The sequence below is a fragment of the Benincasa hispida genome, chromosome 3, assembly GCF_027475165.1.
Source record: "Benincasa hispida cultivar pf3 chromosome 3, pf3_genome.v1.1, whole genome shotgun sequence".
Lineage (NCBI taxonomy): Eukaryota > Viridiplantae > Streptophyta > Magnoliopsida > Cucurbitales > Cucurbitaceae > Benincasa > Benincasa hispida.
In genome coordinates this window covers 77,963,851-78,035,939 of record NC_143480.1, presented here as the reverse complement: position 1 = coordinate 78,035,939, position 72,089 = coordinate 77,963,851, and the positions used below count along the sequence as shown (strand labels likewise).

The window sequence follows — 72,089 nt, the reverse complement described above, 5'->3', positions numbered from 1 at the left end:
TCGAGTAGAACTTCTCTACATGATTGCGTAGCCAAATCTAAATGATCGTTTAGCTTGGGCTACACGATGCGACCAACGATTCATCTTCTTCCTCCAAGCGAACAGCATCTCCATGCGTCTAAAGCTTCATCATGAATGACTCAAACAAAACAAAAGCTTGAATATAGACTCGTTAACAAGTTAATTATGCCCAAAAATGCAGGGGCCCTTACAAATTAACTCTTGTAAATGTAAAGAAAGCTTTAAACAGAGATAATTATCCTGTAAACATCCATCAACACATCCACAAACACATCTAACACTTAAATGCATTAAAGAATTCTTAAAACCCACCAAGACTGTAAATGAAATTCATTACAGCAATGGAATTTGGAAAATCAGAACAACCTGGCTCTGATACCAATTGAAGGAACTCCAAAACTAGAGGACCAGTGAGCAGAAGCGGATCTTCCAAACTCCATTGTGAAAGAACAGAAACATTTACAATCAAACACAAACAATTATGCATTAAAGATAAATTATAGCATACTTCATTAGTAAATACAAAGGATGAGAGAAACAATACCTTTGAAGAACACTTTCTTCAAGTGTTTACCTCGATCAATAAGAAACGCAACGAACAACATGAACGCAACGACCAACTAGAAAATCCTTGATCACCAGCGAGTTAAACTCGATCCTCGATCCTCGAACAAAACTCGACACTACCACAAGATTACCTTTGGTATTCTCAGTGTGAGAATCCAGGAATTATGGGCTCTATATGATTTTTGATATAGGGAATGAGGAAGTAGACAATCGAGTATGCGATAACCAATCGTATAAAAGAAGAAGTCTATCATATAGACTTGTCTATTCAATCATTTAGGCTCTAAGGCTATCGTGTAGTAAAACACGTTTTTACTCAACGAATGATTTGGAAAACTATTTTTCCTTTTATCTCATAATTACCATAAACCGTGTTTAACCAACCACTAAGTCGGTTATTCGAGAAAAAGAATTATCAATTATTTCATAATTAATAAATTATAAATAAATACAATAACTAACTTATCATATTATATTTATAAACTATAGTTTTAATATTGCAACATATGCAACATGTAAACCATAGTTCTTTTTCTATTTTTATGGCATTTAATACAAATCATATTTATATTAATTCCTCCAATCAAATAATAATGTATCCAATACATTATATCAATTATAACATATATAATTGAATTAATTTAATTATATCATATATAATCAAATTTCCTCTTGTTAATTTGAACATTTCAAACTAACCCAAAAACTTATTCTCAACTTGAATCCATTGAGCTACCAAGGGGACCTTATGAACCTATAGCTTGAAGCTCTAACAATACGTGAATGACTAAACTCTTTAATCACGATATCTACCATTTGTTAAATGTCGGGCACTTCACAAAATACCGACAGCTGCACTCTTTGCACTACAGATATATTTCTATGTCCATTGGATATAACCAATCAACAATATGATGACCCTTCACAAATCGCTCGTAAGTACAATTGGGCCAATTTTACGTTTTGCCCCTATAGTTACATCTAACTCCTTAAGTACCACTCATTCCTCTAATGAATAATAGATCATAGTCCCACTATGACTAAACCCTTCTCGGTGTTGAGGATGATGCTCTAAACTCTCGTTGGGTCCTGTAGTTGGTAAACACAATATTGAAAAAATGCTTGTGATGTAATAATATATGATATTTTCTTCACTTTTATCTATGGAACATTGGATGTTTTAATTACTTTACCAAAAACTAATAAACTAAGATCCTTGGTTGTCGTTTGTAACTTAAGTATGTATGTGGAGACATACAGATGGATCATGTCTTAAGTGATAACCAAAATGGTCTGTAGTATATGGATATAGGAGGGATACCTTATCCTGGTAATGCTACGGATGCGGCCCGCTTTGTAGAATAGTTACAAGTGTTGTGACTTGGTATAAATGGTCTGATCCTGATCATTCATATAGAGACATGTGAGCGGGGGCGTCCTATACAAAGAAGTTTATATAAGACCGAACCACGAAGTGTTATGGTCTCGTTATATAATGTCATTCATAACAGAGACTTCACTTCACTAGGATGACCATAGGTAACATGATCTCAATCCTGAGTGAGTTAGGAACTCCTGTCTTTGAGGGTGGTTCTTTAATTTGCATGGGTACGAGTGACCAGATCACCGACTCAAACCTACTACTTTGGGGATTCATCTGATTTGGGAGCTGGGAACTCAGCTACACAAGATGGAATTCACTCCTTCCCCTAAGCAAGGGTAAGTAGATAGATTGCTCCCTTAAGGGCTGATTCTGGGGTTTGAACGATATGACATCATACACCTTCTCATGGCCCGAGAGGTGTCCACACATAGTAGGACTATGTTGTATTGTTCATTAGAGGGATCAGTGGTACTTAAGAAGCTAGATGTAACTATAGGGGCAAAACGGTAAATTGGCCCAACTGTACTTATGAGCATCTGTGAAGGGTTATCGTTCTGTTGATTGGTTATATCCAATGGACACAGAAATATATCTGTGGTGAGAAAAGTGCAGCTGTCGGTCTTTAGTGGAATTCCTGGTAGTTAATGGATGGTGGATCTCGTGGCTAAAGAATTTAGTCAGCTATTCACGTACCGTTGGAGTTTCGAGCCATAAGTCCATAAGGTCCCCTTGGTAGCTCAATGGATTCAAGTTAAGAATCAGTTTTTGGGTCAGTTTGAAGTGTTCAAATTGACAAGAGGGGGTTTGACTATATATGATATGATTGAACTGGTCGATTATATATTATATATTTGACATGATGTATGAGATACATTAATTGGAGGAAAATGATATAAATATGATTTATATCTAGTGGAGGAGAAAAGACTATGGTTAATGTATTGCATATGATATGATATTAAACCATAGGTTATAAATATAATAGGATTATTTTTTTTATTTATTTTAACAATTATGGGATAATTGTGTGGTTTTTTTCTTCGTAACCGAATGAGATAGTGGGAGGTTTCATTCAGTTTTTGTAACTGAAGGATAAAATGAAAATTGTTTTCATTTTGCAAAGGCATCAAACATTCACTCACCGAATTGTATATACTGCCTATCACATAGCAAACTGAAAGCATACACAATAGCTAAACATTTCTAAAAAATTGTATACACGCATGCAGGTTACTAAAAGATCACATAGGTTTTACTAAACGATCGTCTAGCTTTTTCCTACACGATCACACACCCAAGCATTTACTAAATGATCGGCTATACGATCTCACCCTTTTTACACACGATCGTGTATCTCTACCTAAACGATCAAGCATCATTTATACGATAGACACCCGATTTCTCCCACTTGCTTGGTAGTGGTAAACGATCGTCTCTTCCTCCTTCCCTCTACCAAATCCAACAGAGCCTACACCTCCTGCATTCTCACTCCGAGAATACCGAGCGTTCCAAGTGGTGGTGTCTTCCCTACTGCCGTGTTCATGAGGAGGCTGTTCGTGGGTAGGCGACCGTGATTTGGTGGCCGATTGCTTGGATGATCTCAGCGAGAGCGAGAGCTGCAGTCCGTGACAAGAGCGAGATTTCTATGAAGAAGGGTTCTTCAATTAGTATGTATCTTCTCTCTTTATTGTTAATGTTTCAAAGCATGCCTGTAATTTGTTGTTGAATGCATATCTATTCTGTTTGATTGTGAATGCGGTAATTCTATCACAATGACTTTGGAACGATCTTGCTTCTGCTCAAAGGTACTCTTTGATAAGAGTTCCTTCACTCGGGCCAAGAGAAGGTGTGGCACCACATTCTTCAAGCCCCGGAATCAACCCTTAAGGAAGCAATTTATCTATTTACCCTGCTTCGAGGAAGGGGCGAATTCCATCTTGTGTAGCTGAGTTCCCAGCTCCCTAATCAGACGAATTCCCAAAGTGGTAGGTTTGAGTCGACGATGTGGCCACTCTCACCCATGAAAATCAAAGGACCACCCTCAAAAGTAAGAGTTCCCAGCTCACTTAGGATTGAGATTGTCACACCCCGCCCCAGCCTACTCTTCGAGCCTGAGAAAGAGCGTCTGACAGCAGTTATCAATCCTTTTGTTGACACTTACTACCTAATAACTCTTGCGGGAATAACTCCGATACCAATTAAAGAATTCAATAATCAACTAATTAAGTAGGCCCATTTAATTACAACAATGTAACGTTTATACAACTCCAAGACTTAATAACAAAGTTTACAAGAACAACTGTAAAACCCTCTGGAAGTATAACTGTGGCTTGTGGCAAACCTTGACCTTAGTAGCACCCTGGAACTCCTCACCTTTCGCTACCTGAGGAGGGGGGGTGAAACATAAAACATGGAAAACATGAGCTATAAAGCCCAGTTAGTGGTGCCTTTAGATAAACAAATAACTTTGTCAACAAAAATATACTTTTGGGAAAGCAATGCATAGTCAACAAGAACATTACCACAAGTTCAATATTCTTTTCCAGCCAAACCGTTGGACAATCCCCAGCTCGACCGCTGGTTAAAACAATCAACCCCAGCTTGACCACTAGTTATCACATAATAAAAACACCCCCAGCTTTACCATTGGTTATCCCTGACATGATCCTACATTTTCCCCAGTACTTTCACACGTATACTAAGACAACAACAATTCCTGTGGAAACTTTCCCTGTACCCTATTATCCCGCCAATGTGCACATCGACTATTTTCCCGCTAACTATACTTAGGTAACTTGACTATATTTCTCGTCGGTCGTCACCGACTATCATATCCCGCCGACTGAAGCCGACTATATTTTTTCTCCAAGTACCCTTTTCAAGCATGCTAACTATATATCCCGGGTACAATTTAAGTCTCCAAAACAAACATACAAGCAATATTTTAACAAGCATAGTAATCAAATAAACATATATCCCTGATCATGCAATTTAACATTATCCCCTATATATATTTACCTATATATTGAAATTACATCAACAATACAACACACAATAACCACTCACCTTGGTTGGTTAGGAACTTTCCTTTCCGAAGTTCCCTAAGTTTCCTTGGTTTCCCTTTTGAACCCTAAATTCAAGATTCAAATATCAGCTTAGATTACTCATAGTTCCAGACCTTATTTTAAAATACTTCCTTCTGCAAACATGTTCTAAAATGTCTCAGGAAGCTTACCATAAAATCTTAGCTCATAAATCTTCGTGGTTTGGCCGAAAACATTGAAAAATCAAGACTAGCCCATCTTACCCGATAGCTTGACCCCTTTGTGTTCTCCTCATTCTCCAGCCCGATTCCTTGGAACTTCTTCTCTGAAAGCCCTATCTGAAAAATAGACTCTTTTAGCTTTCATATGGCTTTGGAATCACTTTAAACGCATGAGTATTCTGGGAGAACTCCTCGTTCCAAGTTGATGCTACTTCCTGTCTTTTCTGCCCAACAACATCTCCCTTCTTGGAACTTCTTGACCAACGCATGGTCTTGCTACCAACGCATAGCCTCCTCCTAATACACTCTTCTTTATGTCCTTTGAAGAGAATTTGAGTTCTCATCTGAAGTCCTTGGCCTCTATTTATAGGCGTCCAAGATTGCTCCACGGCCGACACCTCCTACTTGGCTGTATGTCCAAGTGTCTTTTCTTCACACCATCAACACAGTCTTACATCAGCGCAAGCCAAGGTGTCTTCTTCTCCTTTCACCAACGCATAGCCCTCAACTTTGCATGTCTTCTTATGCGTCAACCTCTTTTACTTAAGGCTTAAGAATTCCTCCTAACAAGCCACATGTCCGGATGACGTCCTCCATGTGAGCTCATCCTTCATATGCGTCCACAAACCCTTGGATGTTCAACGCATAGTAACCCTTGGTTCCACTTGGTTTTCAACTCAGCACCATCGCAACCCAACTTACTTAGTCACCGCAAGCCTTAATCATCGCAAGAGCCAACCACCATGTGTCCAACCTAGCCCATCGCATGGCCTATGTCCAACGTATCCATCGTGCATGCCATTGTCAACCTCCAATGCATAGCAAGGTCGCACGGCACCAACGTATGGCCTCGCTCGGCCGCATCAATGCATAGGCGCTTGGCATGGGTGCTTGGCTCCAACGCATGGGTGTTTGGCATGGGCACTATGCATCGACGCATGCCACCCTCCAGTACCTGCCTTGCCCCGCGTCCTAGCTTACCCCATACACCCTCGCATGCCCGCGTGCCTTTGAGTCAGTGCACACCCTTGCATCAATAATTCACGCGTGCAAGCCAACTCACCGCTTGCGTCCAACTTGGAGCCAGCCAGCCTCGGCTGCCTTCCTTCAACTGCATACCACCCTCCAACGCATCCATTGAGCCTAATGTGTTGGTCTAACCTCCAAGGCATGCGTCACTCCCACTTCAACTTCTCCTTTGGCCCAAGTAAACTCTCCAAGATCTTATGGCAAATGCATGGCAATGCCTAGTCTAACACTTAGTCAATTTTCATCAATTTAAGCTTAACTCAAAACTATTCAAGGAAAATCTATTTAACACTTATTAATTTCCTTCTCTTCCACATAGGATTTAACTTTCACTTAGTTAATTTCCTTAACCACTTACTTAAGTAGGGAAAATGGAAATCCGGGTTTCACATTTACTTCCCCCTTAAGAAAATTTTGTCCTCGAAATTTACTCGAACTAACTCTGGTTTAAGGTTTCACAACAACCACTGTTGTAACCTCTTATAACCTTGTCTATTACCATGCTTCCACTGCACTAAGCTAGATGTTGAACCACTGTTCTTAGTTTGTCCAATGATACCTTACCTAGCCATCTCTAAGCTAGATGTTGAACCAAACTATCCACAACATAATCATTATTTTTTAACATAGAATTTAACTTTCACTTAGTTAATTTCCTTAACCACCTGCTTAAGTAGGGAAAATGGAAATTCGGGTTTCACAGAGATCATGTTACCTATGGCGTTATATAACGAGACTAAACATTTCATGGTCTGGTCTTACACAAACTCCTTTGTATAGAGTATCCTCGCTCGCATATCTAATACACGAATGATTAGGATCAGATCATTTGTAGCACTTTACAACATTTGTAACACCTACAAAGCAGGCACTCGTAGTGTCACAAGGATAAGGTATCCCTCCTTTATCCATATACTACAGACCATTTAGGTTATCACTTAAAGCACGATCCACTTGTATGTCTTCACATACATGCTTAAGTTACAACGATAACCAAGGATCTTAGTTTATTGGTTTGTGGTTAATGCAACTAAAATATCTCATATTTCATAGACTGGAGTGAATAAAATATCATACATTATAAATCACAAAACGTTTGTTCATATAAGCGTTTACAAACTACAGGACCTTATGAGATTTAGGGCATTAACCCCAACAATTTATACTCATGTTTATTTCGGCTAATTAAACAACTCTAAGTCTATGTCATTTATCCAATTATAATGCTTATAAATGGATTTTAACCTACGATGTCTAGGTGATAAACCATTTTATTACCTCACACCGCTCATGTAAGTTTATAAAATCGGTTAACAATGCTCATTTATTCGACTATAATCCCCAGGTAGGATTTGGTGTGGGTTTGAGATAGAAAAAAAATTCTGTAGAAAATCTCTATTTTCAGTAGTCATCACCTTCAATCCGCTCAAACTGGATCTTTTATATATCTTATCCATGCAGCCACTTGAAGAATTCAGCTGAAGCCACTTCAATTTGAACCTAGAAGTGGGCTAGGTGTTGACATTTTGATAATACACATCAAACATCCAAAGAAATTGGATTTTTCCACTAAGTCAAATTTCTTTATTTAATTAAATTTACAATTAAATTGAATTAAAAAATCAATTTCCAAAGTTGATCAATTTAAATAATTAATTAACCAAATTTAATTTATTTATTTATTAAATTAATTGAACACCTACTTTTAAACATGAATCTTATTCATGTAATTTAATATTTAAATCAATATTTAAATATTATAAACTCTCCAATTTCGTTTAATTTTGATAAATTAAACGTTAATTATATCAAATATAATTATTCAAACCTTAATTACAATTTGAACACTTCAAACTGAAAATCCTAAATTCAGTTTGAACATTTTAAATTGAAATTCAATTTGAACACTTTAAATTGAAATCATTTTAAATTCACTCAATTTACTAATCCAAGGTGTTCATGTTTTACGAGCTAGTAGAGGGACCTTATGAACCTATAGATCACGAACTCCAACGATTTGAGATTAATTGGCTAAAACTCTTTAGACCGAATTAATCAATATTCGTTAACTATCGAGTCACACCACTATAGCTCGATAGTTGCACTATCCTCACTGTAGATATATTTATGTCCACTTGATTTAACCATAATCAATAAGTTGGCCCTTCACAGGTTGTTCGTAATAACGGTTGGGCCAAATGTTGTTTTACCCCCAAAATTACATCTTACTCCTTCACTCCACTGATCCTCTAATGAACAATCGATTTGTGATCCAATCACTAAATTGGATCCCTCTCAGGCAATTGAAAGGGTGGGGCCCCTTGTTCAAGATCTGGATTCAACACTTAAGAGAACAACCTTCCTCCTATCCCTAAATCGAGTAGGCGTGAATTCCATCTTGCGCCCTGTATCCAGCTATCTACTCGGTCTTACCCCTGAAATGGGAGGCTTATTGAGTCAGCACTGTTGAGCCAACCCTCACCTATGCAAATCTAAGGATAATCTCAAATAAACAGGAGTTCATAGTTAGCTCAGGATTAAGATCGAGTTACCTAGGTCATCTAAGCGAAGTAGTCAGTCTTAAATGGTAAACAGTGTTATAAAGTAAAAGTGACTTATTTGTTAGTTCAATCTTATGCAAACTCATTGCATAAGACACCCCCACTTCTCATGTCAATACATGAATGAATCAGGATCACTTCATTTGTAGCACCTTACAACAAATTGTAATAACTATAAAGTAGGTTGTATCTAATAGTGTTACCAGAATAAGATACCCTACCTTATTCGTATACTATAGACTATTTAGGCTATTTACTCGAACTTGATCCATCTTTATGTCTCCACATAAAGTTAAGTATTCATATAAGAGCCATGGATCTTAGTTTATTGGATTTAGTCTTTACAAATGAAATTTACAAATTCAATAACTTTATTGAATAAATGTTGAATAACATCTTAATCTATAACATAAAATGTTTAACTTTACAAACTACAAGTTTTAGGACATATAACCCAACAGAAGAAGTGTTCTTCAACATTGAAGAAGAACCAACCCTTCTCCGCAAAATTCTCTTCAATTAACACACATTTTGAATCCCACAATTCAATTTAAGGTTGAAGAGAATAGTAGGAAAGATCCATTGGTGGTCCACAAGCTTTTAGAGTCAAATTTGAAGCTGATTTCATGGATTAAAGGAGTTCTACAAAGGTATACTTTAAACCCTCTTTTTCTTTTATGAACATGCTTTCATAAATGATAAAGTTGATGAATTAGAGTATTTACTGTGAAGGGACCATGTTAGGCTTTTAAAGGATGTATATTTTCTATGTTAATTCCCTGAAATTGTGTTGATTATTTGCTTTAATTGCTAATTTTGTAGGACTATACGATCCTCGAAGAATTTTGGAGTCATTACTATAAAATTGTGCCAAAAAGATAAAAATGACCAAGAAAATCAACAAATTGGAGAGAATCGAGTAAACACTCAGGAGAGCATCGAGTAAGGCTATTGAAGCATCAGCCATCAAGTATTTAGTAGAATACTGTCAAAAAGCATCAAGTAAAGACTATCGAGTATTCAACAATCTTCTATCGAGTCATCAAGTTTCATTTGATTCATTTTCCATCGAGTTAAGGCAATCAAGTAAAGAGCATCCTGAGCGTCGAGGATCGAGTATTGATCGTCGAGTGTCGAGGAGCGGGTATTAAACAGAAAAACTCAAAGCGCTCATTCTTCTTTCCGGATTTTGACGCGATCTAGCCATGCGCTTCGCGATGATTTCCTGTTGGTATAAATAAGTTCAATTCTTCAAAAGACGAAAGGAGAGATATCATTTTTCATAAAATCTATCATTCTCTAAAGAGAAAAACTTAGAAGAAGAAAATTCCATTTTTTTAGAGAGAGATTTCAATTTCCAAGAGCGATTCTTGTTATTTTCTGTGAGATTGAGTCGATTTGTACTCTGACTTGTATCAATATGCAATTATCAATGGAATGCTTAAAGGACTTCATCCTCCATGAGTAGGTAAATCTTTTTCTTGGGGTACTATGTAATTAGGCATTTTCTTGAGACTTTTTTTAATTTTCTTTCATGTAATTACTTTATTTTAAATGTTCTTGCTGAGATTTAGAATAAAATTGATTGAGATTGAATTCCAAGATTAATTAATTTTTGTATGTAAAAATTACATGGTTCTATAACAAAATTGTAATTGTAGTTGCAAGAATTAGTAGTCTTGATAGAAAATGTGGTCTTCTTTTCCTTTTTTCTTTAAAGAACTATTAATTCAGAACATATGATGTAATCAATCTTGAATTTTCAGCCTTTAAATTTCAAGATTGGAATAGTTAAGAAAACCCACAAGTTCAATGTAATTTAGGGATAGTTGTGAAATGTCTTTAGGAAGCAATTAAGACCTAGATTAAGGTTAATTGTGAAATTAGCTAATTAGGGCATTAAGAACTTATTCTTAATGTACTATTGAATAATCTAATTGCATAATTTCTTATTATGTCAACGATAGAATTACCTAGTTATATAAAATCCCCGATTTCATTTCCATTGAATTTTATCTCACAATCTCTTTCTTATTTCTCTCATTAATAAATTTCCTATATCAATTCTTGTCTTTTGTTTAGTTAGTTTCTTTTAGTTCTTAAAACAAACAACCCCCCCCCCCCCCACCTCATTTAATCTTTTCCAATTAGGAATTCAAATAGTCAATGTTTAGGCCAATTATTTACGGTTCTCTTGATATCTACCTCTTACTTCTACTATTACTATGTGTTAGTTCTAGTTGTAGTTAGAGTTTCAATAAATTTCATTTGTTTTGGGTAGATAGAATTAATGACACCTACTTTACACCAAACAGACCATAAGCAAAAGCGGATCGTCCCAATTCCCAAAATTTCACATAACATATATTTTACAGAGAATAGAACAAAAAGTATGCATTTAACAAATAATACAGCATGCTTTTAACAATTTATAGGAAAAATAAAATGGATTTGAAACCCTTACCTATGAAGAACGATTCTTCAATTGAACAAATCCCTCGAACTCCAAATGGCACCATCGTGAAGGAAACCTAGGTATTCTCTAGATGAGAATCCAGAAGGATGTGGGGCTCTGACTATTTTGGATTTTGAGAGGGAAAGGATTGAGAGAGGAGATGATGGATCAAGTAAAAACACTCAAAACTCTTCTGTGATAAATTGTGATTGATTCACTATGAAAACCAAGGAAGTGAAGGGAAACTCAACATGAGGAGTTCCTTGAGCAGAAGCGGATCGTTCAAATTCCATTTCGATTGAAGTATAAATTTTCAATACAATAAACAGATTATGCAATCAAAGTAAATTACAGCATGCTTTTCAAATAAAATACATAGTTCAAGGGAAATCACCTTTGAAGAACACTTCATCTTGTATCCCTCGAATGGTCACGAACTTCCTGATCAAATAGCAAAAAAACAAACTTGAAGACCTTCTTCAAGTGAATCACGAACCAAATGGGAAGAGAACACTACCACTCGGATTCCTTGGTATGCTCGGGGTGAGAATCCAGGAGTGGTGGGCTCTGACTATTTTGGTTAAGAAGGTATTTGTGAGTTTGGAGGAGGAAGACGATTGACGAAGAAGCACTATCGCATAGTAAGCTTCTCGATCGTTTAGGCTATTGCATAGCAAAACCATCCTATCACAAAGACTATCGCATAGACAAAAGGCTTATTGCATATGCTCTCTATTTGTCGTGTAGATTATCGCATAGTCTATTCCTTGCGATCTTGTTGTTCTCTTTGGTATATCTGTTTTCTTGGAAATCTCAGAAGAAAAGAAAAAAACAAATTTTCCTTTTATTTCATTTGTCATAAAATTGCATAATCACCCACTAAGGTAGTTTTTTAAGAAAAAATGGATAAAAAATAATATAAATAAATATGATAACCAACTTATCATATTATATTTATAACCTATAGTTTTAATATTGCATCACATACAATATAAACTATAGTTCTTTTTCTTTATTTTATGGGATTTAATATAAATCATATTTATTTTAAATTAACAACTATTTGAATCTCATTCAAATATTTATTCTTCCAAATAATGTATCAAATACAATATATCAATTATATCATATATATAATTGAATTAATTGAATTATATCATATATAATTAAATTCTCTATTATTAATTTAAACAATTCATATTAACCTAAAAACTGATTCTGAATATAATCCTTTTGAGCAACCAAGAGGACCTTATGGACCTGTAGCTTGAAGCTCCAACGGTATGTGAATAGTTAATTAAACTTTTTAATTACATCATCAACCATCCGTTAACTGTCGGGCACTCCACTAAAGACCAACAGTTGCACTCTTCGCACTATAGATATATTTCTATGTCTATTGGATATAACTAATCCACAATGTGATGACCCTTCACAAAATTGCTCGTAAGTACAGTTGGGCCAAATTACCATTTTACCCTGTAGTTACATCTAACTTCTTAAGTACCACTAATTTCTCTAATGAACAATAAGTCATAGTCCCACTATGACTAAGTCCTCTATGTTCAAGACCTAGAATCAGCCCTTAAGGGAGCAATTTACCTACTTACCCCTACATTAGGGAAGGAGTGAAGTTCGTCTTGTGTGGCTGAGTTCCCAGCTCCACAATCAGACGAATCCCCAAAATGGTAGGCTTATTGAGTTGGCAATCTAACCACTCTCACCCATACAAATCAAAGGATCGCCTTCATAGGTAGGAGTTCACAACTCACTCAGGATTCAGGTCATGTCATCTATGGTCATCCTAATGAAATGTAAGTCTCTATTATCAATGGTGCTATATAAAGAGACTAATCGTTTCATGGTCCGGTCTTATACAAACTCTTTGTATAGGATACCCTCGCTTGAATCTTTGAGTTGCAATCTTGGAGTTCACTAAAGACCAACAGTTGCACTCTTTGTATAGTTTATGTATATATTTGAATCTTTGAGTGAAGTTTGGAATAAATTTGGAGTAAACAAAGCATTTGAGACATTAATTCAAGTTTTTGTTGGAGGTTGGTTTCTTGGATTAATTTTTTAATTTCAATTCAAGGTAAGTAATCTTACTACTGGCACCGCCTATGTGTCAGGTGATAAATTTAAGATTAATTTTGAGAATTTTAAGACTGCTTACATTGAGATGCATACGGATAAATAAGTTGACCTTGGTTATGTTTTGAAGCATGTTACTGTTGGGTTGTATGTCCTAAAACTCGCAGTTTGTAAAGTTAAACATATTCTATTATCAATAAAAGATGTTATTCGACATTATTTTAATAAAATTGTTATTGAATCTATAAATTATACTTATAAAGTCTAAATCCAGTAACTAAGATCCATGGCTATTATATGAATACTTGAACTTTATGTAGAGACATAAAGATGGATCAAGTTCGAGTAAATAACTAAAACGATCTATAGTATACGAATAAGGTTGGGTGCCTTATTCTGGTAACACTATTGGATGCGGCCCACTCTGTAGTTGTTGCAATTTGTTGTAAAGGTGCTACAAATGAAGTGATCCTGATTCGTTCATATATTGACATGATGAGTGGATGTGTCCTATGCAATGAGTTTGCATAAGATCCGACCAAGAAATAAGTCACTCTTACTTTATAACATTGTTTACTATTTAAGACTAACTATTTCACTTAGATGACCTAGGTAACTCGATCTTAATCCTGAGCTAACTATAAACTCCTGTCTATTTGGAATTATTCTTAGATTTGTATAAGTGAGGGTTGCCTCAACAGCGTCGGCTCAATAAGCCTCCTATTTTAGGGGTAAGACCGGGTAGATAACTGGGGACCTAGGGTGTAATAAGGATTCACGCCTACCCGATTTAGGGATAAGAGAAAGGTTGTACTCTTAAATATTGAATCCAGGTCTTGAACAAGGGGCCTCACCCTCTCATTGACCCGAGAGGGATCCAGTTTAGTGATTGGATCACAAACCAATTGTTCATTAGAGGATCAATGAAACTTAAGGAGCAAGATGTAATATCAGGGGTAAAACAACATATTAACCTAGCCGTTATTACAAACAACTTGTGAAGGGTCGACTTACTGATTATGGTTAAACCAAGTGGACACAAATATATTTATAGTAAGGAGAATGCAACTATCGAGCTATAGTGGTATGACTTGATAGTTAATGAATACTGATTAATTTGGAATTTGGTCTAAAGAGATTTAGCTAATTAATCTTAAATCGTTGGAGCTCATGATCTGTAGGTCTATAACGTCCCTTTACTAGCTCGTAAAACATGAACACCTTGAATTAATAAAGTGAGTGAATTTGGAATGATATCAATTTGAATTGTTCAAATTGAATTTCAATTTGAAAATGTTCAAATTGAAATCAGGGTTTGATTTTGAATAATTTCAAATTCAAATTAGGGTTTGTATAATTATATTTGATATAATTAACGTTTAATTTATTGAAATTAAACGAAATTTGAGAGTTTATAATATTTAAATAATGATTTAAATATTAATTACATGAATAAGATTCATGATTAAAATTGGGTGTGTGATTAATTTAATATTTGATATTAAATTATTTAATTAATTAAACATGTTTAATTAATAAATAAATCAAATTAATTTTCAATTTCAATTCAATTTAAGAAATTGAATTTTGGTATTTTAGATTTAATTAGTTATGAATTGATTAAATCACATTTTAGTTAATTTCGGAATTGATTAAAATTTGAAATTGAAATCTTGGTTTGAGTGGATTTTTCCAACATTTACACCAAGTAGGAGGTGTTCCTCCCAAATTTACACACAAATCCCACTTTTTCATGAAGTTGCTACTGGCATTGAGCTGAGTTTGAATGCTTGCATGCACTTTGTGTATAAAAACTCTGGTATTGGAGATTCAATGGGAAAATTTCTGAGTTCTTTATAAGAGTGCTGCAGAAATTCGTCTTGACCAAAAACCCACACAAACACCCTTCACAAATTCACTCTAATTGGAGTTCCACCACTCAAATTCAAGGTTGAGAATAGTAGAGAAGATCTCTTGGTGGTTCACTGCTGAATTGGAGCTGGAATCATGTAAAGAGCAACTTGAGGTTGGGAGAATTCATCAAAGGTATGTTGCTAAGAAACCCTCTTCTTAAATTTCTGTTTAAGCATGTTTCTAGAACTCAAATTAAATGTAATTAGAGTGCTTATTGATTCTGTTTGCTTCTGTTGCATGCTAGTATATCCTAGCAAGTTGTATCAGAGCATGATTTAAGCACTCAATTAGTGTTAATTTGAGTTTTGGTAGGTGTTTTTCATAAGTTGTATGAAAATGATGAACTAATATGGTTTTTCTGAGTTTTTGCATTGTTTTATGTTCAATTATGTTGTAGCTCTTGTAACTAGCTCTTGTTTGATGGGCCTTAATGTGTGTCAAAGTGTCTGTAATTCATTTGGAGTCATTAGAGTTGCAATTAGGTTGTAATTGAAGAAAGAAGTGTAGAAGGTTGAGCAGTAGGAAAGGGAAATTCATCATTGCCACAAACTCGATGCTCGATGGCATTCTCAATGGTATTTCATGAAATACTCGATGCACGATGCCATACTCGATGGTACTCGATGGTACTCGATGTGTTTACTCGATGATATTTCATGAAATTCTCGATGCACGATGCCGTACTCGATGGTACTTCATGAAATACTCGATGCACGATGTCATACTTGATGGTACTCGATGCAACTCAATGGTACTTTATGGAATACTTGATGCACGATGTCGTACTCGATGGTATTTAGTGAAATACTCGACGCTTGATGGCATATTCGATGCTTGATGGTACTCGATGCTTTTTTCCCATTTTTTAGCATTGAAGGTCCAGTTCGAGAGGTTCGGGTGTGGTTCAAGGCGATTCGAGCGATCATAAGCTTTTTGAAGCTGATTTTTGCTGTTTTTTTTCTTTTGTGATAATTAGGCTTTTGTTTGCTTGATAATGCCAAAACTAAAACCATATTAGTCTTTGTTTAATTATTTATGCATGTGATGTATGTTATAATTAAATAAATCTTGTATTTGCATAAAGTATGCCATGCAGATTTAAAATCTCACCATAGGAAGCATGTTATATGCATTGAAAGTATGTTATAAAATGTTATTATATATAGTATACATGTATAGGGTTTCAAATGTTTTAATATAAATGTTATATTAAATATTGAATGCCTTTAATGTATGTTGTGGATGGTTAGCATGTCTAAAATTTTGTAAGTTAGTATAAAATTGGGTTAGATGTTTAAAATCCATAACAAAAATAAGTTGCATGCTCACGTAGGTTAACCACCTATTTTAATAGTTAAAATAGGTCGACATCTTGTAAAATATGGTTACAAACTCAACTGGTATATAATACTGTCTAAGGCTGGAGGTAAAGGAACTTGTTTGATAGAGAACCTTTGAGCAGAAGCGGATCGTCCAAATCCCATGTCGATTGAAACAAACATTTATAGTTAATACAGACAGATTATGCACTTTGACTAAATTACAACATGCTTTCTGACAAAGAAACAAGGTTTAAGAGATTATACCTTTGAAGAACTCTTCTTCGTGTTAATCCCTTGAACCTTCACGAATGCCTTGATCAAGAACGAACACTCCAAACAGTAGTAAACAACAACGCAACTTTCGAACCAAAAGAGGACATTACCACTTAGTTACCTTGAAATTTCGGTGTGAGAACCCATGAGTGGTGGGCTCTGGCTATTTTGGTTAGGAGGATTTTTGGAGTTGGATGAGGAAGATGATCGAGGAAGACAACAGTCTATCGCATAGAAAGAACTCTCAATCGTTTAGGCAATCAAGTCTAAGCATAGACTTTCTAAGTTGATTGTATGGTATCTCAAGGAAATCTTGTAAAAGACTTGTTAATTGTGTGCCTCTCCTTTGGAATAAATAAAAACATATTTTTATTTATCCCATTTTGTCATAAAACCACCTAACTTCCCACTAAGGTGGTTAGAGAGAAAAGGGAATAATTATCAAATATAATTAATAATGTAAATAAAGATGATAACCAATCTATCATATTATATTTGGTTATCATATTTATAACCTATAGTTTTAATATTGCATCATATACAATATATAAACCATAGTTCTTTTTTCTATTTTATAGCATTAATATAAATCATATTTATATTAAATTTAATAACTATGAATCTTATTCATAAAAAATATATTTGAATCATATTCAAATATTTTATTCCTCCAATTAAACTATAGTGTATCAAATACATTATGTCAATTATTTCATATATAATTGAATCAATTTAATTATATCATATATAATTAAATTCTTTTTTATTAATTTGAACATTTCAAATTAACTCAAAACTGATTCACAACTAAATCCTTTGAGCTACCAAGGGGACCTTATGAACCTGTAGCTTGAAGCTCCAACGGTACGTGAATAACTAATTAAACTCTTTAATCACATTATCCACCATCCGTTAATTGTTGGACACTCCATAGTTGCACTATTCGCACTACAGATATATTTCTGTATCCATTGGATATAACCAATCAACAGTACAATGACCTTTCATAAATTGCTCGTAAGTACAACTGGGCCAAATTACCATTTTGCCCCTGTAGTTACATCTAACTCCATAAGTGCCACTGATCCCTCTAATGAACAATAGATCATAGTCCCATTATGACTAACCCTTCTCGAGCCAAGAGAGGGTGTGGCGTCACATTGTTCAAGACCTGAAATCAGCTCTTAAGGAAGCAATTTATCTACTTATCCATACAAATCAAAGGACCGCCTTCATAGGTAGGAGAATTTCTGAGTTCTTTAGAAGACTGATGCAGAAATTCGTCTTTACCAAAAACCCACACAAACACCCTTCACAAATTCACTCTAATTGGAGTTCCAACTAAAATTCAAGGCTGAGAATAATAGAGAAGATCTCTTGGTGGTTCACTGTTGAATTAGAATTGGAATCACGTGAAGAACAACTTGAAATTGGGAGAATTCATCAAAGGTTTGTTATTAAGAAACTTTCTTTTTAAATTTCTGTTTAAGCATGCTTTTAGAACTCAAATTAAATGTAATTAGAGTGCTTATTGATTTTATGTGAAACCCAGATTTCTATTTTCCTTACTTAAGCAAGTGATAAAAGGAATTAACTAAGTGAAAGTTAAATCCTAAGTTAAGGGGAAGGAAATTTCTAAGTATTAAGTAGATTTTCTTTGCATAAACTAAGTTGAGCTTTAATTGATAAAATTGTGATGAAATTTGTATAATAAGTAGGATGATGAAACAGCTAGTGTGGAATGGGGATTCGAAAAGAAAAATATGGAATTGAGTTGGGAAGTTGGGGAAAAATAATAAGTAGGTTGAGCTAGTGTGGAATAATATGGAAATTAAGTTTGGAAAATTTGGAGAAAAATTCGGTTAAGTATGGAGAAATTAGGTGAAGTGCGTTACAGAGTAAGGAATTAAGGAAAAATATAGAAAATATTATTTTGGAATTATCCTGGAAGATCCGTGTAAAAATATCATTAAATGGTGAGTAAAGGGGTGAAAAAAATTATATGGGGAACATTTGTCACAGTAGCTAAAGATTGGAGAGAAAGATTGGAGAGAAAAGTTGGAGAGAAAGATTGGAGAGAAAGATTAAAGAGAAAGATAGTTGGAGAGAGCGAGATTGGAGAGAAAGTTTGGAAAAAAAGTTGGAAAGAAAGCTGGAGAGAGTGAGAGTGGAGAGAAAAGTTGGAGAGAAACTGGGAGAGAGCGAGATTGGAGAGAAAATGGGAGAGAAAGTTGGAGAGAACGACACTACCGAGATTGAAGAAAAACTTGGAGAGAAGGTTGGAGAGAAACTTAGAGAGAGTGAGATTTTGAGCGAGAAAGTGGGAGAGAGTGACACTGTCAAGAGCGAAAAGAGTGAGAGCACCTATGCGTTAGCCTTGCTTTGTCTGATTCGAACGTCAAGCCCATGCCTCGCCTATGCATTGAATGGCCGAGCAAGCTTCTGGACGATGTATTTGGACGCGTTGGGGTGGATTATGCATTTAAAAACCTTAAATTGAATACAAACAAATCTTGAAGACGTAAGGGCAAACGTCAATTAAAATTTAGGTGTCCGATTAAGAGATTCTTAAACCCTAAGAAATTGTGTTGGATACGTTTGGGAAGAACACGTTGAACCAAGGTGAAGTCAACTTACGTTGATAAAGGGAGGATTAAACATTTGGCCATGCATCCAAGTAGGTGTTGTCAATCCCACGAGCAATTTGAACGCCTATAAATAGGGAGTTTGGATTTCATTTTCAAATCACACAAAAATCATAAATTTCGTAGAGAAAGTAGAGGGCAGTGAGGGTTCAGAGGAATATGTCAACTTTGGACGAGAAGATCTTCCAATCTACTCGTGCATTTGGAGTGATTTCAAAGCCATATGAAAGCTCTAGAAGTCTAGTCTTCATAGTAGGCTACCGGAGGAAAAAACCTCAAAGGAACTAGGCTGAAGACTGAAAAGAAGGCAAAAGAGTCAGACTGTCGAATCAGTCTAGGCCAGTCTTGAAGATTCTTTGATTCCGGCCAAATCACGAAGATTTCTGAGCTAAGATTCTAGGGTAAGCTTCTTGAGACATTTTAGGATAAGTTTATAGAAGGAAGTATTTCAAAATAAAGTTCAAAACTATGAGTAATCTAAACTGTAAGTTGAATTTGGATTCTAGGGGTGAAAAGGAGCCCGAGGAGCTACTAGAGTGAAAAGCTCCTAAGAAATCGAGGTGAGTGGCTAAAATGTTTTCGAATTAAAACGTTTTTAAACTGTTTTGATTACAACGTTTACAGAAAGCATGTTTGCGAAAATAATTCTCATGCCTATTAGTTTTATAAAGTGGTTTCCAAGCAAGTTTGAATTATGGTTTGAACGCATGCATATTATTGAAAAACTATTTACATATGTTGATTTTATCCAGCATGCATTATCATCTTTAAAGCTACGTTGTATATGTGCTATACTGTACATGCTTTAAAGAGAAAAGTTGTTTATAAATAGTTTTGGTAAAATGCGATGCCGAAGTACAAGGAGAAGGCATCCACCCAACTAGATACTGAAGTACAAGGAGAAGGTATCTATTGGTACTGAAGTACGTTTGAGAAGGTACCAAGCCAACGGGATACTGAAGTACGTTGGAGAAGGTATCCTAGTAGCTCGATACTGAAGTACAAGGAGAAGGTATCTGAGCAGTAGTACCTAATGTGGCCACAGGTGAATAAAGTCAGAGATTGAGCAAAAGGGTTCTCTCTGGACTAGTAGTTGGTGTTGGGATTATTTTACCAGTTATACAGTACTTTGATTTGAGAAATGATTTTACTGTTTTATGTTTAAAACAGTTTTATATAATTTACGCTTGGAAAATATTTATGCTGCAAAAGTTTATATTTCAGATAAAACTATTTTCTGAAATTATGCATGAGAATTTACTATGTTTTCTCGGTCACTCACTGGGCGTAAGCTCACCCTGTTTTCAAATGTTTTTGTTCCCCCCCAGGTAGCGGTCAAATCCTCTGAAGATAGCTCAGTATCTGCTCTGCCACTAAAGGACTAAAAGACTTGTAACCGTTTGCTAGTTGGTTATGGTTAATATTGTACACATATTACTATTGTTCATATAGAGACTAGGGTTTGTGGGTTTTGGGACTTGTAAATCTAATGTTGTAAATACTCTAAATATATTAAGTTTCTAAGTTAATAAATTGTGGGCCTAAAGACGTCCCGTTGCATATGAATTATAATTGGTATCAGAGTTATTCCGCAAGAGTTATTAGGTAGTAAGTGTCAGCCTAAGGGTTGGTAACTGCTGCAGTCACGCCTTTCTCTAGGCTAAAAAGGTGATATGGGGTGGGGTGTGACATTTTATTTGCTTCCATTGCATGCTAGTATATCCTAACACTTATGAGTGTCAGCATGTTACTATAATTTACTAGATGAATATTGAGTTTGATGATACGTATTTGCATGTTGTAGAACTATGTTTTATGATGCATGTTATGTTTATGATAGGTGGTGATCTCTTCCAGGCTTTCACCAGAGGTTTGTGTTTCTTTCAGAGTTCACCAGAGGTTTGTGTTTCCTTCGAGATTCACTAGGGGTTTCATGTTTCTTTCAGGATTCACCAGAGTTTTGTATTTCCTTCGGGATTCACCAGAGGTGGTGATCTCCTTAAGGACTTCACCAGAGGTTTGTGTTTCCTTTGGGATTCACCAGAGGTTTATGGGTACACTTAATCTACAGTAGAGTGGGTTCAACTATTCACTAGTTGGTCATCCCATGGAAAGTAGAGGTTTATGCACGTCCCACTAGAGAGTCATATCTAGAGGATATAGATGCTTAGCCTGACCCCAGTAATGGGGTTACTTACTGAGTATTTTATACTCATCTTTTTTTATGTTATGTTTTTCAGGTAAGTGCAAGGACGTATCAGTGAATGGCAGAAGGAATTCGTGATCGTGCCATTATTAGTTGCTAATAGAAATCTATCTAGTGAATCTATCTAGTACCACTAATAACAATTAATAAAAGTTCATCGATGATGGCAACTAATAACTTTTAAGTGTTAATCTTTCAAAATTGATAGTTGCTAATAGAAGTTTATCTAGTGAATCAGTGATAACCCTTAATAACTTCGATGACACTGATAGCTTTCTATCACATATAGCTTTACGTATTAATATTTCAAGGTTAATAATTTTCTCTCGCATTTGATAACCACTTATAGAAACATCACTGATGACCATGATACAAGATTATCGGTGATAGTCACTAATAGCTTTGAGTATTAATCTTTCAAATATGATAATCATTTATGAAAGTCTACTAATGATAGCCATTAATAGTTTTTTATTCATGATATAGCTTAATTATTCAAAGTTGATAATCAGTTATAAAAGCCTATTACTAATAATTATCGATAGCCTTAAGTTTTAATATTTCAAAGTTGATTCCAATTGACAAAAAGTTTATCAGTGATAGCTGCTGAAAGAAGTTGTTAGTGATAACCGCTGATAGAAGCTACCTGTAGTAGCCTTTGATAAAAGGTATCTGTGATACCCGCACATAACCATTGAGCGAAAATCATTCAACTTTTTAGCCTTTTCCAATGTTTGAACCTATTTTTATGCTATATCTACATTTTTTTTTTCAATTCTTGTGCTACATATGCTCTTATTTTTTGCCTGATTACTATTTATGCAACAAGCCCTTCATTTTTTGCATAGATATTTTAAGTGGCCTAAACATAATCCATATATCCATATAACGATTTTTTTTTCTTTTAGAAAAAATCAATTTATACCCCTAAACTTTATAGGAGTTGTATGAATCTAAATCCTAAACTAATAATTGTATTAATTTGGTTAAAAATCTTTTTTGGTCCCTTAGCTTTCATTAAATTAACAATTTAAAGCCTGAATTTTTATTGGTAACGATTTAATCCCTATACTTTTAGATTTGTAACGATTTTGTCCTTAAACTTTAATAAGTAACAATTGTATTAACAATTTGGTCCCTACACTTCACAATTGTAATGAATTAGTCCTTATTGTGAAAAATATTCTTAATATTTAATGAAATTTCTTACACATGTCGATCAATAAATGGATTGGAGATCACATTTTTTGATAGACTATAAAGATTAGGTCATTATATAATAATTCAACACTTAGTTTTAAAGAGATTTTTCATAGAAGGGACTAAATTGTTACAATTTTCAAAATATAGGTATTAAATTGTTAGTTCTTAAAGTTTAGAGACTAAATTGTGACAAATTTGAAAGTACAAAGACTAAATTGTTACCAACAAAAGTTTAGGAACTAAATTGTTACTTTACTCAAAATTTAGAAATCAAAAGTGATTTTTAATCTATTAATTTAAACCTTGAATTTTTGTAGTTTTATTAATTTACACCCTCCATCATGTTTCGTTTGGAAAAACTTCATGTGAAACTTATAATTATATCAATCAAAACCCCTGAACTTCATAAAATTAATTACTTTAGATTCTTGAACAAAATTTTCTTTGAAAACCGTAAATGAATATGCTATAATCATCCACTTTATAGAACCAACATTCGAAGAAGTGTACACATGTTTGAAAATAAATACATGGCTAATTTTCACCAGTAATCATACTGAAAAGTCAATATTGAGTAGCTTGTGAAATTTAGAATGTTGATTGACTTAAATTATAAGTTTTCACATAACATTGGTCATATGAAATTTGGAGGAAGGTGTGAAACTCAGATTTCAATTTCTCTACTTAAGCAGGTAATTAAGAGAATTAACTAAGTATAAGTTAAATCTTATGTTGAAGAAAAGGAAAATTCTAAGTGTTTGAAGAGATTTTCTTTTACTAGCTTTGAGTCGAGCCTTAACTAGTAAAAATTTGGCTAAGTGTGAAGTAAAAAAGAAACCATGCATTTGGTGTTAGGAAACATTAACGCATGAGGTTATAATGAGGCTAAGTTTGTAGAGGTTATAAGAGATTAAGCCTTGAAGCCAAGGACAACCATGCGTTGAGTTTATGAGGTTTGCCCGAGCGTTGGCATGACAAGGGATGCATATGTTGAGATGGTAAGAGGGTTAGACAATGAGTGCAAGCCACTAGGTGTTGGCGCAGGCACACGGACGATCGCGTAGCTGCTTGCATCACTAGACGATAGCGCTAAACGATGAGCTTGGGTGCTAAACGATGTGTTAAGCGTGAGCGCTAGACAATAAACGCAAGCGCTAGATGATAGGCGAAGTGTTTGACGATGGCGCTACATGATAAGCAGACGCGCTAGACAATGGGCATGATGCGTTAGACGATGGGGTTAGTGCTACACGATGAGCGACAGCGAGATCGTTAGGTGATAGGCGACAGCGAGAGATCACTAGATGATGGAGCTATGCGATGGGGCATAAGTGCTATACGATGGGCACAGACGCTAGACAATGAATGACAACGAGAGGACTAAATAATGAGCGACAGCGAGAGGGTTAGATGATGAACAATAGCGAGAGGGCTGGATGATAAGTGACAGCAAGAGATAATAGGCGATAAGCTATACGATGAGTGCAAGAGCTACACGATGAACTAGACGATAGGCCAAATGTTTATGCATTGATGAGGCTTGTGGTACACAAGGCTAATGGATTCACCCAGACAAGTGGCTAAATCGAGAGGAGGTTGAGCTTAAGTTAGTAGGAGGTGGACAAATAGAGTTTCATGCAGGGAAGATTTATGCATGAGGAAGGCAACTCAAACTTCATGCAAGTAGGTGAGTGGCATGGAAGTAGGTGAATGGAAAGGAAGTAGGTTGGGGTTTGTGCCCTAAAGTCTTGTGTCCTGTAGTTTGTAAACAATTTTGTACAAACGCTTGTGATGTATAATATATATGATATTTACTTCACTTCTTGACTTTGCACATTTAAATGTTTTTATTTTACCACAAACCAATAAACTTAATATCCCTGGTTGTCTTTATGTAACTTAAGCATGTATGTAGTGATATACAAGTGGATCATGTCTTAAGTGACAACCAAAATTGTCTGTAATATATGGATATAGGAGGGAAACCTTATCCTAGTAGCACTACAGATGCGGCCTGCTTTATGGAGTAGTTACAAGTATTGTGACTTGTCACAGATAGTCTAATCTTGATCATTCGTGTAGGGGGCATGCGAGCGGGGGCATCCTATACAAAGAGTTTGTATAAGACCTGACCTCGAAGTGTTAACGTTTAATCATATAACTCTGTTCATGACAGAGACTTCACTTCACTAGGATGACCATAGGTAACATGACCTTAATCCTGAGTGAGTTGGGAACTCCTGCCATTGAGGGCGGTCCTTTGTTTGCATGGGTATGAGTGGCCAGAGCATCGACTCAAACCTACCACTTTGGGGATTCGTCTAATTTGGGAGCTGAGAACTCAGCTTCACAAGATGAAGTTCATTCCTTCCCCAAAGTAGGGGTAAGTAGATAGATTACTCTCTTAAGGGCTGATCCCAGGGCTTGAACGATGTAGTGTCACACACCTTCTCATGGCCCGAGAGGTGTTCACACATAGTAGGACTATGTTGTATTATTCATTAGAGGGATTAGTGGTACTTAAGGAGTAAGATGTAACTACAAGGGCAAAATGGTAAACTGGCCAGCTGTACTTACGAGCATCTATGAAGGGTCATCGTACTGATGATTGGTTATATCCAATGGACATAGAAATATATCTATGGTAAGGAGAGTTCAACTATCGGTCTTTAGTGGAATGCCTGACAGTTAACAGATGGTGGATATCGTGGCTAAAGAGTTTAGTCAGCTATTCATGTACTGTTGGAGCTTTGAGCCATAAGTCCATAAGGTCCCCTTAGTAGCTTGGATATAAGTTGAGAATCAATTTTGGGTCAGTTTGAAATGTTCAAATTGACAAGAGGGAGTTCGATTATATATGATATAACTGAACTAGTTAATTATATATGATATAATTAAAACTTTATGTATGAGATACATTAATTTAGAGAAAATTGGATACAAATATGATTTATATCTAGTGGCGGAAAAATACTATGATTAATATATGATATTAATACATAGTTATGAATATGATGTGATTATATTCATTGTCTATTAATTGGACGGTTAAAGGGATAATAGGTCGACGTCTCTTCTTTTTTCATAACGGATGAGTAAGTTGAAGAATCTCTTTGAGATGCTTAAATAGTTTACGGTGTGTTAAGCATTGTATGTGCGGACATTGTGTTGAAGAGTGTCATCGCTTAGCAAAACTTGATAGTGCTAAGAGATCGCTTAATGCTTACACCCGCCTGCGCTATTTACTAAACGATCGTTTACCTTTTCCTAAGCGATCGTTTAGCTCCGATATTTACTAAACAATCCTTTAGACGATCGCTTAGCTTTTCTTACACGATCGTTTAGACGATTGCTTACTTTTTCCTACACGCTCGTATACTTCACTTAAATGATCAAGCATATTGTCTATATGATAGACGAGCCTATCTCCCACTTGCTTGATCGTTGTATACCATCTCGCTTTTTCCTTCCCTCTACCAAATCCGAACAAAGCCCACCCTTTGGATTCTCACTCTGAGAATATTGAGGGCTCTGAGTGGTGGTGTCATCCCCGTTTCCTCCTGTTCGTGTGGAGACTGTTCGAGGTAGACGATTGGGATTTGCTGAACGTTAGCTTATCATTTCAGTGAAAGCAAGATTTCCTGTGAAGAATAAGTCTTCAACTGGTATGATCTCTCGATCTTTTATTTATTGTTTCTTTGAGCATGCCAATAATTTAACATTATGAATGCATATTAGATGTTCGAATGCATATGTGAAAATTCTATCACAATGAATTGGAAAGATCCGCTTCGGCTCGTAGGTACTCTTGAATAAGTGTTCCTTCAGTAGGTGGTGGCAAAGCATGGGGTAGACACTCCAAAAGTTTCTAAAGAAGGAGGTGTCATGGTTGGAAGCCTTAAGAAATGAGAAGGATCAATTTCTAAAGCCTATAAATACCACCACAAAGTGTCTCTTCAGTTCATAACCTGAATCCTCTTCAAAGAACATTAGAAAGAGCGTTAGAGGGTAGATTCGGAGGAGGCTATACGTTGATCATGAAGGGCATGCATTGGTAGCAAGACCATGCGTTGATCAAGGGGTTCCAAGAGAAGGAGATGTTGTTGGACAGTGAGGTCTTGATGTAACATCAACTTGGGATGAGAAGTTCTGCCAGATTACTTGTGCATTTTGAGTGATTCTAAAGTCACTTGAAAGCTCTGAGAGTGTAGTTTTCAAGGCAGGGCTACCGAAGAAGAAGCTCTAAGGAATCAGGCTGGAGAGTAAAGAAAAGACAGAAGGGTCGAGCTCTCGAATGAGCTTGGGCTAATCTTGATGATTTGAGAATTCCGGCCAAACCACGAGGTTTTTTTGGCTGAGATTTTCAGGTAAGCTTTTTGAGACATTTTTTAACATGTTTGTAGAAGGACGTGTCTCGAAATAAGATCTGGAACTATGAGTAATCTAAGCTTGAAATTGAATATGAAATTTAGGGTTCAAAAGGGAGCCCAAGGAAACCAAGGAACTTCTAGAGAGAAAGGTTCCTACCTTACCAAGGTGAGTGGTATTTTTCTGTAAGTCTTAAGCAAATATTTTAGAGTATATGTATATACTTATGTTGTGAATGAGTAATTAAAATGAGAATGAGAATATGTAATTGGGATGGTCAGGGTGTCAATAGACCTAGTTCCTGAGTCCGGAGTAGAACCTCATGGGATGGTCAGGGGATCGAGAGGTCTAGTTCTTGAGCCTGTAGGAGGAACCTCGTATGGGGTGGTTAAAGGGCCGGCAAGCCTAGCTTTTGAGCCTATAAGCAGGGATCTATGTGCACATAGGGAACGTAGGAGAGTGTGCGCTTATGTCTAATATCAGTTTAACTATCTACCGTGTGTATAGATAGAGTTGAGAACAAACTCATTATGTATAGTATTAGTTTAACTATCTACCGCGTGTGTAGGTAGAGTAGACTCATTCAAGGCTGAGGTTTGAGTGTTAACCTCATAGTTATGATATGCTTGAATTATTATGAGTTGAAATAGACTCTAGAAGTTGCTTACCACTCACTGAGCTTCTTGAAGCTCATTCTTTTCTTTCATGTTTTTCTTCAGGTAGCGAAAGGTGAGGAGTTCCAAGGTGCTATTAAGGTCAAGGTCTGCCACAGCCACAGTCACACTTCCGATTTTAGAGTTATTGATTTAAACTCTGTAGTTAAGCCTAAAAGTGGTATAAACGTTATACTATTTGTAATAAAATAAGTTTAGTCAAATAGTTGTTGTTTATGAAGGAAATCGGAACTGAGATTTCCATGAGCAGCAAAACAAGACTATTCCAAATTACAATCATGAATGAACATATATTTACAGTCGAATACAAAACAAGCGGTTATGCAAATCATACAGAGAAATTACAGCATCAATACACTCAAATGAACAAGGGAGACAAACTCTACGAACAATGTCAGATGTGTCTCCATGCTCCTATGTGCACGAACGCTCAAACAACACGACCGCAACACTGCACGAACACAGCACGAACACTTTGCGCTTGTCCTCAACAATCTCCTCGATCATGATCTCCTCCGCAACACGAACGGCCTCCACAGCACCACGAACGACCTCCAGGAATCCTCAACGGTGTCGAGTTGAGTCTGACACCACCAACAAGGCTTGGTATTCTCGGTGGGAGAATCCAGAGGGTGAGCTCTGTTCGGACTTGGTATGAGACAGTCGAACGGAGGAAACACAGATCGTGTACATGACTGGGCAAGTGGGAGATGGCGGAAACCTAGGTCGATGCCCAATCATTTAGATAAAGCTATGCGATCGTTTAGCTCGGTCTATCGCCTACAGACTCTACACGATTGTTTACCTTGGGCCAGCGATCATTTAACAAAACTATGCAATCGTTAGTAAACACTGCATGATCGTTTAGCTCGCACCTGCACGATCGTTTAGATCGTCCAACCGTCATTTAGTAAATCCGTATTTACTTGATGACTTTCGTGAGTTTCTTTGCGCGAAGAGAAAACTCAAAAATCTTTTTCAAACTTTTGTAAAAACTTCTTTTCAAAATAGGAAACCACTTTCCTTTTAAACTCACAGTTACCATGATCCAATAACCACTCGCTACTTTGGTTATTTAAAAGAAAAAGTATTAATTATCCAATATTAATATTATTATAAACATAAATAATAACCATCTTATCATACTATATTTATAACCTATAGTTTTAATATTTCATCTCATGAAACATATAAACCGTAGTTCTTTTTCTATTCCATGGTACTTAATGTAAATCTCATTTACATCAATCCTCCACTAGATGTATCTTATACATCATACCGATTATATCATATATAATCACAATACCTATTATCAATTTGAACATTTCAAATCAACACCAAGAACTGATTCTCAACAGAATCCAAGCTACCAAGAGGACCTCATGGACCTGTAGCTCTGAAACTCCAACGGTACGTGAATAATTGACTAACTCTTTAGTCACGAGATCCACTATCCGTTAACTGTCAGGCACTCCACTAAAGACCGACACTCTCCTTACTACAGATATATTATGTGTCCATCTTTACCAATCAACAGTGCGATAACCCTTCACAGATCGCTCTTAAGTATAGCTAGACCAATAATCGTTATGCCCCTGTAGTTACATCTGTCTCCTTAAGTACCACTGATCCCTCTAATGAACATAAGTCATAGTCCTACTATGACTGAGTCTTCTCTTCCAAAGAGAAGCTGTGGCCACTATGTTCAAACCCCAGAATCAGCTCTTAAGGGAGCAATCTCTCTACTTATCCCTACTTTGGGAAAGAAGTGAATTCCATCTTGTGGATTGAGTTCCCAGCTTCTAGATCAGACAAGTCCTTAAAAAGGTAGACATGTTGAGTTGGTAATCTGGCCACTCTCACCCATACTAATCAAAGGACCGCCCTCAAAGGCAGAAGTTCCCAAAACACTCAAGATTAAGGTCTGGTTGTTTAGGTGAGATGCAAGTCTCTAGTATCAACGACATTATATATAGAGTTTAGTCATCTCATGGTCCAGGTCTTATACAAACTCTTTGTATAGGACACCCTCGCTCCACGTCTCCACATGAATGGTCAGGATCTATCATCTGTAGTAGTTTACAACACTTGCAAACCTCTACAAAGCGGGCCGTATCCATGTCACCAGGATCAGGTATCCCACCTTAATCCTTATACTACAGATCGATTTAGGTTATCACTTAAAGCATGATCCACTTGTATATCACATATACATTCTTAAGTTCACATAAGATAACCAAGGAGTTTTGTTTATTGGATATGAGTAAATGCTAGAATTAAATAACACTTATTTTATTCATTAAACAATGTATATCTTTACAAAATAACGAGACTCCGGGAGAATTAGAACACCAATCCCAACAGTCTATATCCTTGGCTTAAAGTTTTATGAGAGCAAAGAGGTTCAAATGGGCAGTAGGTATCACAAAAGGGTGGTATCTGTCGTTTGTCGTTTCCCCTTGGGCTCAGGACGGGGTGTGACAGAGGGTGTAAATTGTTACACTTGAAAAAATTCTCTAAATTTTAGGGGTATAAACTGATACAATTATTAGTTCAAAATTGAAAAGCATGTTTGGTGGAGAATTTGAAAAACATAAATATGAAAACAATGGATTCAGTGAAACAAAGTTGTACTCTATGTTTTCGATTCATAAAATTTATTTCTAATTTAAACAATTGTTTTAAATGTGTTTAATACTATAACTATATTATAAATGATAAAATTAATTGTAGTTACCTACTAAATAATAGTTCTTGACAATAAATTATTAGTAATTTATTTATGAACATGTTTTATGTTAAATTTTCTTTATATAATTAATAATACATTACATAATATATATTTTAATTTTAAAAATGAATTGAGTTTACAACATAAGTATTTCTAAATCCTCTATTTATATAATTTTGCATTACAAACTTAAAATTTGAAATTTATGTACAGTGAAAACATAAAATGTCGTTTTTCAGATTTGAACGATTTAGATCACAAAATTTTAAAATGATTTTTAAAAATAAGATTCAAGTTGTTTAGGGCCCATTTGGTCAAAAATCTGAAAACAAAATTTTGAAAAAAAAAGATTAAATTAAAATAGAGTTGTATTTCATGTTTTTCAGATATGTGATTGGTGCCTATGGTTTGGATTAAGTTAAAATTTAAGTCTTATAGTTTATAATTAGAATTTAGTCTCTATGGTTTGATAAAAGCTTCATAATAAATAGTCTTTGGATTATTTAAGATTTGAAATTTAATGAACCTAATTTACTTTATAATACATTACATAATGCATATTTTAAATAAAAAAGTTGAATTAAATTTATAACATGACATACTATCTTTCAATGTTTTTATATTTATTTAATATAATTTTACATTTTAAAATTTAAATTTTAGATATAAAAAAAACATAAAAATGTTGTTTTCAGAATTTATACTGTTTGGATAAGCCAAACATATATTTGCTAAAGTTAGTGAATGTGAGAACATAAGACATCATCTCGATTATGAACCAAATAAGAATGAATTTGATGAATTTAAAATTATAAAATATGATAAATCGAATGAATTTGAAACACATAAAATATGATGGCCAACCAAACGTGCCCTAAATTGGACAATTTCTACCATCAGCCATTTGCATGGACTTATGATATTTTTATATATTTAAAATTTAAAGGGGAGATATTTATATTTTCTGCTTGAGGTGGCCATCACCTCGCATCTTTCAACTTTCCGAAAGGGATTTTCAAAAGGAGAGAGGGAGGAAAAAAAAAAAAAAAAAAAAAAAAAAACAAATCTTTGCTTTTTGTATATAACACCAAAGCTTCTAAATGTAAACTCTCTCACGAATCTCTCTCTCGCGCCTATCTCTTCGATTTGCACAGAGGGAAGAAGAAAATGGCAACGCCGGCAGTAGAGGGAGGTCCCGGCGGCGGCGGCGGCGGAGGAGGAGGAGTTGCGGCAGCTCCAAGAGCAGGGCAACGGCAACAACCGCAGCAACAAGGAGGCTTCGCACAGTCTCTTACCGGAATCATTAGGATCGCCGTCTTCTGGTACTTCGCTTCTAAATTCTTCGCCCCCAAGAAGCCCTCTGATCCTGCTATTCTCATGTCCAATCTCTTTCAGAAGGGAGAACCGCTGGTAATTATGTACTGAGATTGTTAGATATTTTGTTGAATAATCGAATTGAATGATTGATTATTCCGTCATACTTGCTCTTCTTCATTTTTTGTATTGCGAGTAATTGTTTAGAATGTTTTGGAATCGATTTGCTTGAGAATATTGTACTTTGTTTGTATGGATTTTTCTTGGAGATTCAAACTGAGCCGGCTGGACGCCGAGTAGGGTATAGAGTATCTTTTTTACTCAATTACAGTCGGCCAGAAAGGTCTTCGATGTTTATCGTTGAAGATTAAAGTAACTGGAAGTCTTAACTCTGGTATCATTGATTACAGGAGTGATCCTAAAGCTTCCATGTTATTCGATGAGCGTGTGATGTAAATATTAAGCTTACTGTAAACTGCTGCATTGAAATTTTTGTGAGGAGCTCGTACTGGTTCTTCCGCTGTTGAGTTCTCTCCTTTATTATCATTTTGTATTTATTTTCGGACAGGGGGGAATGCATGAAATCAGATGTGTGTTATTACACTCGTTGCACCCAATTCATGTGTACGCGAACATATACGTTTAAAATGAAAATATTTCATTTTCTTTATTCTGATTGGGACAACCACCCGACGGTGTTAGGAAACTCATAGAATTTTAATAACTTAGGTATCACCATCAAGTTTGAACTCATTCCCTCCGACTCCCTTTATCTTTTCTTTCTCTAGTCTGAATGACCTTAGCCAACCATGGTGATCTGAGACTTATCTATTTTGATGCTCAAACAGTTATTGCCGTATATAGTAAGACTTCTCTGTTCTTAACTTCTTGTGATAAATATCATGTAGGTTTTTGTTTGACTTTTATCCATATGTAGAGTATTATTGCTCTGTCTATTTTTTATTTATTATTATTATTTTTACTTTTAATTATGGATCCTGTAAACTCTTAACAGTTGCATTAATTTCCTTCAGGATATGTGGGTGTATCTTTCTGAGCATGAACGGTTTGTTGACTTTGGAAATGAAGGTGCGCTTGTCTGGCATGAGAATGGTATACCTTATGCTCTATGGGGACAAGAAAGTACCAGGTCTCTTTCACTCAAGTACTATCCATCTGAGGTATTGCTAAATTATTACCTACACATTGCATGTTGTCTTTTTAGTCCCTTTTTAAGTTCTTGGTGTTAGAGGGTTTGATGCAATAGCCCTTCTTGTAGGCTTTGAAACAAAATGGATCTTTGTATGCACACGTCTTCTTTGCACGGTCAGGATACACTCCAGACCCCAATGATCCAGAGTTTCAGCCTCTGGCTACATTTGGAAGGACACATCGTAAGATTGTATTTTTGTCCTTGTTATCTTGACTTTAGATTTTTCTGTTTCATCTGTAATCAAGCAACACATAATATATCATTACTTGAGGATGTGTATAATTCATTTCAGCTATCGTGATGTATTTGCCCAAGTCAAAAGCAGATAAAAGGAGGAGTTTATTGGGTAATACTGAAGGTTCTGATGCTGGTGAAATTCTGAAAGAGGTGACTCCTTACCTTTGAATAGTTTGGTTTGTAACTTTTGTTCACTGCTATAGAAGTCATGCATAGATGTGAGGCATAAGAGATGATAATTAGGCAACAAATCCTTGAATGATCACAAGCTTTTGTGTGACTGTTGTTTTGTTGGGATGATTTGAGACTTCTTATGAGGTGAATCACATTTATTATTATTATTGCTATCATTAAGTACAATTTTTTCTCCTGAAAGATAGTCACCTGTTTAAACCTAAAGACAGTATTCTATAATCTGCAGAAAGATTGTTGATCTCACAATTTAGTCTTTGATGCCTGTACTTTTTGAGATGGTAAGGGAAGCATGTTGATTGGATAGGCTGTGCTAAGAAGCACGGACACCAACACGTGACACGGACATGGCGACACGCCAATTTTAAAAAAAGTAGGACACGACACGTCGTGGAAATGTTATTTTTTTTTTATTAAAAAATTAAATATATGTCATGAAATAAACATATTGGGAAATATTCCATTTAAAAACATCATTAACAACCATACAACCATAGATAAGATGACTAACGGTCCAATGTCATAAGTCATAACAAGTTTTAGTAATTAGTTCAACACCACAAAAATTACAAAACCACAAAATAGAATCAAAGAAGCCAAGCCATATTTTCTTCATTCTTGTCCGTGTCCCAACCGTGTCCTACCTGTGTCCCAGCTGTGTTGGAAATTTAAAAAAATAATAAAATATTTGATACGCCAGCTGGCGTGTCGGTGTTGGACACGTGTCCAACACCGACACTTGGCCATCTTAGGAGTGTCGGTGTTTTATAGAGGTTGTGCTTATCAATGTCGTTGAACTCGTATGACACGAGTTGTATCATATGAGCAAAAACGGAACGTAGCTAAAACAAGTTAGCTCATTCATTTGAATTGGAAATGAGATGAATGGTGTGATTCAAATGGTTGAATAGTAAAATTCATGGAAAATCGGAACTTTCAATGCAAGAAATTAAAAAAAAGGTTCCAAACTGAAAATACCATCGTTTGTGGTTAGAGGATGAAGAAGGTGGTTTTGTGTCGGTGATAACCACAACAGTTGGAGAAGAAATGAAGTGAAGCAAAAAGAAAAAGGGAAGAAGGAGAAGAAATAGAAAAGGGGAAGAAGAATAAAATGGAATACAAAAAGTCTGAAAAGCTGGGAATTGAAGAGGCACGTGCAAGAGAAGGAAATGAGAGCACTATGAGGAAACCGGAAAAGACAACCTGACAATCTCGAAATCTGAAAATTATTAATAAAAATTAATTAGGTCGCTCTTCTTTTGAGGACTCTATATTGTCATTTTTTGTTTGTATATTTGTTTTCAAATGTTTTTTCCCCTCTGTACATTACATGCATATCATATCATATTGGCTTAATGGTTTAAAATTTTTATATTTTTATGAGGAAGGATACCACCTAACAAGAAATCAAGAATTAAACATGAAAATATATTGAAATATAAAGGTTCAAGAACTACAAGATAAAACTATAAGGCACTTGGAACCTCCCCTCTCGAGTATGCTAACCCAAGCACTAAATCACTCGAGAATTGCCTGCGTTCCCTCAATCTCCCTCTCTCTATTGCCAAATAAATTAACTCCCTAACTAACCTTATGCCCTTACTAATACTATATTACTCTTATCCATAACCCCTATTAGTTCTCTTACACTTTTTCCTACATATATTAAAGTTATTTACTGCTTTTATTTATTTATTTATTTATTTTTAATCTTTGAGGATTTTTTTTAAATGAAAAGTTCTGTGTTTCTTTACCCCATAGAAAAAAAGTTATTTACTATTTTGATCCATTTTAAACTTAACTATTTATATTTATATTTCAATATTATTTATCGAATTGAAAGTTATGAAACACGATATATTGTATATGCGATACACTAAATTTTGATTTTGGTACTTCCATTTCACGAGTCAACAACCTTGGTGCTTATTAATACTTTTGGCATTTAGTATGCTATGAGTAATCAATATGATAAAGACGATGCTATGCTGTGGATTAGTTATGCACATAGAAATTTGTAGAAGTACTGATGTATCACCACACTTCTTATGGGCACCTGGATGTTTAAGCTTTGTGTTTATTAGAAGGACGTGAAATAGGTTGCTCAAAGGAAATGAAATAATTGGTGTATGGGATCTTAGTTTTAGTGTGTAATGTCTAATATGTATTTTCCAATATCTGTCCACTGATTCAAATTGCACAAGCATTTCTGTTCTGTTCTATTGTCACATCGCCTTGCTTTCTTCATCGATTTTGTTTGATGGTACATCAACATTTGATTGATATTAAAGAAATCTGAGTCTTCTGTAGTACTTAAATCTTGAACGGTCTTATTCTAAACAAAAGTCACTTTTGGTGGCTCAAGGTTGTTGATGATAACCAAGTTGATCTGAAAGATGACGGTCCTGTGGAGTGGGTTTCCTACTGGAAACCTAATGTCACTATTAATCTAGTTGACGATTTTACTCGGTATGTTTTCTACATTTTAGTCTTTGATCTCCAGCAGTTTTTTGTGCAATAAAATTATGGAAAATTATTTATTGGTAGTGGTACATTGAATTAGAAGGTTCTTGCTCTTAAATTTGATGTTTCATATATCTATATACACTTGTATTAATTTCTTATAAAAAAGAATTTTGTTTTATGATAAATATTTTTTGTAATTGAATTTGTATAGATCAGTTATTTGAGATCGACTATATAATGGTTATCTTGGCATATCAATTGGTTTCTGTAACTTCTATCATGTGGCTTAAAAGCATCACTATTGGTTATTTGTTTCTCATAATTTAACTGTTTGTCTGTAGGCAGTGACACAAACAACCACTTGTTTTCTTGTTACCTCCTATTGTGTGCTTTGGCTTGTTTTGGATCTGCTAATACCTAAGAAATTTCTACCCTGATATATCTTTTTTTTTTTTTTTTTTTGGCAGATATGCTCATAATGGAGTTCCGCCAAATATTGCTCCTTGTATCCTTTTGTATTCACTCGTCCATCTTCATGAATCTGTTCTCTTTTTTAATTTTATTTTTATATTGTGCTTCAAGGCTATAGAAATAACACAAGAAATACAAAAGTGTTTGATTGAAATGGATAGAATATTTCCGTAGTTCTCATTATTAAGTTTTCATGCATTTGCCTCTTTTTTGTTGTTGTCTTGGATTTCTTATTGGTTTGCATCAATAAATCTACGAGTTTCATGATTTTTGTTACAATTAAGTTGAGGGTCTTTTTAATTTTTCATTTCAAGATATGATGAAAACTCATTTTGTATATTTTACAGTTTTGTATCAATATTGTTACTTCCTTTGAGGCTCTTGTGGTGCAAGGTGTAGTAATGAGACCCTCCTAGAAAGATTTCTTCCGTTTTGCCTTCCTTTTCCCAATCCCTTTGGTGCCCAATCTGTAATGGCTTGGGTACCTATTAGGGAGGACTTTTGGGTTGGTGGAGATGCCTTTGTGCCTCTCTTCCCCCTTTTACCATCTTTTGAATATGAACCATCTATGGTGCCTGTTTTGATGTTCTGGGGATCCTGCTTCTTCTTTTGTTTTGGGGTTTCATTGCCCTCTCTCATAAAGGGATCCGTTAGTAGCTGCCTCTTTGCTAAGGGATTCTCGTTTTTTGTCTCCTTGTCCTCCTCAGGTTTGGTTTTGTTTATGTTCATGGTTTGCTTTCCTCCTTGTTCTCTCCTTTCTTCTAAGCACTGCGTTGCTTTACCTATCACCCTTTTGTTTTCTTTGCGCTGGAAGATTAAAATCCCCAAGAAGGTAAGGTTCTTTGCTTGATAGGTCTTGCATGGAAAAGTTGATCCTTTGGATTGCATGTAGAGACACTCCTCCTTATTTTGGGCCTTAGTGGTGCTCCCTTTGGTAGAGGTGGGACGACCTAGACCATATCCTTTGGAGTTGCTATTGTGCCCTATTGATATAGTCTAGGTTCTTGGATGCTTTTAGAATATCTTTGGTTTGGAGAAGGGATTTTAGTGTTATGATGGGATGTAGGATGAGGTTTTGTTGAGTAAGGAGGAGGGCAAAATCCTTTGGAGGGTTTTTCTCCCTCAAAGCTGGCTTTCTTGTAAAGGAAGAAAAATATACATGATAATATAAAACTAATTACATTGTGTGTGTGTAATCAGTTGTACACCTTTAATATACTCATGACACTATGAAAGATTTTAAGATAGGAAGCTCTTTGAACAGCTTCTTCTTATTTTTTTTTTCCTCAACAAGAAAAAACTTCTTATGAATATGATGAAAAGGAATAAGTGTTCAAAGGATGCAAACTCCCAAAGGGAGTGAAAATAAAAAATACAAACAGCAAATACACTTTATAGAGATAAGCCAAGAGAATAAATAACGTTTAAACAACCAAGAACTTCTCTAATATCTTTGACTGGAAGACTTTGAGAGCATGCAAGATAATAATGAAACTGATATTTAGTTGTGATGGGAGTGAGGATTTTGATGGTTTATTTATGGCATATTTTACAAAAGAATCTGTTTTTAAAGTTGAGGTGCACTGAAATACAAATTACAACTCTCATCTTATTTCATTATTGTTAAAAGCAATTCTATTTCAATGAAATATACAGCAAAAGGGGAGAATACTATGTTTTAGAAGTGTGCTTGCTATAATCAACTTATTTATTTTTATTTCTTGTCTCAGCTGCCAACAATAAATTTAGTAATCGAGTGTAAAGTGCAAGGTCAAAATTACAATTTTGTGTAGCAGGAGGTGGATTTTCATGGTTTTAATGCTTATCTATTTAGTATTCTTTTCCGTCAGAAAGGTTTATTTTATCTGAATGATTGACCCTATTGCCACAATGATTGTTGTGCACTAGGTTTCAGTTCTTTTCCTCTTCCTTAAACCTTCGAGGACAATAAAGAATATTTGTTGTCTTCTCTCTTTATTATCCTGGTACTTGAGGAATTGACATAACTGTAGGCTGGAGCATCATGTTAAAGTTGATGGATGGATTCTGTTTGGCATGCCAAGCATAGGAATTGAAACAGAAAATTTAGCTTGAGTTTCTTGACTTTAGTAGACTTGGATGTTGAGCCCACTACAGGAAACTACTATCCAACCATTTTCTTCAATGAGTTTTGGCTACTTAGAGATAAGTTGGTTCGAATCAACGAGACAGTAAATGAGCTGGTCCTTAATCTAGAAGTGTCTCCTATAAGCATGACCAAGTGGCAGTTATTCCTCCAAATTGATCAGTCATTCCAGATTCACCGTAGCTATGGAAGCATGCTTGAAGGTGAGGCTGATGAGTTGAAGGTACTTTTCAATCTCTTGCAAATCCGTGTTGTAATCTTTTCAAGCTCTTGCAAATATTTGAAAATCGTGAAATTCTATAATTTTAATTTTTAACCGTAGGTTAGTCCGACTTCTATGGTTAGGGATTTTCTTTTATTTGCATTTTATTCAGCTTTAAATCTCTGTGTTCAACCTGTGAAAGCTTCTTTTTAAGAAATAAAGTGTTTTTTTTCTGCCCAATGTTTACCCAAATGGTGATTAGTGAATTATATTGCAGAGGGTGTTCTTGGAAGGAAATCCCTATCTCCTGGCAGTTACTATGGTTGTCTCATTACTTCATTCAGTTTTTGACATGCTCGCTTTCAAGAATGGTAAATATTGTTTGATCACTATATTACTTTATCAGTTAATTCTTTATTATCTAGTGAAACGACTTGTGCACTTGCTAACTTTCAGATATCCAATTTTGGAACAAAAATAAGTCTATGGAAGGACTTTCTGCGAAGTCCGTCATTGTCAGCTTTATATCTCAACTGATTGTCTTCTTGTATCTACTTGATAATGATACTTCGTGGATGATTCTTGCAAGTTCTGGCATTGGTTGCTGTATTGAGTTCTGGAAAATAGGAAAAGCTATGCATATTGAGGTAGCTATTATTCTTGATTTCTTCGGTGCTCATAAATACTCTTTTTTCTGGGTTTTATTTTGTTTCTTTATTCTTTTACGAATTCCTTTAGTATATATCCATATGTTAGTATATATAAGCATAGTATCTTTATAAACAGCATGCTTTCATGTTTGCTAAGTTCTCTTATCATGCACTCCTCAGGCGGCAGGCTTTAATGTGGTCCAAATCCTTAGACTTCCCATTCTCGTTTCTTATATCTTTTGTATGACTTCATGTTTATTAGTTTAGTTACTTCTTACCTGCCATATTTTTAATGTGAAATAGACTGATTGGAATCATAATTTACAGTGGGGATTGAGGTAACATGCTAACTTGATCACAAGATCGAAGGAGTATAAAAAGGGCCTACTAATCCTTCAATAATATTAATTTTCTTACATTGCTGGTTCATTATTTTTTACTCAGTTCCTACCAATTCTCCCCTACTAATCCTTCGATAAGATTAGTTTTCTTACGTTGTTAGTTCATTATTTTTTACTCAGTTTCTACCAATTCTCCCATCAATGACCACCATACTTACTCTAACAACTTACTACCCCCCATATGACCTTAGTATTGCTTACAGTATCCATATCTTTTCTGAGTATGTCAAATGAGGCATGAGGATTTGAACTTCAACAAACCAACTAGTAGCTAATAAACCTATTATGAATATTCCTATCATTTCTTCACCGATGCCTTTTCCATAAAAAGGAGTTTTTGGGTTTCCTCCAAGATTGAAGTCGATGTAATCAATAAGAAGGGCATCTCTTGTAGCCAAAAAGGTTTTTCTCATCAGTTGCCTTTGATTCTTCCACATCTATCCCAATTATAGAGGAGCTATGAAGATGGTTCTATCTAATTTCTAGCATTCTTCTGCCTCCCTTCCATCCCTTCCATTTGGTTTTCTCCTTCTCCGCCTCTGTTAATTCTTGCTAGAATGGGATTAAAGAGTTGCCGTATTAACCAGTATTTTTGTGTTTGGCATGATGAAGATGGTCTTTTTGTAGAAGATATGAGTAAAAATCAGAAAACTTCTCTTTCTTTTCAATTGTGTTCAGACGGTCGTTTTCTTGATCTTGTACTTCGTTTTGATGTATTTTATAATATGGGAAAATTTTTGAGTGGATTTCGGGGTTATTCGACTATCCACATTTCATTCTTTGGTGGGTTGGTTCTTGGAGTGCAGTTTGGCCATCCTTGAGAGGTAGACAAAATATACATATACCTGTTGGATCGACAAACAAGGTCGGCAAACCTTCAGATCTTTGATTTGTGAAAGCACGAACTTTGCTTCAAGCTCAGATCAGTGTTGCAAGCACTCTCAGGCTGGTAAAGATGGAGTATTATCACTTGCTGAGAAACTATATGACAAGATAAATGGAAAACTTGGCACTAGCTTCCTAAGAACCTATGTTGAAGCTGTTTAGATGTTGCCATCTTATCAACTAGAGCGATCGAGAAATTTGGGGACTAGGAACTCTTCAACTGAAGATTCTTTTTTCTGGCTTAGAAAAGAAAATGAGATGTTGAATTTGAATATGGAATTTGTTTTAGTTGTGACAAGATTAATGACCATTATTCGTGGATGGATGTTAAGGCGACACTGGAAGAGTATTTTTTGAACTCAAGGACATAGTTGTACAACCTATAGACTAGATCAATGTTCAAGTAAGATCACATTGGATGAGCTTTTCCAAGTCATCATTTCGATTAATCTCTTTTATGGACAACAAAGCTTTGATCAAGCGACTTGAGGATTTTGCCTCTTTCACTTTCATTGAAATATGGAATCTATATGGACATTTGCTCCTAAAGATTGAGCATTGGTCTTTAGAACTACACTCTCTCCCAAGGTTCATCAAAAGTTATGGTGGTAATTGGTAAGATTTCTATCAAGAACTTACCTTTGTTTTTTTTAGAAAAACTGAGTATTTGAAGCAATTTGAAAATAATTGGGGGTTTTGTAAGTATTTCGTACCAAATTGTTAGGATTCTTGTTGTTGCAAACAGGAAATCCGAACAAGAACACAAATATCCCAGAAATTCACAAGGCAAACACCCTTGTGATTATATATTTACTTCAAGGAAAATTCGGTAATTCAATATCAAGATAATAACTTGAACAAGTAAAGATAGATGAACAAACTCCTCAACACATTCCAAAGGGCTGAGAATCCTCTCCCAAGAGCCAAACATTCTTCTAAATTCTTCACACCTCTAACCATACTCTCTCCTACTATTTATAGCCCAAAAGACCTAACCAACTTAATGTCTAATTGCTAGAATACCCCTTATTACTAATCATACTAATTATTCCAATATGTTCCTAACTAGGGGCCATATAATACTCCACCCTTCAAGGTCTCATTGAACCCAAACCCCCATTAGCCTCCTTGAAAAGAAAAGTCTTCAGTTCCTGTCTTCCTCTTTGTGAAGCAAGTTGGGTTTCAATTAGTTCGTTTGATTTCAGCCCATCTACCAATCCAATAAGCTTCTGTAACTTTTTCCAACGTTTGACCTCACCTCCTAACACATCACGTGGGACTTGTGTTCCCACCACTTCACATAAAGAGAGAAAAACACTTTCTCCAAACCTTTGTCTCCTTCCACCGCTAGCACTTTTTCTAGCAAACCTTTGTCGCCTTTCTCGTTGTCCACAGTCCGATAATATCTGTCTGGTCATCTAGACGTTCCGCTCCACCTCACAGCATTTCAACTGCCATCATCATAGCTTGCTAGAGATTGGAAGCTAATATAAAATCATTAACCACACTACTTACCTCGAGGAATACTTGGCCAAAGTTCACAAACAATCATCCATCGACACCCGTGGTAGCTGGAAGGTTGTCCATCCTCCATTTTTTTCCTTCGTCGGTACCCATCCCTTCTATATAATTTTCTTTTGTCTCTTAGTGGAATTTCCATCGTTGCCCATTGATTTCACTATGGTGGGTTGAGTTATGGGTTTAAATCAAGATAACACTCGACCAGAAACCCATCTTCAACTATTCCCTCATTTTTTGACTTAGCAGTGGATTGGGCCCCATCCAATTTGTTTACAATCGAACCCTTAGCATCTGAATTATCATGATACTGTCCAACATGCACATGGACCTTTCTTTCTCCCCAATTCTTCGATTTCTCTTGTATTATGTTGGGTTTTGCACCCCAATAAAATAAAGGAGTCCACGTTTAAGAAGTCCATTGCTAAGGTTGTTCCTATTTAGATTCAGACCATTAGAGCATACCTTGTTCGACCCATGAATGAGAAGCCTGTCCCATTCCTCTCCCACACAATCGGTAGTCACATGGATAGAATTTGGGTTCTTTAACCCACCGCCGTCTTTTTGGCCCCCTTTTTCCAGTCTTCTCTAGACGGCATTCCAAATCCTCATTCTAAGGGAAAAAAAGTCCACTAATTCTTGCCATTCCTAAGCATTACTCTCGTAAGAGTATTGTGCTCTATTTTCACAAGGACGACGAGGTCAATTTGGATATTTAGGGGAAAGATGTGCTCTTGTGCAAATCCTAGTGTTGGCAACTAGGATAGCTCCCTCAAGCTCTCATCCACCTCAAGTCTTTACCAGTTCTATTATCCCTATAGCATATCAGAGGAGGAATGGGTCTCCCAAAAACCACGGTGTAAGGAGTGGTATTAATGGACGCATGAAATGTAGTATTGTACCAATACTCGGCCCGGGGAATGGAATTGTACCACTGTTTGGGTTGTTCATTGCAAAAACACCTGGGATATGTCTCCACACAACGATTGACTCTCTTGGTTTGCCCATCCGTTTGGGGATGAAAAGCCGTACTTTGTTTGAGTGCCACTTCATGTACTACACACAACTCCACCCAAAAAACTACTCATAAAGACTTTATCACGGTCTGGTACAATTGAGTGAGGGAACCTGTGATGGTGTACTTCCCAGATAAAAATCTCAGCCAGTTTCTTTGCTGTATACGGATGGTTCAGTGAAATGAAGTGGGCATATTTACCTAATCTATGAACTACCACCATCAAGGAGTCTTTTCATGGGATTTGGGTAACCCCTCCACGAAGTCCATTGATATATCTTGCCAGACACAATCAGGAATAGGTAATGGTTGCAATAGCGCCGTTGGAGCTACTGACTCATGTTTATTTCGTTGACATATCATGCACTCTGACATGTTTTGACATCGTTTTTCATCCCTTTCAAGTACAACTCTCTTGCCATACATTTATAGGTGTGTAAGTATTGTGAATGCCCTCCCACAGATCCTCCTCCAGTTTTTTAATAACTTGTTGTAACTCCTCGTCTGCCTTTACTTACTGTTGCACTACTTGGACATCAATCAATGAAAGAGCTATTAAGGTCATCAATCCCACTGTTTGTGGCCTTCGAGAGAGAGAGAGCATCAACTGCTTTATTATTGAGCCTCAGTTGTTAAAGGATCTTGAAGTCATATCCTAGTAGTTTGGTCAGCCGACTTTGATATTTAGGTTGGACCTCTCTCTGCTTCAATAGGAATTTGAGGGCTTTTTGATCCAAAATGACTATGAACTTGCGCCCTATGGCCCAAGAAGTATGATCTCTATTTTTGTACGGATAAGATCATTGCCATTAGTTCCCTCTCATATATAGATTCTCTTGGGCTCTCGTAGACAAGGCTTGATTGAAGTATGCAATCGACCGATGCTCTTGCATAAGGACAGCTCCCAATCCATCCGGACTTGAACGCATTCGTTTTTATGACAAATGGTAGTTTGAAATTAGGGAGGGCTAATACGGGAAGTGTCACCATGGCATGCTTATGTGCACTGAAAGCTATCGTGGCCTCCTCGGACCATCTGAAGGCATCTTTCTGTAACAACTGAGTCAATGGTTTCGCCACGGTTCAGTAGTCTTCGACAAATCTCCTATAAGCCCGTGAGACCTAGGAATCCCCTTAGCTCGGTCACTTCTTAGGGATAGGTCATTGCATCATCATCTGGATTTTATCCCCATCCGCGTCCATCCCTCTGTAGAAACCCAATGACCCAAATACTGAATCCTTTGTTGGCCAAAAACACATTTCTTCTGGTTGGCATAAAGTTTATGATCTCGCAACACATTCAAAACCATTCCCAGATGTTTAACATCGGTATCTTCGTTAGGGCTATACACTAAGATATCATCAAAGAGAACTAATACGCACCTTTTTAAAAATAGTTTGTAGATTTGATTCATCAAGGATTGGAAGGTGGCTGGAGTGTTGTTTAACCCGAATGAAATCACCAAGAATTTGTAGTGCCCTTCATGGATCCTGAAAGTCATCTTCTCTACATCCGACTTGTGCATTCTTATCTGATGATACCCTGACTTGAGATCCAACTTTGAAAAGATTGTAGATCCGTGTAATTCATCAATCAATTCTTCGATAATTGGAATGGGAAATTTATCCGCCACTGTTGCTTGATTCAACCGCCTGTAGTCCAAACAAAAATGCTAGCCTCCATCCTTCTTTTTGACTAGCAAAACCGGGCTGGAATAGGGGTTGTGGCTAGGTCGGATGATCCCTGCAGTCATCATTTCCTTAACCAATTTTTCCATCTCATCCTTTTGGGTATGGCTATATCTATAGGGGCGGACGTTCATGGGTGGTTCGCCCTCTTTAGTCAAGATCCTATGATCCACTACTCTTTTTGGGGGTAGAGTGGAAGGAGTATTAAAAGACTCTCGAAACTCCTCTAACAAAGGCCGAATGCAAAAAGGAACTTTGAACACTTCTCCACCAGTTGTCCCCTTGCATTCCTCTTCATATGATTCGGGCTCGAGGTGTTGGAAGTCACTTGCATTCCTCTTCAAAAACACCAAAAAGATTTTTTCTTTCTTTGAGTCACTTGTTTTAAACCGTAAAGAAATAAAATTTTTTTTTGGTGTTTTTAAAGTTTATAAAGTCGAATTTAACTAAGAAAGAGATTAAATGGTTTAGCCATTTCCTCGACAACGACGCTATTTTGTTTGAGCTCGAATCGATGTCGTTAGTTCAACTCTCACCGAAACAAAAATATTTATAAATCACCGAACCTACATTTTATACTAACAAGTAGCATAAGCGGCAAGCATGGGGTCGATCCACAGGGAAGACTTGTTTAATCTTTTCTTAAGCTAAGTTCAACTATGAAAGCAATAAAAACGGGGTTTTGATAAAGCAAGAAACAAACTTGAAAATCAAAGGATAAAAGATAATTGTAAACAAAAGTGGTTCAATCTTATTTCTAGTTCAAGTTAGACATTCAATGCAATCCCTATCATTGATTTCTACAAATTAGTCATGCAAACGAATTATGCACACAACTACTTGCTTGACTCGACTAGGCTAAGCTTTACAAAGGCGGATAGCTAACGAAATCTAATCAAGAAAGCGTTCTAACTATTGATTAAAGTTGGAAAGGCCTAACCCTAATCAACCTATATGCCTCTAGTTCTATTGGGTTCGATAGCGTCCATATAGAATAGAGAACATATGCATTAAGTTCGAGAATTCAATTGTGTTGATTAATTGTCAAGATAGCCATATTCAATTAACCGAATTTATCCTTGAATCTATCCATTTATGTATTCTAGGAATAGCCATCAAATACAAAATTAACCATTGCAACTTGGTAGACCTTAGCTAGACATTCTTATACATGAATACATCCTAGCAACATATCCAATCAAGATTGTAGCAAAACTAAGAGTCTTGGCTTAACATGCTTAAAAGACAAAAATCCCTAAACATGTTTTTGGAATTTAAAACCGATTCAAGAATCCATAATTTTATCATGCAATTTATAAAGAAAAACATTTAACTCAAGAAGATTGAGTTACTTCACAAATCCATAGACAAATCTGTGAAGAAATCCATTTGTATGAAGAAATCCATTACAATGCTTACAATCAAAGAAAGAAATGAAAATCTATCTAATTAGAGACAAAGTTACCAAGGAGTTGAATTGGTGAAGAGAGAAACTCTGGACTCCATGAAGAATTTTGCCTCTCTTTCGCTAAAAATGAAAGAAAACATTTTATAGTTGCAGGTGTAGCGTTGCGACACTGAGGCTAGTGTTGCAACGCTAAATCGTAAAAAAACCAAAAAGCATTGGGCTAGTGTCTTGATACTAGGTTGCGCAAGGCTCACGCATGTGGATAGTCCTGTTAAACTTCAAAGCGTTGCAACGTTGCCCTATTTTGCAACAGATGGATGCTTTCTTTCTTCAAGTGTTGCTCAATGTTTCTGGGAGGTCGTGATGTTGGGTCTGATGGTATTTTGGTAATTATTCCGATTCTCTTCAACTTTGTTGATTTCTTGATTATTCTTGATCTTTTTTAGCCCAATTTCTCGAAATGACTCCTAATCGCTCCTGGGACTGTTTTAACTACAAAATGAGCATTAAAAGCAAACATATAACACAATTTTGAGGGAATTGTAGAAGATACATCTCTTAAAGACCTATTAGAAGTACCACCACTACCGACTTGCATATCCCCTTACCCTTGATGGCGTCTCCGTTATCCACTACGACCCTGTAGTTCGAAGCGTTGATAACTGACAGGTTTAGCTCATCCATCGGCTTCTAATGAATAAAATTGTGGGTGGCCCCACAGTCGATCATCACCACCACTTCTCTCCCGACGAGCAACCCTTTTAACTTCATGGTTCCTTTGGCCGAAAATCCCAGGATAGATCGTATGGAGATCTCGACGGTGTTTGCTACCTCCAATGCCTTGAATTCCGGCTCAGTTGCTTCCAACTTAGCAAATATTCCTCAAAATCCTCTGTCTTGAAAAATCAACAAGCTGAGCTCATGTTTCTCCTTCGAATGGCAGCAGTGGCTGGGGAAGTATTTTTCCTCACAGCACACGCATAATCCCTTCTCTCTCCACCTTCTCTTCCGATATGGACAATCTACGAAACGGGCTTTCCTTCTTTTGCGCCCCTCCTTTGTCCGAAATCAGAATGCTCTTTAGGATTGTATCACCCACCGTTTTCCCCAGTGTCTTGGGTCCTAGCGAGGTGGGCTATTTAGAGGTATCCTTTTGGGCCATCACTTGGGCTAGGCCCATTTCCTTTTTGGCCAGTTGTGAGGCCATATTCCAATCACTAACAGCATGGGCTTCTTTCGTACAGGCTTCCAAGCCCACTAGATGTCGGTTGACAACCTTGGCTTTAACCTCTTGTGATAGGCCGTTCAGGAATGTCTCTTCTAATACCTCCTTCTCCATCATGAGAATCGGTGTTGTGTATGTCCCGAATTTTTTTCGATAATCCTCATGGGTCCCTTCCCATTTAATCCTAAGTAAATGAGAAAGAAGAGTACCTTCTTGCGTAGGACGGAAGCGATCAAACATCTGTTGCTTCAGGTCTTCCCATGTCTGAATCGGTCGTCGATTATGTGGCCATCGAAACTAGTCGAATTGCATCTAGTGAGAAGGTAATGATCGATACCTTAATTTTCTCTTCGTCTATCAGTTCGTGGATCTCAAAGAAATGTTTTGCTCGATAAACCTAGGAGTTGGGGTGTTCGTTGGCGAACGTCGGCATCTCTAATCTCTTATACTTGCTGCGATCGATTGTTCCCTCATTTGCCCTTCTCGCGCATCTCTACTAGGTATTGCATCATAGCGGCCATCTGCTCTAAGTTTTTTGTCAACTCGTTCATACCCTCACGGAGCTCAGTGACCCTCTGGTATTGCTGTCGATCTTCTTCTCCATCTTCTATTTCCTTTTTGCTCTCGTTTTTCCCAAGTTTGGAGTTTAGTGGCTCTGATACCAATTTGTTAGGAACCCTTCTCCTGCAAACAGAATTTCCCAACAAAACTCCCAAGAACAGAGCAGTGCTCTGGATAATATTATTTATAAACTTCAAGGGAAAAGTACAGTGTGAAGATGAAAAATGTCCAGTAATCAGAAAACAAGGAAACAAGAAATAGAACCCTAATCACCAGCACTTTCAAGAGGGCTGGATTTCCTCTCCCCAAGCCAAGCTTGATCAACCCCAAAGTTATCCTCCCCTTCCTACGCAAAGCCCTTCTTAAACCCCTCTCAACCGACTGGTCCCCACCTCTAACAAACCACATAATTTTCACCAACTAATCCCTCCTTTCCCCCCATTATAAGCCCCTATGTTTATACGTATTTATAATTGGGGACCTCACAGATGAACATGATATTTTGGCCTTAAACTCAGTGTTTGAAGGAGTCAGTTCTAATGAAAATTTTGTAGCGTTATTCCAAACTTCGAGTAAGGAAACTGGAAAAGTCAGGTCAGAGGCCATATTTGAAGTTCTCCCTGGTGGTACCCTCTCAAATCCCCTCCAAGTTTTCTTCTTTAATTGAGGACTGGGGTTTGATATTTGGGAAAGTCTCTCATCACGCATCTAAAGCTAATTGTTGACTATACTGGTTTCTTTCTTAGCATTAATGAAAATCACCATCTGGAACAACGTGGTTTTGGGGTTAAATTGAAGCAAATCGCATTGAAAAAGTTTCTTGAAAAACACTATCCGTATACTGTTTTAGTTTAAGAGTCAAAGGAGGAAGTGGTTGGTTTTCTTATCAAATCTTTATGTAGTTCTAAAGAGATTGGCTGGGCCTTTGTTGAATCTTATGGTAAATCAGGAGGCATGTTAACTTTGTGGGTTGAGAATAATCTGACAGCCTTGGAAATTCTCAAAGGAGGTTATTCTACCTATACAGACACTTATAATCAGCAAATCTAAGAAACAGCATCAGGATGGTGTTTTTGGGGAAATAGTCTAAAAGGGATCGCAATGTACATACAAGAAAGTTGGTCTCATGAATTTGATTTAGCTACAATGGACACAGTGAAGTGTTATGCCACGGAGGAATGCTTTCAGTCAAAAGTACAAAGTATCCGAACTGTTTCAGTTGTCATGGTACCGTACGGTATCACTACTTGGGGCATTAAATAGTTTCATACTAAATAGCTTTCTTGTTTGGGTAACTTAAATTATCAGCTGTTCTTTACATTGAGATACACTAATTGTTCGCAATCTACACAGTCCCTGCTCTGAACCTTGAGATCGTCCTTTGTGTGAAATCTCTTAGTTGTAGTTTATTCGTCCTTGCAAAACAAAAGGATAACTATGATGTTGGTTGTTTACAAATGTTCCTTCAATCAATTGGTTTTTCTTTGACCTGTTTCCTCTGTATTTTTGTTTCTCTCTTATTTTTGTCTTATATTTGGAGCATTAGTCTCTTTTCATTATATTGATTAAATTTTTGTTTCCGTTTTCCAAAAAAAAAGTTTGACCTAGTAGTCAATGAAGGCAAAAGTTAACAGCAAAGGGCAAGGCTGTGAAATTGTAAAATAGGAAGACTATTGTTTTATAAAAATAGTGTATCATGTATTCTGAATTTCAGTTTTTATTCAGTATTATATGAAAATAATAATATTACTAATTTACTAATAAATAACTTAAACTGGAACCACCATGGTTCAGCAACCACACAAACTTTTCTACACCTCAGTGTATGTTGCTGAACATATTAACAAGTTTAAGATTTGAGAAGAATTGTTAACAAGGCCCCTGATCTTATAGTCATTATTATGTGTCTATTTAGCTTGCTTAATATTAGATATGTATAACTACTATTTAACACATATTTTTTGTGCTAAGAAGTGTCCAATATGTGCCCAATGTGTTGGAGCGTCCAATTGTCTGGTAGTGTCCAACTGTAGGAGACACTTGGCTTGATGAGCACCATTGATAAGCAATGACATCATAACTCTCAAGTGTTCAATCTGGAGGGGTACCTATTCACAATTTTTGCACAATTTCTTGTCCTTCGTGCATCTTTCAAACTACACGTCTTTTCTTGTGCCACTTCACTTCATTTTCTTCTTGGTTTCAACATTATCACAAAATTTGGACTCAAAATTTCTCTTCTCGTGCATTAGCTAACCTTCGGAGATGTAATGTGAAAACCTCTCAATTTTTTTAATCTCTCTTGCTTCTTGTAATAGCTCCTTCGGGTTAGATTAATGGTTAGATTCACATCATTAATTCTCTCTTATTTTTTTAAATGTGTAGCTTATTTATATCTCCTATAAATGTTGTGTATGCCTTTTTCATCACAATTGTGCAATTGTGTATCTTATCTCATTAACATTTTTCCTTCCGTTCCAGATTGACAGGAGTGGAAGAATACCTATGTTGAGATTCCGTGATCGCGAGTCATATGCAGGAAATAAGACGAAGGAGTATGATGATCTTGCAATGAAGTATTTGTCCTATGTCCTTTTCTTCCTTGTTGCATGCTCATCTGTTTATTCGCTCATGTATGAACAACATAAGAGCTGGTATTCATGGATTCTTTCTTCACTTACAAGCTGTGTATACATGTTCGGTAAGTTACTTTAAATGCTTCTGGCATGCTTTTTCACCTTGTTTAATATCTTATATAATCAAAATCCCAATTCCTTTGAATCAACTTTCTTTGAGAAAAAAATGAAAAAATACAAGGACATACAGAAAAACAAGTCCACAAATACACCACCTCTAAAGAAAGGGTTAAGAAGGCCAGCTAATAAGAGGTCATGAGTTCAATCCAGGTATCCACCTGCGTAGGATTTAATATCCCATGAGTTTCCTTTACACCCATGTTGTAAGGTCAGGTGCATTGTCCTGTGAGATTAGTCAAAGTGCATGTAAGTTGTTTCAAATAATCATGGATACCAAGAAAAAACAAAAGAAAAAAATATCAGTATGAAACCACCGGGTACTTTTTATTGCGTTTTCAGTGGGAGGATTTGATTAGTGGGAAATCTGTTATTATATCTGAGTCAATCTGTATCCTTCCTTTGCAGGCTTCATTATGATGTGCCCACAGTTGTTCATAAATTACAAGCTCAAGTCTGTGGCTCATCTACCCTGGAGACAGATGACATACAAGTTCCTTAATACCATCATCGACGACCTGTTTGCTTTTGTCATCAAAATGCCAACCCTACACCGTCTTTCGGTGTTTCGAGATGGTGAGAAAATTATGAATCAAACTCTAATTTTTCTTTTATTCTGTTATTATGGAATACAAGAGAGATTTGATTGATGCTTGCAAATTTGTTGCTCTGCAGATCTCATATTTATCATCTATCTATATCAGAGATGGATTTACCCAGTTGACAGGAAACGTATAAATGAATTCGGTTTTGGCGGTGAAGAAAATCAAGGAGCTGAGGCAACCAATGCCAATGCCATAGAAGAAGACAAGAAAACTAATTAACTGCATATCCTTACATCATGTGTTATGTTACAGTTTTTAGAATGTATAATTCAGTGACTGGAAAACTCGAACAGACATTTTAGTGGTTAATCCTTGAGTTTCCAAGGTTTTGTTTCTGATTGCGGGGCTCCAAGAAAGGATTCATGTTTTTTTTTTTTTTTGCCTTGCCCTTCTGCTTCCTCTATTGACTTCGATTATTTATTACGAGTTATTGTTTTTTACCCTACAGTGACTTTTCAGGATATAATCTCTATATCTCTCAAACAAAATCATGAAATCTGCATCTGATATTCACTTATTTCTGTATTATTTTTTCTAGGGAGTTCAAAGAACTCGATTCGAAAAACTCGATCAACCGAACTCAACCCATGCAGTTCGGGTTTAGTTTATAAACTTATTTGGATTGGGTTGAGTTCAAATAAATGAAATTTTTATGGATTGGATTGACAAAACATTAGTATGTTATACTTGTTTAAGGTAGTGAATTTTAGATGAGAGGTATCAATATATTCAGGTTAATCTTTCCCCAATTCATTTTTGTAGAGTCAAGTATATTCATGTTTCGTCCAAAGTATTCAGGCATATTAAGGTTGTTAATGTGTTTCCTTTAGGAAACCTAAATTAGGTTATCTAAACCTAATTTAAATCATGTTATATGTCATTTCGGAAGCCTCAAAGGACTTAGATCTCAAGATTGAAGTAAGTGGATTCTATCATAAGTTGTCGAATTGAATGTTCTATTATTGTATTGTTTAATTGTATAGTTGTATGATTAGTGATAAGTAGTTTCACTATATGCTGATAATTGAGTGCTTTGTGATATATTTGTGATTTTTTTTATTGGTTTATGGTTGTGAGTGACTTTTAGGAATAATTGCCAATTGAGTTCTTTTAATTGCCATGTGCTGAGTCTTTCAATTTGACTATTGATTATGAGTTATTTATTTAATTTTTGTTTCGTGATATTTGATTGATGTTTTATAAAGCATGTAACATTGAGTATGTTATGCATGCAACTAGATGTATGATATAACAAGTAGTTTTTGCTAAGTCCTGGGCTATAGGAAACATAACTAATTCATGTTAATGGTATTTATAAGGGACAATTACCTTGTAAATATTACATACAAAATTGACGGTTATGTCATGGGGTATTTTTGTATAGCATGATGCTAAATCAAGGATACAAGTATGTATGTAAGGTTAAGTAAGCAAATGCGACTATTTTTAGTTAGGTTTTCTCATGATATATGTACGAGGATAGGATATACAATCATGCAAGCATGATGTGTGTGATCGAGCATGAAGCTACCTCATTGTTTTTCCTCTTTTATTAGTAGTATGTATTTTTATACTATTTCTTGTGGTTTGTGTTATGTACGGAGTGTTTTTATACTACCTCTTGTTAATTGCATACTTTATTCTTCTGATTGGCAACTGCAAAATCTTCAAGTTGTATCATATATCTCTTATATATCACTATTAAGAAAGACTACGTTTACATCCATTTGGTGTATTTGTAGATCATGCATGGTAGCTAAGGCAATCAAGACACTAATTGTAGTTCTTTTAGTTATGCATATCAAAGTAGTGAGTAATTAGTTTTTGTGTATACTGTACTACTACTAATCTAGCTTTGTATCTTTCAATTGAATCATCAAGTTTAATTCTCTTTTTGAAAATCTATTTGCATCTAACTAGTTTTCTTCCTTTAGGGAGATCTATTAACTCCCAAGTGTGATTCATAGTTAGAGTCTAGTTCACTTTTGATAGCTTTTTTTGATAAGTTGGTGTCTATAGAACTTAAGGCCTCTTCGTAAGTTTTGGGATCCTCATCTATTAGATACATACATGCAAATTGATTGTCTATATCATCTGACCTTCAACTAAAAAGGTAGTTAAGAAATTTAAGACCAAAACTTTTCTCAATTCTTTATCTCTTCTTCTAGGATTGATTTCATGTATACCATCACAACTTTTTCTTGGTTCATTTTTTGAATTTCATGCATAACAGTTAGAAGAAGAAGGTAAAGAGACAAACTTTATCATTATTAGATGTTCTAAATGATTCATTATCCACCTTGATCATGGGAAATACATGCTCAAAAAATTCAGCATCTCTATACTCACATATTGATTTATCATTCATGCACGTAAATCTATATACAACACTTTTATGGACATAACCAATAAAAACATAGTCAAAGGTTTTAGCTCCTATTGTAGGTTTCTTGAATGCAGGATATGCTACCTTAGTCAAGTACCCTTGCACCTTCAGGTAATTGAGGTTAGGTGCATAACCTCTCCATAGTTTGTATGACGTCTTATCCAACTTTTTGTGATGGATCCTGTTAAGAATGAAATAAGAAGAAAGCGTAGCCTCCCCCCACATATTGTCAGATAATTCATAACTTAAAAGCACAATATTCTTTAAGAGATTCATCACTTTATTCATCACCTTCTCTGATCTTAACCTTTTAATCTTTTTGTCTAATTGATTTTCTACTTTTGTTTTGTATTTCAAAAACATAATGCTAGCTTCATCCTTTGTTTTTAAAAAGATAACTTTAGGATATCTAGAAAAATAACCAAGAAAGGATAATTTTAGTATTTTCTACGATCTCTACTTGTAATGTTTTTGAAATTAGCCAAATCAGAATGAATCAGTTCAATTAATTGTGTGCTTCTAGCAATGACAGGTTTAAAAGGTTTGAAAATAATATGGAAGTACCTACCGCAACTTTAAAGGATGTTACGAACTATGTCATGGCAATCCACCAAAATATACAACAAACAAAAATAACAAACGTAAATAACAATAGAGATTGCTAATCCAGTTCAATTATTAACACCTACATCTGGGGTACAGTATACCCGTGGAAAGATAACTCCACTAATATAAATGATAAGCAATTACAACATACAACTCAAATACAGTGACCTTTGTAGAGCTTAACAAATCAACTGTTCACTTAGGCTCCTCTTAGATGTGAGACTTCATCCTTAAGATACTTAGCCTCCCCCTAAGCAATGTTATCAGTGAAGAATGTCTCAGGCTCTCCCTAAGACTGAGACTCCCTCTTGGCTACACTGAAGCTCCACTTGAGTCATGAGACTCATTCTCACTTGCGCTTTATCTTTCTCTTTCGAACAATGACCACTTCACTCGTTTAGCTTTGGCTCCCACTAAGCTTGAGAATCGCATCTCAATAGTATATTGATGAAGTACACAACTGGCTTGGAGTAAGTCTCCAACCTCACAGCTACACAATCTTCAACCTTTCAAAGATTGACAATAAACACACTTGTGATAAGCAAACTTCACAAGACAAACAACACTATAAAATCTTCTTTCGAACATCTAACCCTAAACCAAAAACTATGTGTCTTTATATACACACAACAGATACCAAAAAGACCAACCCTAATTTTAAAAAATACTTACGCACATAGAAGGAAAACGCCTGCAATAATACTGCAGATTGAATATTTCACATAAGGAAAGTATTTTGCAGAATCAACATTTCCATATAACAACCGCAACCCAACAAGATCAAATGTAGAAACATTCTTAATGATATCAGTCAGACTTAAACAAATACTACCAACACACAGTTTAACAAGCTCCCCCTTTGGCAATATTTTTTTTAACAATGACAAATATAGCAGCAGTCAGAAAATATAAGAGAAAAACAAGCAACACATTAACCAAACTCTCAAATACAAAGTAAAAACAAGTCTATCATCAAAGAAAACCATTAAACACCTTACTCCCCCTTTTGACATGTTTAAAAAATATATATAAGAAACCACCAAACAACAGAGCAACATCATTGATCATCAGCAGCAACATCAACATCCTGTGCGCTAGAGCTAGTCCCCTGATCAGGATCAACAAAAGACCCACGAAGAAAGATCAACAAATCATCAACTTCAGACTTTCATGCAGTAATTCTTTGAAGAAAAACCCCAAGCTCGCTGGATCATTTGCTAACACATTTATTGTCTTCTTACCACAAGAAGTTTGAAGAAACTTCCTAATAGGACCAATATTAGCAACAAAAATCTCTATGTGAATCAAGTCAGGCACATGTTTTCCTTGATATAATTGATAGCTGAAGGATATGGCAGAAGGCACAGGACAAAGAACATCTAAATAAGTTAAGATATCATGTTTTTGGGCTAAGAAAATCCCATAAATAAGACGTGGAAAGCATAAGGGGACCTTGATGGCATGAGAACCAATATGTCTCTTGATCTGATTAACCACATAAGTACTATAGTTGAATTTAGCACCTGTTCCAATCCGATAAAGAAAACTGGCAAGGCTAGTAGAAGGACCAAATTTGTGAGTGGAAGAATACCAATTTCCATTGTCAACTTTGTGAAGCAACACATACTTTACACTCAAATAGCACAAGGCCATTGACCTTTTGAAGGCCAAGATCTTTTCACTCCTCCAGTCAACTCAAACACCAGATCAGACATAGAATGTCTCAGTTCAGTAACATTCTCAGGGACACAACGATCAAGATACTTGTTTATCAAAGCAGCAGTAAAAATGAAGTAATGACCTCTCACATGAACTTTACAGAACTCTGGACTATTAGCTTTCCCTAACTGATTGGGTAAATTTACATAAAATTCATCAATCAAGCGTGGATAGTAACCACACAGATTTAGAAAAGTTATCACCATGTCAACCTTCACCAACAGATCCATAATCTCAAGGAAATCTTGAGCTTGTTCAAACAAATCTCTTTCCATGAAAATTCTCCTGTTCACAATGAATTTCCACATCTTAGAATTGTCCCAAGTGTGAAACGAGATTCCATCTAAGGAAACAACCGAAATATAACTTGAAGTTTACTTTTTCTTGGTTTGCTCAGCTAGTTGCTTCTCTTGAGTTTTAGGAGGAATATCAGGAAGACTTTTAGACACAGGATGTTCATTTTACTCATTAACCCACTCAGAGTCAGAACTCTTTGTATCATCGCTTGGTTCAAAGGAGCTTGGACCAATCTCACTATTTTTTTTTTCTTTCTTTTTTGACGTAACTAGTTAATTGGGATGTTGTCATCTGATATGTCCTTAGCAAAATCTGACACGTCTTCACTTTCATTTTCTTCATTTGAATCATCTGGGGTTTTCTCCACAATCTCATTAATAGTCACATCAGCAAACTCAACAGGATGATTATTCTTCGTCTCATTTTCAATTTCAACACGCTCAAAGGGAAACACAGTCTCCCTAGGGCTAGACTCATTTTGAGTAATATCATCCTCATTTAAAACCCTAGATGTAACAACATTTGATAAAACATCAATTGAATGATTATTTCCTTCAGAATTTACAACATTAAGGTTCTTCTGATCTTGGTTACTAGGGTTAGAACGATTCCCTCCAGGGTTGAGAATACTATTAATAAAATCGGTACTTTCACCAGCATAACTCATAGACTTAGGCAAATTAGAAAGTCCAATTTCTTTCTTTGCACAAACTTTCCCAGGATTAACAGAGATATTAACAGATTTATCATGCAAATATTCAACATTTTAACAATTTCTGAAATAACATGTTCAAAAGCTGATGGATTCAAGGACTCATCTTTTTGCGAAGGAGATGCAATGACATCTCCTAAACCAACAAGGTCTTCCATTTTCACCATGTTTCTTCTTCCTTTTCTTCTTTGAAACCTAAGTAGTCCTCTTTGTTTTGGCAACAAGGGAGGGAACAACATTTTCATGCAAGGTTTCAACATCAATATTTTCATGAGAAGTCTCGGCATTCTCATGATCTTTATTGGAGATCGTTTCATTAGCCATGACAAGAAATTTTTCCTCGTGAATCTCCACAAACTTTTGTCAATTTGCTTTTTGTTTGTATCTCACCATTTTAGGTTCATCATCATCAGTTCCTCGACATGTCCTAACCATTTTATGAAGGAGGTATGTATCGGTGCAAGACCATAGGGGAAGTTGAAAAGATTGTGGGGGAAGGAAATTGAAAATTCAAAAAAGATTTTTCTGCCAAAACATAACTGACATGGGATAAAAATGATTAATTCACAATAATAAAATTTTACCTTACACCAACAACCTAGCCATAAATAAGCGCCACGTCACACAATCACATGGAATGGGCCTTGATTCCCTTAAGGCCCACAATCCTCATTTGATTAATTGCTATGCTTCAATTGTACACAAGCCCAAAGAGGCTATGAGGGCTTCAAATTGTTTCACGTTTAAAGCCTTTGTGAATATATCAACTATCTTGTTAGTGTGAACATGCTCTAGAACAATCTGCTTGCTTTCAACCAAAATCTCTAAGAAAATGATGTTGAATGTCAATGTGTTTTTTTTTTTTTTTTTTTTTTTTTTTTGCTATGTTGGACTAGATGTTTTGATATATTGATTGCACTCAAGTTATAACAGCACAATGTCATAGAATTTTGCTAGACATTATATTCTTTCAACATTTGTTTCATCCACAAGAGTTGAGTATGGCTACTATCAGCTGCTATGTATTCAGCCTCTGCAATGGATAAGGAAACACATTTTTTGATTCCTATTAAACTGGGATACTAAGTTGTTCCCAAGGAATAAACAACCTCTAGAAGTGCTTTTGATCTTCTGAACTTCCGACCCAATCTACATCAAAATGTCCAACAAGAGAGCTATTAGTATCAAAAGTATACAAAATTTCATACTCACTAGTCCCATAGGTATATTTGATAATATGTTTAACACTTAGCAAATGACTGTTTCTGGTCTTGTTTTGGTATCTAGCACAAACTCCCACAACAAAGGCTATATCAGATCTTCTTGCTGTAAGATATAAGAAACTTCCAATCATACTCCTGTACAAGCACATCAACATCCATCCCATCAGCATCTTTGGATAGTTCGATGTTTGTAGGCGGGAGTTTTCTTGATGTTAGCATTCTCCAATCCAAATTTCTTCATAATAGCTTTGGGATATTTTCTATGAGAAATAAAGATTCCATCTTTCAACTGCTTAATTTGAAATCCCAATAAGTATGTTAGTTCACCAACCATACTCATTTTGAACTTAGTTTACATTTGTTTAATCAGGAGTTCTACCATTTCTTGTGACATTCTGTCACACCCCCTCCTAGATTATCCTCATAATCTGGAAAAAGATGTGATTGTAGCAGTTACTAGCGCTACTACCAGTACTTACTATCTTAGCCTTCTAGCTTAAATACCAACCTGTTAAACATTATTAATGTACGCATACAACATGCCTCCATAAGGTTCCACATAAGATTATATAATCACATGAAAATAGTCATGACATAACATCTACAGGTAAAATATTTACAGTTGGGCCCAAACATCACTAACGAATCCCTAGTCTCTCTTAAAACATGTGTACATAGACAGACCATCAACCTAAATTTTTCTTAACAAGTCAGGCCTTTCAGTGGCAAGCAGTAACAGAAGCAACCTTGAGGAATCTGACCGCTACCTGGAAAAGGAAAACATAGAAAATCTGTGAGCTAGTAGCCCAATGAGTGACTATAGAATCATATTACACCATGCATTACATCATTACGAACAAGTAAATATATCGATGAGCATGTCAAGAAACTTCCTCTAAACATAAACATTGATAACCATTCTTAAACTTCATTGAACATCATTATTCCTTAGTTGAGAACGAGCATACATCGCTCTAGCTCTCAACGTCTGTTACCGGCCAAGAGACCCATACTTCGGCCTCCCTTTGCTGGTATATGGCCTAGTAGACCCATACTTCGGCCTCTCATTCAAAACTACCTACGTGCACGTGAAGTTTTCTAAGCACCGTCAACACCTTAGGTACTATTACCCAGATACCTTCTCCATGTCCTTCAGTACCGGGTTATTTTCTAGCATCAAATTAAGCTTTATTGCATGTCATTTACACAAAGACTCATTCTATCATAGGCTTCCTCCAAAACGCATGCTTCAACATAGGAACTTAACTTTTGTAATGAATTCACAACATACCTTGGCATGTGTTAAAACATATACAAGTTGGAGAAGATACACTATGCTATTCATTAAACATTTGTTGCTTGAGGAAGTATAAATTCATCATCAACATCACTGTAACTTACATGGTCTTTTATGCATAAGTATTAAAAGCATTAAGTTCATTTTAGTCACTCACAGCTCGCCGGGGCTCTTAACGGATTATATACCTCTCCTAGCTCCTCTTGGCCTGAAAGGACATAATTCCCGATTAGATTCCTTAGAATTCTTAGCAAAATGCTTTAGATAGTTCGCTTACTAATGAAACTTTCTTCAAAAAAACCAGCAATACTAGCAAGATGATCATCATGAGCGAGATCACCCTCATGAGTGAGATCATCTTTATGAGCGAGATTTACCACTTCTAGCGAGATTTGTCACTTTCCATCGAGATTTTTGTTACTTCCCAGCGAGATTTGCCACTTTCCAGCGAGATTCAGTGCAAAACCAGCGAGATTTTCCTCCTTAGCGAGATCCACCTCTTCCTTATCTCGTTCTCGCTCTCGCTCACTATGGTGAGCCGCCTGCTTAATCTTCCCAAGCAGCTGCCTGTTTACGCACTGATTTCCTGTTTCAATTTCAAAAATTCATAACTCAAAATCCAGGACTCTTTTTAAGAAACTTCCTTCTACAAACTTGTTTATAATTGAGTTAACTTTCTTATCTTAAAATATCAGCCGAAAATTTCTTTTATTTTGGCCTGGAGCTTCCAATCTTCACCTCTGGCCTTGCTTAATCCGAGAATCTGCCTCTTCTGCAAATTCTTATTTTTCTTTCTTTTCCCTTTGAGATCTTTCTCCAGCAAAACAACCTCGAAAACTAGATTCCCCCAGCTTTCAAATGGCACTAATCTCACTTAATTTTCTCGATTCATGTGCCAAAACCAAGCGTCTGAAGTTCCTCTTCCTTTTATACTTCCTGCCGCCTCCCATGTTCAAAGGTCAAACCGCCACCTCATCCAGCACTTAGCGCCTACCCAGCTACTTCCTCTCTGATCCTTACTTACTTTCTTTCTTTCTTTCTTTTTTTTTTTTTTTACTTCACTTGTAATTTACCTATAACTACACCATAAAATTTTACTTATCAAATAATTAATATAACATCCTCAACTAAACATACTTATATAGGAAATGTATTTCGGGGTTTACACATTCCACCAAACACTATATCATCTACATACACTTGAAAAATCACTAGCTTTCCCTTTTGTTTCATTACAAATAGGGTTTTATCCACTCCATCTCACATGTAACCATTGTTGACAAGAAATTCTATCAACCTCTCATACCAATTTGAGGAGCTTGTTTTAGGCCATGCAGGGCTTTCCTAAGTCTGAACACATAATCAGGGTGGACAGAATCAATAAATCCCTTAAGCCATTCCATGTACACCTCTTCATTCAAGTACCTATTCAACAAGGCACTCTTTACATCCATTTGATAAAGTTTGAATTTCAAGAGACAAGCAATTCCAAGTAGCAGTCTGATAGCTTCCAGTTGAGCAATAGAAGCGAAGATTTCACCAAAGTTAATACCTTCAATTTGAGAATAACGGCTACAAGATGAGCTTTGTTTCTAGTGACTATGCCATTAGCGTCAGTCTTGTTTTTGAAGACCCACTTAGTTCCAATCACATTTGTACATATAGGTCGAGGAACTAGCTCCAACACCTTATTCCTTTCAAACTGACCAAATTCTTCTTGCATTACATTCACAAATCATTCATCTTTTAAGGCCTCAACAACACTCTTAGGTTCCATAGAAGAGGTGAAGCATATGTTCCCAATCATTTGTAAACAGTTCACTTTTTCTTTCTTTTACTGGACACTCCAATCTCTAAATTTTCAATGATATTACTTGAAAGATGATTCTTCAAGATTCTGTTGAACGATCGCTTTACACACATTTGATCATCTTCACTTTGTAAGGAAGTAATAACTTGTAGAAATACAAGTTATTTATGCCACCTTATCTAGATATTGCAACCAAAAGTTAGTAATTATGCGCCAATTGTATGAAAATTAACCTAGTATGACAATAATTATAAATGTTTGCAATTACACCTACTAACGCCAAAAAGATGGAGGACAAGCCAAACTTTACTCTGTTTTGCAGAAGACCAAGTCACCGCTTGCGCTCAAGGCTCATGAGAAACTAATCAACGCATCTCTGTCACATTGTGCCCATCGATCAACCATGAAGAGACGATTACCGAAGTAACGGTGCAATGCACAGTCGATCCAGAGTTATGCTTCGACCGCATGCGGTAATAAAAACAAACACCGCATGCGAACCCATGATCGAAAGATGTAGCTGAGTAATGCAAAGGCAGAGGATTGAGACACGTGTACAGCTAACCATTATGCAGATTTGATGGTCCGATTGCATAACAGAAGTAATAATATCCCTTTATCTTTGGAATTTTCATAACAAAAGTAGGAACCACAAGGCCAGAGTCAAAGGATCTACTCCTATAAATACCCCAACGATTTCAGAGAAAAATATTCTAATTGATATTGAGCTAAGTGCTGTAAGATTTTAGAGAGAAAAAGGCTGAGCTATGTGTTGAAAAGAAGAAATCCGGGAAGAGAAAGAGATAAGGCCGAGAGGTAAATCTTAGATCCGACCAACTGTATACCCAATCGAAGCTCTTTGCAGATACCCCTACTACTGGTGGAGCAAGCCTGAGAGGGAAGCTCTTCCTACCATCGAAACCATCCTATCCAGCAAGCAGATCTCCATCGAATCTGTGCCAAGACATTGGCACTAGATTGTATCTGTTCTATCTCTCTTTCATTGTATTCCATATTTTCTTTATCTCTTCATTCACACATCATGTATCAAACACTTAGTAGAAATATTGAATGTTTCGATAGATTTCGTTTACCATTCTCTGTCTGTTTCCGTTCACCCATTAGTCACTTTCTTCATGATGTTTTCTTAATTCCTTGATGAGCAGTATGAATCACCAAGAACTTAATATGTATTAAAGTTATAAAATACGTTTAGCTAAAGCATGCTAGATTACATCTTCACCTATGAGAGTAGAAGCGAAGATGTCATTTTGATCTATCGAGAGAAGGTCAGAAGAGTGGGCTAACTAAAGCGAGTAGTACTTCTAGACATGGAAGCAACCTTGCGTTCATTACGTTAAACTTTGTTTCACCAAAGACATGTGGGAAACGCGGCCGATCACTGAGAGATGTACGTCAAGAGAAGAACGGAACAGTATTTATACCTTCAATTCAATTAATAACTTGCGTTGTTTGTAATACTTATCTTTCTCTTTCTAATCTGTTCACAAGACTTGTCGTTGAATCCCACGTCTTTGCACAATCTTCACAGCCAGCGTTAATCCTAGTATCTTGCACATAAAGCCTGTATCTTGTAACATCTAGTTTAGGTTTATTGTATTTCCATGTTTTATCGCATTCTATTTCTTTCCTTTATTTTACTGTAATTTACATACTGTACACACTTTTATAAAGAATTGAAAAACCCGGTCGCATATACCATGAACATACCGCAATAACCGGCACTACTTCCCCGTGTTCGACCTGGATCACACCGAGAAACTTGCGATGGAATTACACTTGGTTCCATCGTAAGGAAACTTGTGACAACGCAGGGCATACTACTTGAGCATCTCTAATTAACGCATAAATAGTAGTAGTATCGCATCATCATGATCATTGAATATCATACATAAAAATCACATTACAAGTCTATGGCGTTGTTGCCGGGGACTGGTCGACGGTTAATGTTGAATATTTTCATGTTATGTGCAGGGCAGATCTCTTTGTACTGACTGTTCAACACGGAGAGCAGTCTGACGACTTAGGAGTACTGGGGGTGGTCTGATAACTCTAAATGTACCCAGAGATCAAGTATATTTTTAGTGCAGAGTTCATCAGGGTTGAATTAACTGGTAAAGAAGTATGGCTGAAGAGAATATGGCTCCTACTGGAAACCTGAGGGGAGATTTGCCAGTGAAAGATCCTATTTTTCTTGCAGCTAATCAGAACATCCCTATGAGGGAGTATGCAGCACCAGATCTTTACAATTTTTCACCAGGAATTTCAAAACCAGTAGCTGAGGGGAATGCAAGCTTTGAGATAAAACTGATCATGCTACAAATTATTCAGAATGTGGGACAATTCGAAGAATTACAGGGAGAAGACCCAAACACACATTTAACAAACTTTGCAGACATATGTAGTGCATTCTCTCCGCCTGGTATAACTCAAGAAAATCTTAAACTGTATCTATTCCCGTACACATTGCGGGATGAAGCAAAGAGATGGGCTCAAGCATTAGAGCCGGGCAAAATTCATGAATGGGGATAGTTGGTTGATAGGTTCATGAATAGATTCTTCCCTCCATCTGTCAATGTAAGGAGGCGAAGAGAGGTGTTGAACTTTGAGCAAAAGAGTTATGAAACCCTAAGCACCGCTTGGATGCAATTCCGGCAGTTAGTAAAGAATTGTCCACATATTGGGATTCCTGATAGTATCTTGATGGAAACCTTTTACAATGGCCTAGACCCATCAACACGAGCAGTTGCCGACTCCTCTACAGAGGGAGGATTAATGAATAAGTCATATACGGAAGCAAAGGGCATCTTGGATCGTATATCGCGACATTCTGACGAATGGATTGATAATGGGCTTGAGGTAAGATGTCTGGAACCAGAAAGAGTAAAGAGGGCCAATGTGCCAACAGACACAATGAGCGCATTGATCGAGCAAATGACCACGATGACATCGCTCCTTCAGACGGTGGCTAATTAGCAGAAAACTCTCTCCCAAGGAGCAGTGCAAGTTAACGCGGTGACTCATATGACCACTATGGATTGCACTCAATGGGGAGAACTACATCCAGCAGACGTTTGCCCATGGGATCAACAACCTGTATATGCTATTCATGATGAATCATGGAGCAACGACTACAACCATGATTGGGGGAATCACCATATTTCGGTTTGGATGAGAATCTCTGTCACGAAGGCCATATTTTCTATCAATTTAGTTATCAAGAGGATCGAGGCAACCCTCCGGTCTTCACTACCCCAGACTGTAGTCCAAGTGATTTTCAGGGTACACAGCCATGCGACCAACTGTTTGCATATAATACCTCTTGTAGTACCTTGTCTCTGGAAACGTCACTAAAGCATTACATTGAAAAGAACGAGTCAATGAGAAAGTCGCAAGCTGACTCTTTCAAAGAATTAGAAGACCAAATAGATCAGCTTGCAAGAGAATTAAAGAAGAAAATTCCTGGTACATCACAAGAAAGTTCAGGAATATTGGGGCCAAAAGGTAAAGAATAATGTCATGCCGTGACATTGCAGAGCGGCAAAACAATAGCTCCCATTGTGCCGAAGGTACCAGATGCGGCATCAGTACCAGCTGAGCTGATGACCAAGTACAAAATAATGAAAGCAACCCTAATTCAGAAGCAAGATTATTTACAAAAGATGAAGCTTCTCAAGACTTAAATTCTCAATCATTGCAACCTCCAACCAACAGTGCACAGCAAGCACATGACCTCACTAAGAAAAAAAGTGAGCAGGAACATGCCGAGATCCTCCACCTGTCCCGTCTAGGCTGAAAAAGAAGGACGATAGTAAACAAGTTCAGAGGTTCCTGGACGTTCTTCGACAGCTGCATATTAATATTCCCTTAATAGAAGCATTAGAGCAGATGCCGAGCTATGTGAAATTCCTCAAGGACATTCTAGCCAACAAGAGAAAGATCGGAGAAAATGAAACAGTTGCACTAACATATGAGTGTAGCGCTTTGTTTCAAAATAATCTCCCTACTAAAATGAAGGATCCTGGGACTTTTACATTGCCTTGCACCATAGGAGGGAAGATGGTCGGGAACGCATTGTGTGATTTGGGGGCGAGCATAAATTTGATGCCCTTGTCAATCTTTAAGAAGCTAGACATCAGTGAAGCCAGACCAACCACGAATACATTACAGTTACTCGATAGATCAATAAAGCATCTAGAGGGCAAGATAGAAGATGTTCTCGTGCAGGTAGACAAGTTTATCTTCCCCGCAGATTTCGTTATATTGGATTATGAGGCAGATAGAGAAATCCTTATCATCCTGAGATGCCCATTTCTCGCCACAGGGCGAGCATTGATTGATGTATAGAAGGGAGAATTGACCATCCGGGTTGATGATCAAGAGGTAAAGTTCAACGTACTCAATGTGTTGAAATATCCAGAAGATATAGAAAACTGTCAATACATCGAGGAACTGCAGGGAGAACAGCTGCACGAAACCCTGAAAGAAATAGAGGAGGAAGATTTTGAAGACGGCGCATTAGTGGAGGAAGATTGCGCCACAATTCATGTTGAATCTAATTTCGAATCACTCAAGTTTTTTGAACGGACTTTGCAGCGTATTAAGCCATCTTTAGAAGAGCCTTCTGTGTTAGAGTTAAAGTCGTTGCCAGTGCACTTAAAGTATGCTTACTTAGGAAGTAACGATTCGTTACCAGTTATCATCTCTGCATCATTAAGTAAGGAGAAAGAAGATGCTCTCACATGGATCCTAAGAAACAATGCAAAAGCCTTAGGTGGACCTTGGCAGTTATTCGAGGAATCAGTCCTTCATATTGCATGCACAAGATTCGTCTGGAGGAAGGAAAAAATGGATCAATTGAAAGGCAGCATCGCTTAAACCCTGCCATGAAGGAGGTTGTAAAGAAAGAAATAGTAAAGTGGCTAGACGCCGGTGTCATCTACCCAATATTCGATAGTAGCTGGGTAAGCCCAGTGCAGTGTTCCAAAGAAAAGGGGGGGTGACAGTCATCACCAATGACAAGAATGAATTGGTTCCCACAAGGACAACTACGAGGTGGAGAATCTGCATGGACTATCGCAAGCTAAATTTGGCCACTAAAAGGGACCACTTTCCACTCCTGTTCATTGACCAAATGTTGGACAGACTTGCGGGGAACGAATTTTTCTACTTTCTTGATGGCTATTCAGGGTATAACCAAATAGTAATTGCATCGGAGGATTAGGACAAGACAACCTTCATGTGCCCATTTGGTACGTTCGCATTTCGACGCATGCCATTTGGACTCTATAATGCACTAGGCACTTTTCAACGATGCATGACGGCAATATTTTCGGATTACTTGGAGGAGTCAGTCGAAGTTTTCATGGATGATTTCTCAGTTTTTGGCAATAACTATGACTCCTATTTGACCAACCTTGAAAAAGTCTTGAAGAGATGCATAGAAACAAATCTTGTACTGAATTGGGAAAAATGCCACTTCATGGTGGAGGAAGGAATAGTTCTGGGTCACAAAATCTCTAAGGCAGGATTGGAAGTTGATCAAGCAAAAATCGATGCAATTTCCAAATTACCCCCACCAGTGAATGTAAAGACACTAAGGAGCTTTCTGGGTCACGCAGGATTTTATAGAAGATTTATTCGCAATTTCTCTCAGATCGCAAGACCCCTTAGTGCACTTCTTGAAGTTGACCGCGAGTACAATTTTGATGATGCCTGCACTAAAGCATTTAACACATTAAAAGATGCACTTATCTCTGCTTCGATTTTGGTTGCGCCAGATTGGACGCAACCCTTTGCATTAATGTGTGACGCTAGCGGACATGTTGTGGGCGCAGTTTTGAGTCAATGCCGGGAAAAGGTTTTGCATCCCATTTATTATGCAAGTAAAATACTGAATGACGCACAGGAGAACTATACGACCATAGAGAAAGAAATGCTTGCAGTGGTATTTGCACTTGAGAAGTGTTAACAGTACCTGGTGGTGTATACAGATCACTCTGCGATTAAGCATCTAATGACGAAGAAGGATGCAAAACCAAGATTGATACGGTGAGTGTTGCTCCTGCAAGAGTTTGACCTAGAAATTAAATATAGGAAGGGCACCGAGAACCAAGGAGCCGATCATTTGTCAAGACTGAAAAATTGCGAGGTTCAAGGGACAAAAAGATATTGAGGAAAGATTCCCCTATGAACTGCTGATGGCAGTAGGCGTTAATGTTCCCTGGTATGCGGACATAGTAAACTTTATAGTTTGCAGTCAACTACCGAATGAGTATGCCTACCAACAGAAGAAGAAGCTAAGACATGAGGCAAAATTTTATTTCTGGGACGATCCATTCCTATATCGACAAGGACCTGATCATATAATACGTCGATGTGTCCTTGAGCACGAAGCAAAGAGCATTTTAGAACTCTGTCATGAGTCCCCATATGGAGGACACTTTGGGGGGCAAAGGACTGCAACAAAAGTCTTACAGTGCGGCTACTTTTGGCCAACTCTGTTCAAAGATGCCCATGCCCATGTTATACAATGCGATAGGTGCCAAAGGACAGGGAATATGTCCAAAAGAAATGAAATGCCATTGACGTCAATCTTAGAAGTTGAAGTATTTGATGTATGGGGAATTTACTTTTTGGGCCCGTTTCCACCATCTGAAGGTCATAAATATATCCTGGTTGTGGTTGATTATGTTTTGAAATGGATTGAGGCCATCACATGTGCCAAGAATGACGCAGCCACTGTGGTGAAGTTTTTGAAAAAGAACAATTTTGCACGCTATGGAACGCCACGTGCCTTAATCAGTGATGAGGGCTCTCATTTCATCAATCGCATAATTGCTAACCTGCTGATTAAATTCAATGTCAGCCATCGAGTGGCAACTGCTTACCACCCACAGACTAATGGGCAGGCAGAGATTTCTAACAGAGAGATCAAAACTATCTTGGAGAAGGTAGTTAATACTACCAGGAGGGATTGGTCAACCAAGCTTGACGAAGCACTATGGGCTTACCGGACTGCCTACAAAACATCAATTAGAATGTCCCTGTATGCCTTGGTCTTCGAAAAAGCTTGTCATCTGCGCTTGAGCTAGAACACAAGGCAATGTGGGCATGCAAGAAGCTGAAGTTCGATTTAGCTAGTGCAGGGAAAGTTCGTAAGTTACAATTGAATCAGTTGATCGAATGGCGAAGGGATGCCTATGAGAATGCCAAGATATATAAGGAGAAAACCAAGAAATGGCATGACGAATGCATAAACGACCGGACATTCACCAAAGGCTAGCAGGTACTGCTATTCAATGCACGTCTACGACTGTTCCCTGTGAAGCTAAAATCTCGATGGTCCGGGCCATTCCGGATCAAGACCATCTTTCCTCACGATGCAGTGGAATTAACAACTTTGGATGGGAGCAGTGCTTTCAAAGTCAATGGTTAACGGATCAAACCCTACTATGGGGGTGACTTCGATCGACGCATGGACACCATTGATTTGGGCAAGCAGGATTAATATGCTTATAGGGAAAGCGATTGCGGTAACCCTAAGAACTTCTTTCAGTCGGCTTTCCCAAATATGTTTATTTTCTTTCTTTATAGCTTTCCTTTACCGTTTGTTTCATTTTATGATCACTGTTTAATAGGATTAGGCCTTAATGTTCTAGAAGTTTCATATGTTTACATACGTTAAATGTAGTAGCATGGATGCATGACTTTGTGAATGTTTGATAAATCACCACAAGACCTTTTTAACTTGTGTTAGGAAGAGAGGAAAATAAACTGGTATCTAACGAGAGGATAGGTGTAGTAAGTAGAAAGAAGAGGAGGTACGCATCTAATACACCCAAATACATTGCGGTGAAGGGTGTGTTGCGCACATATGCGTCCTTTGCCCAGTCTTAGTTAAATGCACTATGTTGAGGTATCCTCTAAAAATGTATTTAGTTAAGGCGTGTGCTGCGGGGATGTATGCGTGTACCCGTCCTCAGCAAAAATGTATCTACGTTTATTGGAAACATGACATGAATTGCAAATCATGAACCCTTCCGATGCAAATTGTAAGTTAATCGAATTCTTTGACTCTTGTACAGGCATGAGAAAATTTTGTATTGCGACCATTTGTAATATATTCGCATACTTTGTTAATAGTCAATACAATCAAAGTACATAATTCACTCTGAACACATAATCATGGTGGACAAAATCAATAAATCCCTTAAGCCATTCCATGTACACCTCTTCATTCAAGTACCTATTCAACAAGGCACTCTTTACACCCATTTGATAAAGCTTGAATTTCAAGAGACAAGCAATTCCAAGTAGCAATCTGATAGCTTCCAGTTGAGCAATAGGAGCGAAGATTTCACCAAAGTTAATACCTTCAATTTGAGAATAATGGCTACAAGATGAGCTTTGTTTCTAGTGACTATGCCATTAGGTCAGTCTTGTTTTTGAAGACCCACTTAGTTCAAATCACATTTGTACATATAGGTCGAGGAACTAGCTCCCACACCTTATTCCTTTCAAACTGACCAAATTCTTCTTGCATTACATTCACCAATCATTCATCTTTTAAGGCCTCAATAACACTCTTAGGTTCCATAGAAGAGGTGAAGCATACGTTCCCAATCATTTATAAATAGTTCACTTTTTCTTTCTTTTACGTGGAAACTCCAATCTCTAAATTTTCAATGATATTACTTGAAAGATGATTCTTCAAGATTCTGTTGGACGATTGCTTTACACACGTTTGATCATCTTCACTTTGTAAGGAAGTGATAACTTGTAGAAATACAAGTTATTTATGCCACCTTATCTAGATATTGCAGCCAAAAGTTAGTAATTATGCACCAATTGTATGAAAATTAACCTAGTATGACAATAGTTATAAATGTTTGCAATTACACCCACTAACGCCAAAAAGATGAAGGACAAGCCAAACTTTACTCTATTTTGCAGGAGACCAAGTCACCGCTTGCGCTCAAGGCTCATGAGAAACTAATCAACGCATCTCTGTCACATTGTGCCCGTCGATCAACCATGAAGAGACGATTACCGAAGTAATGGCGCAATGCGACAGTTGGTCCAGAGTTATGCTTCGACCGCATGCAGTAATAAAAACAAACACCGCATGCGAACCCATGATCGAAAGATGCAGCTGAGCAACGCAAAGGCAGAGGATTGAGACATGTGTACAACTAACCGTTGTGCAGATTTGACGGTCCGATTTCATAACAGAAGCAATAATATCCCTCCATCTTTGGAATTTCCATAACAAAAGTGGGGACCACAAGGCCGGAGTCAAAGAATCTGCTCATATAAATACCCCAGCGATTTCAGAGAAAAATATGCTAATTGATACTGGGCTAAGTGCTGTAAGATTTTAGAGAGAAAAAGTCTGAGCTGAGTGATGAAAAGAAGAAATCCAGGAAGAGAAAGAGATAAGGCCGAGAGGTAAATCTCAGATCCGACCAGCTGTATACCCGATCGAAGCTCTGTGCAGAGATCCCTGCGATTGGTGGAGCAAGCCTGAGAGGGAAGCTCTTCCTACCATCGAAACCATCCCATCCGGCAAGCAGATCTCCATCGAATCTGTGCCAAGACATTGGCACTGGATTGTATCTATTCTATCTCTCTTTCATTGTATTCCATATTTTCTTTATCTCTTCATTCACACATCATGTATCAAACACTTAGTAGAAATATTGAATGTTTCGATAGATTTCGTTTACCATTCTCTGTCTGTTTCCGTTCACCCATTAGTCACTTTCTTCATGATGTTTTCTTAATCCCTTGATGAGCAATATGAATCACCAAGAACTTAATATGTATTAAAGTTATAAAATACGTTTAACTAAAGCATGCTAGACGGAATCTTCACCTGTGAGAGTAGAAGTGAAGATGTCATTCTGATCTATCAAGAGAAGGTCAGAAGAGTGCGTTAACTAAAGCGAGTAGTACTTCCAGACATGGAAGCAACCTTGCGTTCATTACGTTAAACTCTGTTTCACCACAGACATGTGGGAAACGCGGCCGATCACTAAGAGGTGTACGCCAAGAGAAGAGCGGAACAGTATTTATACCTTCAATTCAATTAAGAACTTGCGTTGTTTGTAATACTTATTTTTCTCTTTCAAATCTGTTCACAAGACTTGTCGTCACATCCCACGTCTTTACACAATCTTCACAGCTAGCCTTAATCCTAGTATCTTGCACATAAAGTCTGTATCTTGTAACATCTAGTTTAGGTTTATTGTATTTCCATGTTTTATCGCATTCTATTTCTTTCCTTTATTTTACTGTAATTTACATACTGTACACACTTTTATAAAGAATTGAAAAACCCGGTCGCATATACCATGAACATACCGCAATAACCA

The 72,089-nt window shown here is 36.6% G+C and overlaps 2 protein-coding genes across 2 annotated transcripts; one reads left to right on the top strand and one right to left on the bottom strand.

The window, feature by feature from the left end:
• The first annotated feature begins 31,641 nt into the window (after positions 1-31,641).
• On the top strand, positions 31,642-52,082 carry LOC120073045 (uncharacterized). Its single transcript, XM_039025626.2, has 12 exons — positions 31,642-32,122; positions 33,061-33,207; positions 33,306-33,420; positions 33,532-33,626; positions 36,034-36,137; positions 36,602-36,639; positions 38,718-38,953; positions 39,210-39,303; positions 39,389-39,579; positions 50,766-50,985; positions 51,446-51,613; positions 51,713-52,082. The coding sequence occupies exons 1-12, from the start codon at positions 31,880-31,882 to the stop codon at positions 51,859-51,861; spliced, it is 1,800 nt and encodes a 599-aa protein (XP_038881554.1). The 5' UTR covers positions 31,642-31,879; the 3' UTR covers positions 51,862-52,082.
• Positions 52,083-58,473: 6,391 nt separating this feature from the next.
• On the bottom strand, positions 58,474-61,336 carry LOC120073708 (uncharacterized). Its single transcript, XM_039026509.2, has 3 exons — positions 61,189-61,336; positions 60,321-60,468; positions 58,474-58,720 (listed from the first exon to the last, which is right to left on the bottom strand). The coding sequence occupies exons 1-3, from the start codon at positions 61,334-61,336 to the stop codon at positions 58,474-58,476; spliced, it is 543 nt and encodes a 180-aa protein (XP_038882437.2).
• Positions 61,337-72,089: the final 10,753 nt, after the last annotated feature.

What these genes read in the sequence shown, in the direction of transcription:
- LOC120073045 (XM_039025626.2), top strand. Translation starts at nt 31,880, where the DNA reads ATGGCAACGCCGGCAGTAGAGGGAGGTCCCGGCGGCGGCGGCGGCGGA. An exon ending in TCAAGTACTATCCATCTGAG is followed by an intron (nt 33,208 to 33,305) that starts GTATTGCTAAAT and finishes CCCTTCTTGTAG; the next exon opens with GCTTTGAAACAAAATGGATC. An exon ending in TCTTTCGGTGTTTCGAGATG is followed by an intron (nt 51,614 to 51,712) that starts GTGAGAAAATTA and finishes GTTGCTCTGCAG; the next exon opens with ATCTCATATTTATCATCTAT.
- LOC120073708 (XM_039026509.2), bottom strand. Translation starts at nt 61,336, where the DNA reads ATGGATGTAAAGAGTGCCTTGTTGAATAGGTACTTGAATGAAGAGGTG. An exon ending in AAAACAAGCTCCTCAAATTG is followed by an intron (nt 60,469 to 61,188) that starts GTATGAGAGGTT and finishes AAATTGAAACAG; the next exon opens with GAAATCAGTGCGTAAACAGG. An exon ending in CTGAATCTCGCTGGAAAGTG is followed by an intron (nt 58,721 to 60,320) that starts GCAAATCTCGCT and finishes GTGCTTGTACAG; the next exon opens with GAGTATGATTGGAAGTTTCT.